Source organism: Nicotiana tomentosiformis, chromosome 4 (assembly GCF_000390325.3).
Source record: "Nicotiana tomentosiformis chromosome 4, ASM39032v3, whole genome shotgun sequence".
Taxonomy (NCBI): Eukaryota; Viridiplantae; Streptophyta; class Magnoliopsida; order Solanales; family Solanaceae; genus Nicotiana; species Nicotiana tomentosiformis.
This window is the reverse complement of record NC_090815.1, coordinates 5,111,868-5,183,956: the sequence shown is the minus strand read 5'-3', so window position 1 is coordinate 5,183,956 and position 72,089 is coordinate 5,111,868. Positions and strand designations below refer to the sequence as shown.

Below are 72,089 nucleotides of genomic sequence, written 5' to 3'. Positions count from 1 at the left end.
GACTAAGTTCGTAATAGGTTTTGAGACTTGTTGGTATGCTCAGACGGGGTACTGAGTGGCTCGGGTGAGTTTTGGGGTGGTTTCGGACCATTTCTAGGCCATTTTTAGTTGCTGGTTTTTTGCCACAGAGGTATGCATCGCGATCAGGAAGAGCAGTTTTGCTGTTTGGAGACTGTGAATCGCGATCGCAGAAGCCTTTTCGTGATCGCGTAGAGGAAACTCCTGCCGCACTGACCCGACTTTGAAAGCTCATATCTCGCACTGACCCGACTTTGTAGCCCTTTGTGTCTAGTTTTCAAAAATGTAAACCATTTGTCATTTGGAGGTGTGTACAAAAGATTATGGTGGATATACTACAGACTGTCCGGGAAGAGTTTGGAAATCTCTGTTGCATAGGGATGACTTCGGAAGCTTATATCTAGAAATATATAATGAATTGGATATGAGAAACAAATGAAAGTTATAGTCCTTGGAGTCTAGTTTTCAGAAAGTTAAACCATTCATCATTTGGAGTTTTGTACAAAACGTTATGATCATTATACTAGAAGCTGTATGGAAGAGTTGGGTAGTTTGTTCTTCGCGATCGCGAAGAGCAATTATGGGGCTGAAAAATTTTGTGCTTCGCGATCACGAAGAGTAAATACCTGGGTAGTAGCTATATTTTGAGGTTTCAGCCATTTTAACATATTTGGAGCTATGGAGCTCGGATTGAAGAGATATTTGAGGTGATTTTCACCATATGGATTGGGGTAAGTGTTCTATATCCTAATGTGTTTATATTTCATGAATCTATGATTATAATCATCGTTTAATTCAGATTTTAATGGAAGAAATCAAGATTTTTGTAAAAATCCTCCAAAAACGAAAGATTTGGAGGTCGAGTGGTTATTGGAATTCGATAAAATTTGTATGGTTGAACTCGCATCGGAATGGGTATTCGGATTTCATGAAAATTATATCGGGTTTCGAGGGACGAGCCCCGCGTTGACTTTTGTTGACTCTTTAGAATAAATTTTTAAGTCGACGTATTATTATCCGAAATTATTTTTGATGAATTTTAATGATGTTATACAATTAATTTGGATAGATTTGAGCAGTCCGCAGGTCAATTCAAGCAAGAAGACGATTTTTGAATATCAGCATAACTTCAAAAAGGTAAGTGTCTTGCTTAACCTCGAGTGGTGAAAATACCCCTTAGATATTGAGTATTATGTGCAAATTATGTGATTGAAAACCATGTACGCGAGGTGACGAGTACGTACTTAGTTTATATGTGCAAATTTCATTGATTAAAATCCTTAGACGCCCTTATGTATTAAGTTGGAAATTATTTGCACTTATTAAATCCTCTATTTGTCATGATGTTGGTATGAGAGCTTTAGGTTCATAGGTTCTACGAGTCACGAACGAGTTTAGTAGAGTCTTGAGGATCGGTACGGAGACGTCTGTACTTATCTTCGAGAGGCTACAAAGCTAGTAGGAAGAATTCACTTCTTTCATTCCTTATCGTGTGACATTTATTCAGCTTGAAGCATATATCTTATGTTCTTTTGCATCCACTCGTGTATGAAATTGCGCACTCGGTATCAACTATGCACCAACGATTTTTGATACTACCGAGGGGTTATAAGGGTGACGGGTTTTTTCAATTATTGTTACAACGTGTCGTTCCGATCGAGGATGCGGAAGTATTTAGAGATCATTCAGTTGTGCACATGGGGGTGCAACAAGTTCTGACATCTGGTTAATAAGTATGATCTTAAGAAGGTTTAATTAATTACCTAATCGTCACAATCGTGGTAGGGTCACGAGGTGGATGTAGATATGAAGATAGTTGGTTGTATTAGAGACTATCTAGTTCGTATGGGATTTCTATTTAGCGAAGGGTACATACTGGCAGCCATGGCACTAAAGAAAGCGAGTTTAACTGTCACGCGGGTGACATGCGCCAAATAAATGGCTTGAGGTGTCTTATGACCGGTGAAGGTTAGTATTGTGGATCATCGGTATGTGTCCTATGGCTTCGCGCCAAGTGAGGGGAGTCCACTATCAATGATCAGATTGCGGGGTCATGTGTTATATCAGTTTTGGCCTGAGAGGTATTTACGTAGTAATGAAAGGTTCTCTGAAACTTGTATATGAGTAAGGGGTGAGATTTGTATGGGATGATGCTGGGGCTTGCGGTATTCCTGCGTCCTTAATAATTCTACATTTCAGTACCAGAGGGGTCACAATAACAATTTCAAAATATTCGGGGTGCTACAATAAGTTCTTTTAATGCACTATCGGCACGGGGTTCTTATAGTGGTTATTCCAGTTAATACTCCACGTGCACGGTCATTTAGAGGTGGAGGACAGGCGGGTAGAGGGCGCCTAAGAGGTGGAGGCCCGACCCGTTGATATAATCGCTATGATTTTGGCTGAGGCCGATACACCAGATGGTATCGTTACAGGTACGATCCTGATTTTGTTATAAGAGGATATCTTCCCTTAATTTAATTCGGTTCTGAATATTGAGGTGAGTCCCCTTATTATGCTCCACTTATGGGTGATCTTCATAAATTTGTGACTCGCTTATATGTTTATCCTTATTGGGAGATTTAAAGATGTGAGCCTGTGCCTGTCATTTTATTTTTATGCACCATTTAGGGCTATAAGTACAAAAGAAAAATTTTATTATTCATTACAGTGAGTTTTGATGTGATTTCGGAATAATTGATTTCAATTTTTATAAATTATATGCCCTATGGTATGAGGGTTCGTTATGTGTTATGAAAAATATTTATGAAATTTATTGAAAAGGTGAAAAAAAGGAAATTGAAATTTAGTTGGCACAATGTGCAAAATACTTGTGATTCGGAGTTGAGGACGAGATCCTCGTATTTTTACATGATGTGAAGTATTTAAACCGGGCTACAACCCGCGGTGGAAGTTATATAAGGACGAGGTCCTTGTGGTGAAATATATATGAGTTTAAAATTCTCCCTTTGTGAAATGTAATTTGTACAATAATATTAATAGGGAGTCATGCCTGCTAGGCTTATCTGATAATTCTTGTATATTTTCTGTGCATATTCAGCCATTTTCGTGCCGTAAACATTGAGTTTTAACCTATAAGATGAGTGCCCAGGTGGCGTTAAATGTGACTCGTTAAATCGGGCAAATAGTTATGAGGTCTTCATGCCTCACATTATGTTGTCAGTGTTGTGAAAAATTTGAAACGATGTATTGGTTAATATGAGATTAATTGATGATGATGGAATTTATTATGAACAACTTTTAAGACCTGAGATGTGGTGATGATCATACATATGATGTACTTTATGTCCTGATATCATAATGATAATGCAATGCTTGTAATGTTGAGATCAATGTTATTGATATATATCTTGTGGATGTGTTGTTAGAAGTCGCTTTGGTGTTACTCTGGCAGGTGGATAGGCCCATTTACAGGGGAGACTCTGCCGAAATTTTGTGAAACATTTGGGAGTTAGAAAAATTTGGGAGATTGATATGTGTGAAAGAAGAGATAAATTATGTTATGTGTTTAAGGACGAATGATCCTAAGCGGGGAAGAATGTAACACCCCAGAAAAATTTTGAAGTACTTCAACACTATCAAGAAAGTTGATGTGTGCGTAGGCACGAGTTGCTATAGCCAGTTGAGAATAATGTCGTGCGTTGTTGTGAAAAAAAAAATCAGGCCTTTTGAAAATGTTTGGAGTGTAAGAAATTGGTCTTAAAGTTTACAAATATGGATAAAAGGAATAATCTCAATTGAGATGGTGTTGTGAGGCTTATCTCAAATGTGGTAATGTGGGATCAACCGTGAGTATATGTGTAAAAGTAAAATCATCGATTTGGTAACCTTAAAATAATTCTTAGTACGTTCGAGGACGAACGTTTGTTTAAGAGGTGGAGAATGTAATGACCCGACTTGTCGTTTTAAGAATTTAATCCCCGTATGGCAGCATAAGGCCCTGAGCAGCTTCTTATTATGTGTATTGACTTGCGTGCGTGGTTGAATTCAGTTACCGGATGATTCAGAGTGATTTGGGACACTTGGTCCCCAAAACGGAAGCTTAAGTCTTAGGATTTTTACCGTAGTCGGAACTATGTGAAGACGACTTCGGAATGAAATTTTGATGATGTCAATAGCTCTGTATGGTGATTATGGACTTAGAAGCGTGTCCGGAAAATTATTTGGAGGTATGTAGAGGAATTTGGCTTGAAATGGTGAAAGATGAATTTTTGGGAAGTTTGATCGGGGGGTTGACTTTTAGATATCGGGGCCGGAATCCGATTCTGGAAATTGGAATGACTTTGTTATGTCAATTATGACTTGTGTGCAAAATTTGAAGTCATTCTAGATTGATTTGATGTGTTTCGGCACAAGATATAGAATTTGAAATTTCAAAGTTTACTAGGCTTGAATTGGGGTATGATTCGTGGCTTTGATGTTGTTTGATGTGATTTGAGGCTCGAGCAGGTTCGTATTATGTATTGGGACTGGTTGGTACGATTGGACAGGGTCCCGAGAGCCTCGGGTTTGATTTGGGGTGGTTCCGGACCAAGTTTGGGTGTTTTGATGCTGCTGGTTGCTGGTTCTAGTGTTGTTCTTTGCATTCGCGAGGAGCCTCTCGCGTTTGCGAAGAAAGATTTTGCTGTTGGGACTTTGTTCTTCGCATTCGCGAAGAGGTTCTCGCGTTCGCAAAGAAGGAAATTTTATTGTTTGTCGTCTGACTTTAGAGGCCCATATCTCGCAATCTATAAGGAATTTGGAGATGATCTAAAACTGAAAGTTGTAGCTCTTTGTGTCTAGTTTTCAGAAAGATAAATTATTTGGAATTTGAATTTGTGTACCAAATGTTATGGTGGATATACTACAAGCTGTCTGGGAAGAGTTTGGAAATCTCTGTTGCATAGGGCTGACTTTGGAAGCTTATATTTAGCAATTTATAAGGAATGGGGAGATAAGAAACAAATGTAAGTTATAGCCCTGTAAGTCTAGTTTTCATAAAGGTAAACCATTTGTCATTTGGAGATTTGTACAAAGAGTTATGACCATTATACTAGAGGCTGTCTGAGAAGAGTTTGAAAATAGTTGTTGGAGAATTTGTTCATCGCGAACGCGAGGGAAGGGTCGCGAACGCGAAGAACAAATCTCTGGGCAGCAGAATAAAGTCCAAATTCGTCTCATTCTTCCATTTTTGGACCAAGGAAGCTTGGGTGAGGCGATATTTCGAGAGGTTTTCAAGGAAAATATTGGGGTAAGAATTCCTAACTTGATTTTGGTTAAATTACATGAATGTATTATTGTTTTTATCACTAAATTAGTGAATTGAGTTGAAAATGGTAGAAATCCTCTAGACTTTAATTTAAGATTTGAAGGGCGATCCGTTATCAGAATTTGATAATTTTGGTATGGTTGAACTCGTATCGGAAAGGGTGTTCGGATTTCGTAAAATTTTTGTCGGGTTCCGAGGGGCGGGCCCCGTGATGACTTTTTAGAATAAAATTTTAAGTTGGTGTTTTATTATCCGGAATTATTTACGATGAATTTTAATGAAGTGATACAATTAATTTGGATAGATTTGAGCTGTCCGGAGGTCAATTCAAGCAAGAAGGCGATTTTAGAATATCGGCACAACTTCAATAAGGTAAGTGTCTTGCTTAACCTCGAGTGGGGGAAATACCCCTTAGACATTGAGTATTATGTGCAAATTATGTAATTGAAAACCATGTACGCGAGGTGACGAGTACGTACTTGGTTTATATGTACAAATTTCATTGATTAAAATCCTTAGACGCCCTTATGTATTAAGTTGGAAATTATTAGCACTTATTAAATCCTCTATTTGTCATGCCTAGATCCCTGTTTGTTAAAATTGTTTTTATATGATGATTTGGTATGATTTCCACCTTGAATTTATGTGAAATATTATTTTGTTGAGTTGTTCACTCCCGGATATTTTTGTTAAGATTTTTGTGCACATTATGGTCGAGCCATGGGCTCCTTATTGTGGAAAATGATGTATTGTTGATTTCAGTAGCAAGTTGAAATATTTAAGCACTTGATGAGCCATTTATAATATGTGAGCACTTGATGTGCAGTTGTTGAAATTATATTTATTTTGGGATTATGGAACGGTATTCCGGGAGATCCCCCTGCCCTGCATATTTACTTTGGAACTACGGAACGGTATTCCGAGAGATCCCCCTGCCCTGCATATTTACTTTGGGACTACAGAACAGTATTCCAGGAGATCCCCGTGCCCTGTATATTTACTTTAGGACTACGAGGCGGTACCTCGGGAGATCCTCCCTGTTTTGCATATTTACTTTTGGGACTACGAGGCAGTACCTCGGGAGTGCCCTTTGTTGATATTTTTCTATGGATGCACTTGCCTTTGGTTATTTTATTTTTTTGCGTGATATGTAAATTCTTTTGTACTTTCGTGATCTATTATTTGATTTTATTATGTATTTTGCATTCCTTGTTGTATTGTATTGGCTTTGGCTCCTTGTACAAGACTCTACAGATTTGTGTTTATGGTTTTTACTGGTTTTCGAGAATTGAGTTGTTTTGAATCAAAGAAATTGCTATTATATTTTAATTTAATAAATTTTACATCCAAATTAGTAGTTATCGGATGCTTTATTTTAATTGGAATGTCATTTTCTTCACCCAAATGGTTTCTAAAATAAATTCATTCCTTTGTTGATTTCTTACTTGATTTAAAGATTTTAACCTTACTTTAGTGAAAATAAATTGATCCTGTGGATCTTATATACATTGATATTTTGACACGTGAGTGGTCCGTGTGATGGTGATAGAAATATGGGCACGAGGTGCCATGGAAAAAAATATAAAAGTAGACTGAGACCCGTAATTTTTATGATTGTGAAATGAGGTGTCACATGGTAACTTTTACTTAAAAATATATTTATTGGAAAGTATTATATCCTGAAAATTATTATTTGAAAAATATATAGGCGAAAGAATTTATATTTGAAGGACTTGATTAATTGGTTGTACTTGTGTTCCTTATTTGTCTGAGCAATAATTATGATGTTCTTATTGCATTGTTGTTATATCAGTGGCTGACTTTGTTGTTATCATTGCTAGTTATTTTCCAGTATTATTTTGTATACTATATTGCACAGGTTATTAGACTAGTGAGTGTCTTGACTGTACCTCATCTCTACTCCACTGAGATTAGTCTTGATGATTACTGGGTACCGATCATGGTGTACTCATACTACACTTCTGCACATTTTTGTGCAGAGCCAGGTATTGGAGGTATCAGACCCGGACAGAGTTAGAGTGTGATCGCAAGGATTCAAGGTAGAGTTGCTTGGTCGTCGCAGTCCCTTGGAGTCTGTTCATTTCATTGTACTGTTAATTTTTAATCAAACAATATTGTATATTTGGTCCTCGTGATCATATCATGTATTCAGCTAGAGTTCATGACTCAGTACTACCAGTTTTGGGAGGTTGTATATTCTTATTTGTCCCTCTGTTAATTTTGATTACTTATTTAATTAAAAAAATAGCTTCAAAAATGTAATTGAAATCGGCTTACCTAGTATTAGAGACTAGGTGCCATCACGACGCCTGTGGCGGGATTTTGGGTCTTGACAAGATCCTTGTTTGTTGAAATTGTTTTTAAATGACGATTTGGTGTGATTGCCACCTTGAATTTATGTGAAATATTATTTTGTTGAGTTGTTCACTCACGGATATTTTGTTAAGATTTTATGTATATTATGGTCGAGCCATGGGCTCCTTATTGTGGAAAATGATGTATTGTTGATTTCTGTGGCAAGTTAAAATATTTGAGCACTTGATGAGCCATTTGTGATATGTGAGAACTTGATGTGCATTTGTTGAAATCATATTTATTTTGGGACTACGGAACGGTATTCCGGGAGATCCCCCTGCCCTGCATATTTACTTTGGGATTACGGAACGGTATTCCGGGAGATCCCCCTGCCCTGCATATTTACTTTGGGACTACGGAACGGTATTCTAGGAGACCCCCCTACCCTGCATATTTACTTTGGGACTACGGAACGGTATTTCGGGAGATCCCCTTGCCCTGCATATTTACTTTGGGACTACGGAACGGTATTTCGGGATATCCCCTGTCTTGCATATTTACTTTTGGGACTACGAGGTGGTACCTCGGGAGATCCCCATGTCTTACATATTTTTCCTTTGGATGCACTTGCCGTTGGTTATTTTGTTTTTCCGTGATATGTAAATTCTTGTGTTCTTCCGTGATGTATTATTTGATTTTATTATGTGTTTTGGTATTCCTTGTTGTATTATGTTGGCTTTGGCTCTTTGTACAAGACTATGCAGATTTGTGTTTATGGTTTTTACTGATTTTCGAGAATTGAGTTGTTTCGAATAAAAGAAATTACTATTATGTTTTAATTTAATAAATTTTACATCCAAATTAGTAGTCGTCGGATGCTTCATTTTAATTGAAATGTCATTTTCTTCACCCAAACGAGTTAAAAAAAATAAGCTCATTTCTTTGATGATTTCTTACTTGATTTAAAAATTCTGAACTCACTTTAGTGGAAATAAATTGATCATGTGGATCTTATATACATTGAGGATATTGGCATGTGAATTATTTGTGCAGTTGTGATATGAAATGAGGGCACGAGGTGCCGGAAAAATATGATGATTTAATTATGGGCACGAAGTGCCGTGGAGATATGAAAATGGGTTGAGACCCGTATTTTTATGATTTTGAAATGAGGTGTCACATGGTGACTTTTTAATTGAAGAATTATATTTAAAATATTTATTTGGAAGGATTTTTATTTAGAAAGTATTATATGAAAGAATTATATTTGAAAGATATTTTATTTGAGGAAAATTATATTTGAAGGAGAGTTATTTGGTAGAATTATATGTGAAGGACATTTATTTGAAGAATTTGATTTAATTGGGTGCACTTGTATTTGTTATTTGTTGAGCAATATTAAATGGTGTTTTGTTGTCTTGATGCGCATACCACTGGTTATTTTATGATATCCTTATTGTTATTTGTTGCCTACTATCTTGCCCACTGAGGTTAGTCTTGATACTTATTGGGTACCGACCGTGGTGTGCTCATACTACACTTCTGCACATTTTTGTGCAGAGCCAGGTATTGGAGATATCGGACTTGAGCAGAGTTAAAGCGAGACCGTAAAGATTCAAGGTAGAGCTGCTTGGCCGTCGCAGTCCCTTGGAGTCTTTTCATTTCATTGTACTGTTAATTTTTAATCAAACAATATTGTATATTCGGTTCTCGTGATCATTTCATATATTTAGTTAGAGTTCGTGACTCAGTACTACCAGTATTGGGAGGTTGTGTATTCTTAATTGTCCCGCTTTTAGTTTTGATTACTTATTTAATTCAAAAATAATGGCCTCAAATATGTAATTGAAATTGGCTTACCTAGTATTAGAGAGTAGGTGCCATCACGACACATGTGGTGGGATTTTGGGTTGTGATATAGAACACAGAAATGAATATTTAAAATTAAAGATAACATATTGGGTCATCACATTCTCCACCTCTAAAACAAACGTTCGTCCTCGAACGAAATTAGAAAAGTACTTGAGTCGATGAAAAGATGTGGATATATACTCTACATGTCTGACTCGCACTCCCAGGTAGATGCTTCAACTTGTTGACCTCTCCATTGCACTCGAACTGATGGATGACTCTTAGACCTCAACTATCGGACCTGCCGGGTTAGAATAGCTACCGTCTCCTCTTCATAAGTCAAATCCTTGTCCAATTGGACTGAGCTGAAAGATAACACATTGGACAGATCACCATGATATTTCCGAAGCATAGACACATGAAACACCGGATGAACCGCTAATAAACTAGGTGGTAATACAAGCTTGTAGGCTACTTCGCCCACCCTTTCAAGAATTTGGAAGTGTCCTATATACCTAGGGCTCAACTTTCTCTTCTTTCCAAACCTCATTACACTTTTCATAGGTAAAACCCAGAGTAATACTCTTTCTCCAACCATGAAGGCAACATCACGAACTTTACGGTCGACATAACTCTTTTGCCTAGACTGAGCTGTGCGAAGTCGATCCTGAATAATCTTAACCTTATCCAAGGCATCATGTACCAAATCAGTACCCAACAATCGAGCGTCTCCCGGTTCAAACCAGCCAACTGGCGAACAACACCGTCTCCCGTATAGTGCTTCATATGGAGCCATCTGAATGCTTGACCGGTAGTTATTATTATAGGCGAACTCTGCAAATGGCAAGAATGGATCCCAAGAACCTCCAAAGTCCATAACATAAGCGCGAAGTATATCTTCCAATATCTGAACAGTATGTTCTGACTGTCCGTCTGTCTGTGGATAAAATACGGTACTCAACTCAACCCGCGTGCCTAACTCACGCTGTACATCCCTCCATACGTGTGAGGTGAACTGCGTACCTCGATCAGAAATGATAGACACGGGCACTCCGTGAAGGCGTACAATCTCGTGGATGTAAATATTTTCTAACCGCTCTAAAGAATAGGTAACCACTATTGGAATGAAATGTATCGACTTGGTCAACCTGTCCACAATGACCCATACCACGTCGAACTTTCTCTAAGTCTGTGGAAGCCCAACAACAAAATCCATAGTGATACGCACCCACTTTCACTCAGGAATTTCTAACTTCTGAAGCAAACCACCAGGTCTCTGATGCTCGTACTTGACTTGCTGACAATTTAGATAGCGAGCTACATATGAAACTATATCCTTCTTCATTCTTCTACGCCAATAATGTTGCCGCAAATCTTGATACATTTTGGCAGCACCTGAATGAATAGAATACTGGGAATTGTGTGCCTCCTCAAGAATTAATTCACGAAGTCCATCCACATTAGGCACATAAATAGGACCTTGTATCCGTAGAACTCCATCTTCCCCCACAACAATCTGTTTGGCATCACCATGCCGCAACGTGTCCTAAAGGACAAGCAAATGAGGATCATTATACTGCAGCTCTCTGATGCACTCATATAAAGAAGCCCGAGCGGTTGTGCAAGCTAGAACTCTATTGGGCTCTGAAACATCTAATCTCACGAACTGATTGGCCAAAGTCTGAACATCTGCATCTCTCTCACCAACCGGAATATACGCAAGACTTCCCATACTCACAACCTTTCTACTCAAAGTATCGGCCACCACATTGGCCTTTTCGGGGTGATACAAAATGGTGATATCATAGTCCTTCAACAACTCCAACCATCTTCTCTGCCTCAAATTGAGATATTTTTGCCTGAACGGATACAGTAGGCTACAATGATCAGTGAATACCTCACACGAGATACCGTAAAGGTAATGCCTCCAAATCTTCAGCGTATGAACAATGGCTGCCAATTCTAAGTCATGAACATGATAATTATTCTCGTGAACTTTCAACTACCGCGACACATATGCAATCACCCTGCCATCTTACATCAATATTGTACCAAGCCCAACGCGAGATTCATCACAATATACCGTATAAGATCCTGAACTTGTGGGTAATACCAACATTGACGTTGTTGTCAAAGCGGTCTTGAGCTTCGAAAGCTCAACTCACACTCGTATGGCCATCTGAATGGGGCACCCTTCTGGGTCAATTTGGTCAATGGAGATGCTATAGATGAAAACCCCTCCACAAACCGGCGATAATAACCTGCCAAACTTAGGAAACTCCGGATCTCTGTAGCTGAAGTAGGTCTAGGCCAATTCTGAACAGCCCTAATCTTCTTTGGATCCACTTTTATGCCTTTTGCCGATACAATATGCCCCAAAAGGCAACTAAGTCTAACCAAAATTCACATTTTGAAAATTTGGCATATAACTGATTATTTTTCAAAGTCTGAAGCACAATTCGAAGATGATGCTCATGCTCCTCTCGACTGCTGGAGTAAATCAAGATATCATCAATGAATACAACCACAAAAGAATCCAAATAGGGTTTGAATACCCGGTTCATCAAATCTATAAATGTTGTTGGGCATTCGTTAGCCCAAATGACATCACTAGGAATTTGTAATGCCCATACCGAGTCTGAAAAATTGTCTTAGGGACATCAGATGCCCTAATCTTCAACTGATGGTAACCAGACCTCAAATCGATCTTTGAAACACCTTGGCACCCTGAGGCTGATCGAATAAGTCATTAATTCTGGGCAACGGATACTTGTTTTAAATAGTGGCCTTGTTTAACTACCGATAATCTATACACATCCGCATAGAGCCATCTTTATTCTTTACAAATAACACTGGCGCACCCCAGGGCGAGATGCTAGTTCTAATGAATCCCTGATCCAGCAAGTCTTGTAACTGCTCATTCAATTCTTTCAACTCCGGCGGGGCCATACGATATGGTAGAATAGAAATGGGCTGAGTGGCCGGAGCTAAATCAATACAGAAGTCAATATCTCTGTCGGGTGGCATCCCCGACAGATATGTAGAAAATACATCTGGAAATTCACTTACAACTGGAACTGAATCCATAGAAGGAACTTCCGCATTGGGATCGCGAATATAAGCCAAATAAGCTAAACACCCCTTCTCGACCATACACCGAGCTTTCACATAAGACATAACCTTGTCGATAGAATGGCTAAGAGTCCCTTTCCACCCTAGTTAAGGTAACCCCAGCATGGCTAAGGTCACCATTTTTGCGTGACAATCCAATATAGCATGATAAGGTGATAGCCAATCCATACCCAAGATGACATCAAAATCTACCATGTCAAGTAGTAGAAGATCCACGCTAGTCTCAAGACTCCCAATAGTATCCACACACGAATGATAGACATGATCTACCATAACAGAATCTCTCACCGGTGTGGACATACACACAGAAGCACTCATAGAATCACGAGGCACAACCAGATATGATGCAAAATAGGAGGACACATAGAAATAAGTAGATTCTGGACCAAATTGAACTGAAGCATCTCTATGGCATACTGGAATAAAACTTGTGATCACTGTATTAGATGACTCGACCTCATGCCTAGCTGGAAAAGAATAAAATCAGGATTGGGCCCCACCACTCTGAACCGCATCCCTGGGACGACCTCTAACTGGCTGGCCTCCACCTCTAACGGCCTAACCTCCACCTCTAGCTGTCTGACCCCTGCCCCTAGCTGGCTGGGCGGGTGGCGGAACAGCTGGTGCTGGAATCATAGCACGGGAACCCTGCTTCTATGAACTGCTCGATGCTCGAAGGGAAAATCTAGTAATATATCTCGGATCACTACAAGTATAACAGGTCCTCGGCTGTTGTGACTGTTGACCCTGGAACTGTCCATGTCGACCTGGATGACCACTCTAATGACTTCGGATCGGAGGTGCATTAATAGGAGCTAGTGGTGCACTGTAAGCTAGTTGGTCGGAATGAGACACATAAGGGATGTGACCACGTGAAGCATTGTGGGAATCCTAGAGCGCTGAAGGAAACGGCCGGGGAGGATGGACTCAACCAAAATTACCCCTGCCTCCAGACGAGGCACCACTAAACCCACCGAACTGACGAGACCTCTTATTAGACCCCTACCTTCTCTCCTGCGTAAGAACCATCTCGATCCTCCTCCAACATTAGCAACCGCCTGAAAAGAAATCTCACTTACGGTCTCCTTGGCCATCTGAAGCCTGATAGGGTGAGTGAATCCCTCAATAAACCTCCTCACTCTCTCTCCCTCAGTAGGTAGTAAACGGATAGCATGACAGGCTAAATCCACAAAATGGGTCTCGTACTGCATAACAATCATACTGCCCTATTGTAGGCGCTCAAATTGCCTGCGGTAATCCCCTCTCAATGTGATAGGGAGGAACTTCTCTAGAAATAGCCTTGACAACTGCTCCCAAGTCATTGCAGGCGACCCAGCTGGTCTGGTCAACATATAATCTCTCCACCACCTCTTGGCGGATCCCGTCATCTGGAATACAACAAAATCGACCCCATTGGTCTCAACTATGTCCCATGTTCCGCAATACCTCATGGCAGCGGTCAAGATAAACCTGTGGGTCCTCAGAAGTTGTACCACTGAAGTGAACTGGAAAGAGCTTAGTAAACTTATCCAGTCTGAATAAAGACTCAGAAGATATAGCGGGCCTATCACCGGCCTGTGCCGCAATAACTGGCTGAATTACCCCAACCGGCGGGGTTGCTGGAGCCTGATACTGGGGAGCAATCTGCTTTGGAGCAGGAGTAGTGGGAGTTTGTGCTCCCCCCAGCCTGTGAGACGGCTGGTGCCACTGGAAATGTATCATTCTGGGCCACGCCCTCCATAAGACTTACCATACTGATTAGAGCATCCTGATGCACTGGAGTAGCTACGAATCCTTCTGGAACCTGAACTGGTCCAACCGGTACATTCCGAACTGGAACCTCCTCTTGAAGATCCACCTGAGGTTCTACAACAAGTGTTGCTGCTCGAGCTCTAGACTGAGCTCTACCTCTGCATCTACCTCGACCTCTGGCACGACCTCTACCCCTAGTCATAGTTACCACCAGGGGATCTGGTCCCTGTTCATCGGTAGATGTATTACGTGTTCTCACCATCTGCGAGAGAATAAGAATAGAATGGTTCAATCATCGATGATAGAATAAAATCGCACGACAGAGTAATAAAGAAGTAATATTGTTCCTAAACTTCATAGCCTCTGAAAGATAAGTACAGACGTCTCTATACCTTCCTTCAGACTCTACTAAGCTTGCTCGTGACTCGTGAGACCTAGTAACCTAGTGCTTTGACACCAACTTGTCACGACCCGAAATTCCCACCTTCAGGACCGTGATGGCGCCTAACATTTCACTTGCTAGGCAAGCCAGCGTTAAAATAATCTAATTATTTTTAAACAAATCAAATTAAACGGAAATCGATTACTAAAATAAAGTACGGAAGACCATAACAACCTAATCATCCAAATACTTTCCGGAATCTGGTGTCACAAGTGTACGAGCTACTAGAATAATACAAATAAAGGTCTGAATAAAATTCAAGTTGTTTGAAAGATAATTCACAACTAATATAAGATAGAAGGGGACTTCAGAACTGCGGACGCTGTGCAGTTATACCTCAAGCTCCTTGGGGTAGATGAATCCGAGCAATTCTATGGTACGCCGTCGGGACCAACTCCAAAATCTGCACAAGAAGTGCAGAGTGTAGTATGAGTACAACCGATCCCATGTACTCCGTAAGTGTCGAACCTAACCTCGACGAAGTAGTGACGAGGCTATGACAAGATACGTATGTAAACAATCTGTACAAATATGTACAAATATGAAGCAACAATAACACAATAAATAATAATTTATAAATTTGGGAGGGAACATGCGAATGGGAATGATATAGAAATTTCAGCAAGAAAAGTGTCACTTAGCAGCCAATTAATTCATCAATAATAAAATGGGCAACTAATATTATGAAAATGGCACGGAACCACCCTTCGTACTTTTACTCTCATTCTTTCCATAAATTAATAAATAAATAATAAGATTGGCACGGCATCACCCTTCATGCTTTAACTCTTTGAAAATGGCACGCCATCACCCTTCGTGCTTTAACTCTCTTCCTCACTTCATATTTCAATAAATAATAATGTGAAATTAGTACGACATCACCCTTCATGCTTTTACACTCTTCCTTACCATGAAATTAATAATATAAGTTTGGAAGAATATTAAAATACGTGGATATATACTTATCAATCAATTCAATGCTAGAATACCGACCTCACCTTCCAAAATATTCAACAATAATTTCATGAAAAATGATCAAATAAATAATAATAATTTAAGCAGGAATATCTTAATTAAATAGGCAATTATTCACAATAAATAAATTTCAATCGCATGCTTTGACTCAACCACAATGCATAAGTACTCGTCACCCCATATATACGTTTTACCCGTACATAAAATTACGTAGCAAATAGATAAATAAGTCTTACTCTCTCAAGTCAAGGTTAACCACGACACTTACCTCGATTTGCAACCAACTCAAGATTCCAATACACCTTTGCTTCGCGAATTCATGTCTGAACGCTTCAAATCTAGTCACAAACAATTCAATATATTTAACAGAATCGTAGGAATTAATTTCATATGAATTTACTAATTTTCCGGATTAAAATCCGAAGTTTATTTTAAAAATCGAGAGTAGGAGCCAAGTCTCGAATCCCAAAAAAAAAAACTCATGAAGTCCGAACACACATTCCAATACAAGTTCAACCATACAAAAATTATCAAATTCTGATGTCAAATGGACCTTCAAATCATAGATTTTATTTTTGGAAGATTTTATAAAAATCTAATTTCTCTTCAATAAATTTACGGATTCATGATATAAATGAGTATGGAATCATGAATTATAGTCAATATAGGATAATGAATACTTACCCCAATGTTTTCCTTGAAAAATCTCCTAAAAATTGCCTCACCGGGCTCTTAAAATCCAAAAATGGGTAAAAATGGTCAACCCCCGAATTTATATGTTCTGTCCAAGGCTTTTCGCACATGCGACTAATTTAGCCATTTATGCGGCTGAGTAGTCACTTCTACGACCTCGGCCTCAACCCATGTCTGGCCGCTTCTACGACCTCGGCCTCAACCAATGCCTGGTCGCGACCTCGACCTAAATTCATGCCTGGTCGCGACCTCGGACCATCTGCTCGCTTCTGCGACTTCAACCTCAACTCATGCCTGGTCGCGACCTTGGACCATCTGCTCGCTTCTGCGACCTCGACCTTAACCCATGCCTGGTCGCGACATCGGACCATCTGCTTGCTTCTGCGACCTCGACCTTGATCTTGACCTTGACCTCAACTCATGCCAGGTCGTGACCTCGGCCTCAACCCAAACCAGCGAGCTAAATTCTGCAGGTGCGATTGCACTAGAAGGCTAAAATTTTCAGCAGTTGTTTAAGTCCAAATTTTGATCCGTTAGCCATCTGAAACTCACCCGAGGCCCCCGTGACCTCAACCAAATACACCAACCAGTCCTAAAATATCATACGAACTTAGTCGAAATCTCAAATCACAACATACAACGCTAAAACCACGAATCATACATGTGAACAACTAATTTTTGACCACACCCAAATTTTATATTATTTTAGTGTAAATATTTTTTTTAGGTCTAATCTTGATGTTTTAAAGTTTTATCTTACTCTTAATAGATTTTATTCAATATAATTTTTAAAAAAAATTCTCACATTCTTAAAGTATAGATCTTATTTTTCTATTTACAAAACAAAAAAAATATTCACAAATATATGTGTACATACATATATATATATATATATATATATATATATATATATGGGGTATCTTTTAGTTAGAATTGTAATAAGTAAACTATTATATCTTCTTTGTATAATTTAAACTATAGTGTAAATATTGGATTTTCTTATTTATATAGTTTCTTTATGTCTAAAAGTAAGTCGGTTAATGTGTATGTGTGTGTGTGTGTGTGTATATATATATATATATATATATATATATATATATATATATATATATATATATAGAGAGAGAGAGAGAGAGAGAGAGAGAGAGAGCTGTGTATTTTACCTTCTTTTTGTTTAATAAAAATGGGTTACAAAATTATTTTTAAAAAAAAAAAAAAAACTAACTAACGAAAACATAAAATCCAATCTGCATCAATTCCCAACTTTCCCACTTCCCCACTTCACTCACGCCTCACCCCCACTCCCTCACATCTCCATATGCGCACACACACAATGTCAATCACGTTCCCCCACTTCAAATGGAGGAATAAAAACTATATATGATTCCCTATAAAGAAAAACGTAAAGGGAGACAAAAAAAAAAGAGAGGAAAAAATCTGATTATAAATTTTTTTCAGCAACTAAGAGAAAAGACTATTCTCTTATAGTAAAAAAAATTCACTCGAAAGAAAAGTTTGGCTCAGTTATTGAACCTGAAGATGGAGTTTAAGATTTCGTTCGCGGTTCCGAGTTCGAGGTTCTAAAAAGTTAGCATTGCTAGCTTTGGAAATCAGTAGACCGCGTTGTGATTTTATTGTAAAAAGCTTCACAAAAAAGGTAATATTCGAATTTTCATCATCAACATGAAATTTGTTGGTTCTGATTTATTTTGGCTTCATCGTTTGATTTCTATTTTCTGTATCTTTGAGTTGTTTTGAGTATTTTTTTTTTCGAACTAGAGTGAACTGAATATTTGTTTGGGTGTCGGTTCATCTTTTGAAGTTTTTTTTTAATTTTTAATATCATTCTTGCTGGTCTTATTTAACTCTTATGATGACATTGCAAAATATTTAATTTTTCAATTAAATGTGTTTATATGTGTATAGAGGAATTAATGTGGTGAACAGTAAAAATAATTCTCATGTTGATAGTTTATAATTAGGTCTGTATATAAAGAATATGTTGTGAATGTTTTATTAACTTTGTGAATATATGAAGAAGTTAACCCAAGAAAAAACTAAAGCCTTAGACATAAAGACAGAACTCACTTGTGCAAACAGACTCATAAAGTTTAACATTACTAATACCATATGAACTTTATGACTATCTCGTTTAAAAATTCAAATTTGTACTTTATTCCTTCCTAATTAAGGCCAAGTGAAGTAACCAGAACAAAAGGCTTACCAAAAGTTGAAGTGGGTTGGATAGAAATGTCGATGACTGCTTCTCCACCATTAATGTTGTCACATTTTTTTTTTTGAACTAGCATACCTTCTGGACGTAATTTCAATTTTGTGAATACTATTTAGTTTAACTTTATGATGCATTTTATTTTTCATACGTATAAAAGTTCATTACATTACATTATGTTTAAGGTCATGAATGCAATAGTCAATTATTTAGACTCACGAACTTCATTTCTATATAATTAGGACAAATGGAGTTTCTAAAAGGTTCTACTTTAAATGTATCTATCCATCATTCGTCTATCACTGAAATTTAATAGTTTTTTTGTTATGTTGTGTAATTTGTGTCGCGCAAAACAGGTTCGGGAATAATTTAATAATTTTGGCTTAGATAGAAGATTAAGTTTGCCAATTTACAAGATTTATTTTTTGTTTTTTTGTGAAGTACATAAAGGGGTAACGAATTAGCTATTTCAAAGAATAAATAATTGGAGTGGTAAAAATATTTATAAGGTAGCGAGGTGAATCATGAACTAATTTAAGACTTGTTGTAATAAGTAATAATAATAAAATGAAATACTCTAAAACACTAGAAAAATTTTAGATGTACTTTAAATATTAGTCCATGTGTTCATACCCGAACCTTGGATTGATATGCTTAAATAATAAAAGGATCATGTGCGCATTCCGCGCCTTGATGCCTTTAAATTTAAAATAATTATGTTATAACCATGTGTACATTCTGTACCTTGATTTAACATTTAATTTTAAAAAAGTACCTTGTGTGCGTACCGCATCTTGGTGAACACAATTAATAAAATATAATAATTAATTAAGTGATAATAGACACATCACAACCAATAATATACAAGCATAGCCAATAATTGATTTAAGCCTTACGTAAGTCAATAAAAGCGACCGTGCTAGAACCACGGGACTCAAGGGATGCCTTACACCTTCCCTTCGGTCAACAGAATTCCTTACTTAGTCTTCTGTTTTCGTAGACTATAAATAAAGAGTCAAAGCTTCCGTTTGATAAGGGATTCAAATAAAAGATGACTTGGAACACCAAAACTCAATTCCAAGTGGCGACTCTAAATAATAAATAACCACTTTTCAAAACGTCACTTTAATTGAAAAAACTCTTCTAACTCAGCCTCGTAATAAGGGTTGCGGAAAAAAAGAGGTGTGACAATACCCCAATTCAAGCCCCATGAAACTAAGAACTTTCAACTTCTACATTCAATGCCGAAACCTATCAAATCAAGTCCGATTGACCTCAAATTATGCACACAAGTCATAAATGACATAACAGACTTATCCAATTTTTAAAATCGGATTCCGACCCCGATATCAATAAAGTCAACTCCGCGGTCAAACTTTGGAAATTTTTAGCATTTATATTTCTAGTTTTCGTTAAATTGCGATAATTTGAGTTAGGGACCTCCGAATTTAATTACGGGCATATGTCCAAGTCCCAAATCACGATACAGACTTACTGGAGCTGACAAAATACTGATCCGAGTCTGTTTGCTCAAAATGTTGACCAAAGTCAACTCAGTTGACTTTTAGAACTCTATTTCACATCTTAATTCATTTTTCACATAAAAACTTTCCGAAAAATTTTACGGACTGCACACGCAAGTTGAGGAATGCTGAATAGTGCTTTTCGAGGTCTCAGAACACAGAAATTAATATTTAAAATTAAAGATGACATATTGGGTCATCACAATCCTTTTTATGAAACTTAAGATATTTATGTTAGGAAAATACTCTAGTTGTCAAGTGTCGAGAAGAACAACTATTACCTCCGTTCTAGTTTATGTGAACCTATTTTCTTTTTAGTCTATTCCAAAAAGAATGACCCCTTTCTAAATTTGGAAGCAATTTTGTTTAAACTTACAATTCTACCCTTAATGAGAAGCTTTTATAACCATACAAATATTCTGGGCCCCTTTTTGAATTGTTTAGGATCACAAATTCCAAAAGTCTTCATTTTTTCTTAAATTTCGTGTCCAATCAAACAAGTTCACATAAATTGGAACGAAGGGAGTAAGTGTTTTCACCTAAAATTATGTAAACTAAAGAGAATAATCATTTGAAGGATGCATATGATGTAACTCTTCGTTGATGTTCTTACAGAAATAGGATTATATCCAATATCATGCATAATGGCGTGTGTTAAGTCCGTATCCTACCAGAAGTCGTTATCCTAACACATATAAATAGCGTTCAATATTTTAAGAATATTTTCATCAACCAATATTATATTCGTATTTGTATAATAATACTAGTTTTAGTGTACGTGCATTACACATGTATAGTGCGTTAATTAATAAATATATTTATACGTAAGAAGAACAAATTATTAAAAAATAGCAATTTATATCAAAATTTAAATATTTGCTTAAGGAAATAATTTGTAAAAGATGATTAAAATTTTAATTAATCTTAAGTTTTATATATTAAGACTTCTGACATGGTTCAAATAATACATATTCGATAAATAAAATTAATTTTAAAATCCTAAATAAGTAAATCTTAAGAAAATTAACACATGAATAATTATATTTTTGAAACAATTTAATAAAATATAATTTAAACAAACCAAGAAATATTATATGAAAAAGAAAATAAAGGATCAAAATTGATCTTGCACGATAAAATTTCCTTGTACGATATAGGCACAAAATATTTGCACGAAAATTATAAAATATTTTTTGTCCTTGGTTGAAAAGAAATTTACCTTTTACTTTTTATATTCTCTTCTTTTTTCTTAATATATTTTATCCTTGTTTAGTTGATTTCGAACTCCTATGTATTAGGTAATAATTAAAATTTTACTTGATTTTAAAGTCCTAAATATTAAGAAAGTAACTTAAATTACATATTTGTCCAATGTGAAATTAATTTTTAAAGGGTAAAAATGACGAACGATATTTAGCTAAGGGCATTCGTGCTTTTAATATAGTATAGATAGATACATATAGATTAGTTCCTATGTATTCTTTGTAAACTTTTTCATTTTAAAGTATTCTTGTTCATCATTATATCCAAACTCATGTGTGCCATTTGAATTGATAATATAGTACTTTTGATTGAATTTATCATTGGAAACATGAGAAATTATACCTTAATGTTCTCACTAATTCAAAAACAAAATTGTTAAATAGGGTGCAACTTAGTTTGTTTATATTTAATATTGATGAGTGTTATTAGATCTTGACAAATAAGGAATTAAAATTAAAATGTCCATTTTTCTTGTTGGATATGAATTAGATTAAGGAGTTATATAGTTATATTATGCTATTTAAATGAGAAAATAATTTATATAGGTTAAAATGTTATTTTATTTTGAATTTTTAAATATTACGAGCTCCTGTTATAGAATTTTTTTCACTTAATTTTAACGTTATTATTTAAATGATTAAATTACATTTAATGTATGTGTTATCCATCATCAATGATTAAATAGTTTGTATTAAAAATTAAAAAATTATAAATCACCTTAAGACTTCATGCACATGTGAAATATTAGAATGAACAATATTCACATGGTTAAAAAAGAAATAGAAAAAAGTGGATTTTGACATGTTTGATGATTCTTACGTGGTTAGTACTACAAAACTCAAATGAAGACTAAATTCATAACGTGATAAACACTTGGAAACATTTAAGGAAAATACTTACGTAATTTAAATATGGGAAAAAAGTTGTATAAGTAAAATCAAACTCCATTTTAGATCCTCAATATTAGGCGGTTTTACCTAGTTCAAATAAGGAAGAATTTAATAAATAAAATTTAGTTGATCAAGTCTTAAATATTTAAAAAATTAAGTAAATTACAATTACAAATTTGTGCAATGTAAAATCTATTTTTAAAGGGTAAAAAAAGGCGAACAATATTTCGCTAAGAAGTTTCTTGTTTTTAATATAGTATATAGATAAATAAATAGAAAGATATAAATATAAATATAGATAGATATATCGACATTATTGTATATGGGATGTTGAAATTAGGGGAACGAGTGCAGTTTGTATTTCAAAAATGTAGCCCTGATACGAAAATGGGCCTCTATCTTTGTGTTTTTAATGGACCTCTTTCTCTGAAATGTAAGTGGCCAATTTACAACAATGTCTTCGAATGGATCGAACCCAAGACATTCCAGGTTTTACAATTGAATATAAAGAAGAATTAACCCAAATAGCCGCCTACCTAATTTCTTAAACTACAAATAGCCGTCACATATATAATATATGTAAAATTCATGTATAATATGTGTATAACTATATATAATCAAAATATAATATATGTATATCGGTTAGAAAAGAGTAAACAATGAATCTCGCATGTTATTTGAGTAAAAATCCCGAATATAAATGGGTTCATGCCAGGATTAAATGGTAAAGCGCCTCCTATAGGACTTTTTAAGTTCTTGGGACTCTAAACTCGAGATATCCAATTAAAGATAAAAAGATCTTATACATCCTACAACAACATTTGGTGATAAATAGTTGACATACTTTTAACTTAATTCCTCAATATAATATTACTTAACTGTGATTAAGTGATAACTATATGTATGCAAGACAACAAGACAAATGTCTTGTATTCATTGATATAGTGTAAACGCCAAATATAATTAAGGATTCAAACACCAAATATATATATATATATATATATAAAATAAAAAAAAAAGAGCACATACCAAAGAAATATGATAAAATGGAAAAGATTTCTTCACACTTAATAAAATGTATTGGTTTAAGCACTAAGAGTAGAAAAAAATTCTAATAGGGAGTAATTTTCCTTTTAGTGAACTATACATGATGAATTATAATTGAATAAGTGGACTTTGAATACAAGATGATTGAACCAGAAAACAGAAAATATACTCCACTAAATGAAGAAGAATAAACTAAGACACGAGTACTTCACTAACCTGTCAATGACTCAATACTGAAACCGATCGAGGAAACGTGTAGCCAAAGCGTTAAAGTTTACACTTAGGGGTTGTTTGGTAGCGTATAAGAAAAGTATTGAATAAAGTGTATTAGTATTATTGAGATTAGTTATATTAGGATTAGTTATGTTGAGATTATTTTTTATTAACTGTTTGGTTTAGTGTATTAAAAATAACATGCATTGCTTAATTTTTTTAAAAAAATTATTTATTTACAAAAATACCTTCCATATTATTTGGAAAGGAATTGGAGAAAGTTTTAAAATGACAGTTCTGTCTTTATACATGTCGATTTATATATTAAAAATTATGGTATTACTAAATACTAATGTCATGATTTGTTATGTATAAGAATAATACCGAATATGGTATATAACTAATACAAATATTAATTATACATATGTTGAAGATACTACCAAATAAGAGATTAATAATAAAGCTAATACATGTATTATTTTTCCTAATACGTTTTACTAAATGACATGGTAGTACAATAGATTATCCATGATTGTGGTGGATAATCCATTCCAAAAGTTTCAAATTGAAAAATTCCAAATAGAGATGGTTTCCTTCTTTAATGAGCATTAAGTAGCACAAATTCAGAATAATCAGGACATTAAAAAAAAAAATATCAAACACCCTATGAAAAATAAGAAGAAAAAATAGTGTAAAGGAACATCAGCACTACCACAACACTGACAGCAGAGCATTTGACCAAGTACAATTTCTGTGGTTAACTTGTCTTGTCATTTGATTTGATTAAATTGTTAAGTAGGGAAGGGGAAATAAAATATAATTTGGCCGTTGACATAGTTAAGCATTAAAGACGCATACGACTTTCAACCATTTCCTAAGTCTTTGTCAAATTATTTCTTCTTTATCCAATGACAAAAGCCAATGCTCCACCCTTTTTTGGGCAAAAATTATTTTAGTCCGCAATCAAAACTATTTATATTAATCGTAATAGTGTATAAAATTTTTAAAAGCAGCTATACAGTATTATTTTTTTTGTTTCTATATTCATAATTTTCGCTCATACCTTGTATTTTTGTTCAAAAAATCGTTATATATGTACAAATAATAAATTTTAAACCCATTAAATTAAATGAAATATGTTAAAATTGTGAATCTGAACTCATAAAGTTCAAATCCTGAAACCACATCTGCCACCACCCTGTATTCATGTTGAAATTTCAGTTAATTTGAATTTGCGTCGTATAAAATATTAAAAAAATATTTTCTGCACGGAGAGATACAAATTTGGAACACTAAGTTGTCGCATGCAATACAATCTTTTTCTGCTTGTTTTTTGAAAAATTATTTTTATCCTGAACATTTTATCTGAAGCACATTTTGCACAAAATAAATTTAAAAAATTAAAAGATTAGTTGAAAATATATGCATCATTATTATTTAATAAATAAAAATATGCAGTCACATGCTAAGTCTTTTATTTTTAAGTATGTAAATACATAGACAGGTACAATAGAAGATTAAACATATGTAAATTTAATATTCTTTTTGTGTAATATAGGATGTTACATCACTCGGATGCAGATTAAACATAGAACATGGATATTTATTAAAGACAAGTAATGTATATTTAAATAATTATTGTGCCAATTTCAATCTTCTAGTTTATACAGCCGGTACATTATCAATATTGGTTATAATGATGGTGTATTAATAAAAATAATCATTAAAAAATGGTATTATTATTATTATAAATATCCCAATTTAAAATGCATAATAAAGAAAGTTGTCGTAACTCGTAACTGCTTACACCTCAAGTCCCACCGGACTAGAACCCGAAGATAGGACGCCTGTCTTCGACAATATCGAGGCCATGATCCCAGAACCGGTCCTAGCCTCAAACGACTTTGAAGAAACATTGTCAGCATAGCCAACGGAAGACCGAAATATCCGTGACCGGCCGAATATTACGGCGGGAATCTTACCGATAAAGAACCAGCAATCACTAAATCAATTTTTTTTTTTTTTTACTTTTTATAGAATTGTATCTAAAGTAGGACTCATCTACTATATAAATGGGGTCTGATATTTCATAAAGTACATTGTAACACGCATTCCAAGGCAATATATCATTATTTGTCTTGTTATTAGTTCTTCTACTTTCGTTCGTCAGTACTTGTTGTTACGAGCCCAGATCGAGGGAAAATATTTCACTAAGGATTAAATCGTCTTCCTCGTGTGGTTTGAACTTACTTCATCCTTATTTATTTAATTTGTCTTTATTTACTGCTTTATATCAAATAAATCCGCGTATCCTCAAAATCACTTACAAATTTAATTGTTATCCGATTTTGAGGGTAAACAGTTTGGCGCCCACCATGGGGCTGAGGATAATAGTGGTTATTTGATACAAATTTCTATAACACACAACACTTATTCTTTGGAGTGTCTCTAATTTCAAGTCAAAGCTCAAAATTTCAAACTCCCAGTCACTACCTCTACATGATGGAGATGAGTCCGGTCATCATGGCGAAAATAATATAGTGCCCAGTGGCGAGGCACCACCTGTTGATTCTGTCGGAATTCTGGTCGCTGACCCAATTAACGCCAACTTGCATATTGCCATCAACGCAAATCTGCCTACCGACCCCGGGAATAGCGTCTGTGGTGAAGCTCGATCAGCAACCCAAAATACACAAGGCATTGGAGGGGACGAGATCAATTTACGGGTGATCTTCGAAATGTTGCAGGCTCAACCGGCGGCGATAGCCCTGTTATATAACCAAAGCCGCGCGCCGAGCAGAATTGAAACTGATCCATCCCGGAAAGACACCCGCAGAAACGAACCGGTCGCAGAGAGGCCGAATGAAAATGAATCGATGACCAACCCCTAGATCATAAATATGCTAGAGGAACAAACAAAATGGGTAGAATCAGGGGAGAAGAAAATCAAAGCTAATGAAAAAAAAAAAGGTGAAAATCTACAACTCCAGGGTCGACCAAATTCCAGGAGCACCGCCGATATTAAAAGGCCTGGATTCCAAGAAGTTCGTTCAAAAACCTTTCCCTCCGAGCGCTGCTCCGAAGCCGATCCTTAAGAAGTTCCGCATGCTCGAGATTCCTAAGTACAACGGAACGACCGATCCAGATGAGCCTGTGACTTCCTATACATGTGCCATCAAAGGGAACGACTTGGAAGATGATGAGATCGAGTCTATCTTGTTGAAAAGGTTCGGGAAGACCCTGTCAAAGGGAGCTATGATATAGTATCACAACCTACTTCCTAATTCTATTGATTCATTTGCTATGCTTGCAGATTCCTTTGTAAAAGTACACGCCAGGGCTATCAAGGTCGAGACCAGGAAGTCAGACCTTTTTAAAGTAAAACAGAAGGATAACGAGATACTCAGAGAGTTTGTGTCTCAGTTTCAAATGGGACGGATGGACCTATCGTCGGTCGCTGTTGATTGGGTCGTTTAGGCTTTCACCCAAGGACTCAACATTCGAAGCTCGTTAGTTTCACAGCAGTTGAAACAAAACTTTGTAGAATATCCGTCTGTCACTTAGGTCGATGTCCATAACCGGTATTAATCAAAAATCAGAGTCGAAGATGATCAACTAGGGGGCCCTTCCAGGTCCATGTATCCCGTCAGAACTATCAACAGAGTCAAGAGAGATATTGATCGTGAACCGAGATCAAACAGGGATCGGTATCAGCCGTACAATGGAGACCGAAGAAGCAGTGGATCCGGGCGGAACCCTATGAGAAACGAAAGGAGAAAAGATTGAGGTCAAAACAACCGAGGACTCATGAGCAAAAATAGCTTCAACAGAACCATCGGGCCTAAAGAAGCGCCAAGATTATCAGAGTAAAACTTCAACTTCGATGCCGCCGCTATCGTATCTGCCATTGGTCTCATCAAGGATACCAAATGGCCTTGACCTCTACAATCCGATCTAGCCCAAAGGGATCCTAAACTGATGTGCAAATATCACGACACTCATGGCCACAAAACATAAGACTGCCGACAATTAAGAGAGGGGGTGGCCCGGCTGTTCAACAAGGGACATCTCCGAGAGTTATTGAGTGATCGAGCTAAGAACCACTTCAGGAACAGGAATTCTAATAAATAGACCGATCAAGAGGAACCTCAACACATCATTAACATGATTATCGGTGGAGTCGATATTCCTACGTACCGTAAGGAACCTTGTCCTTCAATGACGAAGACGCTGAGGGGATCATGCAACCCCACAACGATACGCTGGTAATATCGATACTCATAAATAAATCTCGAGTTAAACGTGTGTTAATTGATCTAGGTAGCTTAGCCAACATCTTCAGATCGAGGGTCGTGGAACAACTCGGCCTACAAGATCAGATTGTACCTGCGGTCCGAGTCCTGAACGGATTCAACATGGCATGTGATACCAATAAAGGGGAGATACACATTTTCGACATCGAAGCGTCTGAATCCGATGGACAAAGATGAGGCCAAATAGCAATTACAGGTACCAGCCCCGATAGAACTGGATAAATAATGGGTAGACGAGGACGACCACTACGGAGTTCCCAGATCTTTCATAGCTCCCGATGATTCCGACGCTACCAAATCAACGGTCGAGGAGCTAGTGCAAGTCGTACTAATCAAGCAATTACCCGGTCAAAAGGTATACCTCGGCATGAGGTTAAGCCCCGAGCTCAAGAAAAAACTCATTCAATTTCTTATAGTTAACGAAGATTGTTTCGCTTGGTCCCACCTTGATATGACAGGGGTTCCGCCAGAAATAACCACTCACAAGCTAAGCCTGGACCAGAAGTTCCACCCGATCAAGTAGAAGAGGAGACCCAAGTCCAAGTTCAAACATGCTTTCATCAAGGATGAGGTATCTAAACTCCTTAAAATAGGGTCTATTCGGGAGGTTGAATAACCGGATTGGTTAGCAATTGTAGTGATAGTCCCTAAAAAAAGGAATAAATTAAGAATGTATGTAGACTATAAAGACTTAAATAAGGCATGTCCCAAGAACTCTTTCCCCCTGCCTAACATCGATCGCATGATCGATGCAACGGCCGGCCACGATATCCTTAGTTTTCTCGACGCCTATTCCGGGTACAACCAAATACGGATGAACCCGGGCGATCAGGAAAAAACCTCATTCATCACTAAGTATGGCACCTACTGCTATAATATGATGCCATTCGGACTAAAAAATATTGGTGCCACTTACCAATGCCTAGTAAATCGATTGTTCGAGGAACAAATAGAAAAATCAATGGAGGTTTACATTTATGATATGTTGGTTAAGTCCCTGCGAGCGGAGGACCATTTGAAGCATTTGTAGGAAACCTTCAGCATATTGAGGAAGTACAATATGAAGTTAAATCCGCAGAAGTGTGCATTTGGAGTCAGATCCGATAAATTCCTCGGATTCATGGTATCCAATCGAGGAATCGAGATCAACCCCGATAAGATCAAAGCCATCGAGGATATTACTATTGTGGACAATGTGAAGGTCGTACAAAAATTAACCGGACGCATAGCCGCCCTGGAGAAATTCATCTCGAGGTCTTCCGACAAGAATCACCGGTTCTTCTCACTATTGAAGAAGAAGAATAACTTCTCGTGGACCCCGGAGTGCTAACGGGCCTTGTAGGAGGTCAAGCGATATTTATCAAGCCCATCGCTGCTCCACCCGCCGAAGACAGACGAGCAACTATACCTGTACCTGGTAATATCGGAGATAGAGGTAAATGGAGTCCTGGTCCGGGAAGAGAAAGGTACGCAATTTCCAATTTACTATGTTAGCGGGACTTTAGGCGAGGCCGAAACTAGATACCCTCACCTAGAAAAAGTGGCGCTCACTTTGCTAAGCGCCTATAGGAAGCTGAAACCATATTTTCAATGTCACCCCATATGTGTTGTGACTACCATTGAGGAATGCAATGCATAAACCTGAGCTCTCGGGATGGTTGGCCAAATGGGCCGTGGAGATCAGCGGGTACGATATTGAATATCGGCCCGGACCGTCATTAAGTCTTAAATTTTGGCAGACTTTGTGGCCGACTTTACGCCGGCCCTGATACCCGAGGTTAAAAGAGAGTTATTGTTGAACTTGGGGATTTCTTCGGGGATCTAGACCCTCTTTACGGACGGCGCCTCGAACGTAAAGGGTCCTGACGTGGCATCGTATTGAAGCCACCAATAGACAATGTAGTTAGGAAATCTATTAGGACTGTAAAATTGACTAACAACGAGGCTGAATATGAGGCCATGATTGCAGGTCTCAAACTAGCCAAAAGCTTAGGTTGGAGGTGATCAAAAATAAGTGCGACTCATTCCTTGTGGTGAACCAAGTTAATGGGACGTTCGAGGTCAGAGAGAACGAATGCAAAGGTACCTGGATAAGTAGCAAGTAACATTACACCGGTTCAAGGAGTGGACTCTACAACACGTACCTCGGGATCAAAACAGTGAGGTTGATGCCCTTGCTAACTTAGGGCCGTCGTTTGAAGACGATGAGTTCAACTCGGGGGCAGTCGTACAACTCATGAAATCGGTGGTATAAGAAGGTCACGCCGAGATAAATTCAACGAGCCTAACTTGGGACTGGAGAAACAAATATATAGAATATCTTAAGACCGAAAAACTACCCTCGAATCCAAAAGAATCGAGGGCCCTACTTACGAAGGCAGCCCGATTTAGTTTGTCCGAAGACGGAACCTTGTCATTCCATGGGCACTCGGTAAGGCTCAATTTATATTATTTATGACTGACTATTTTTCTAAGTAGGTGGAAGCCAAGGCATATGAGAAGGTCATGGAGAAGTAAGTCATCGATTTCATTTGGGACCAGATCATATGTCGGTTCGGAATGCCGGCCAAAATTGTGTGCGACAATGGGAAATAGTTAGTCGGCAGAAAAGTAAGCAAGTTTCTCGAAGACCATAAAATCAAAATGATCCTATAAACACCCTACCACCCTAGTGGGAACTGACAAGCAGAATCCACCAACAAAACCATACTCCAAAACCTCAAAAGGAGGTTGACCGACGCCAAAGGAAAATGGAAGGAAATCCTGCCCGAAGTCCTATGGGCATACCGTAAGACCTCGAAGTCTAGTACCGAGGCCACCCCATTCTCGCTGATTTACGGCATCGAAGCTCTAAAACTAGTCGAAGTCAGAGAATCGAGTCTTAGGTTCCGATATGCAACAAAAGAATCAAATGACGAAGCCATGAATACGAGTCTGGATCTAATAGATGAAAGGCGCAAAGCCGCACTTGTTCGGTTGGACGCCCAAAAACGGCGGATCAAGAGGTATTACAATCGAAAAGCCAACCTTCGACATTTCAATATCGGGGACTTAGTGTTAAGAAAGGTCACGCTAAGCACTCGGAACTCGAACTAAGGGAAGTTGGGGCCGAACTAGGAAGGTCCTTATAAAATTATCGAGATCACCGGAAAGGGATCATACAAACTCGGAACAATGAATGGTGAGCAACTACCGAACAACTGGAACAAAACTCACTTGAAGTGATATTACTGCTAAGGTACGACCCCATTCATTCCTTTTACTTATTTATATTTTGGACTAATACTTGCAAGCGACCGTCGAAGAACGACACAATTTTTAGGCCTGAAAGCACGCATTGCACTCTTTTTTCCTTGAATTGGTTTTGTCCCAAAAGGATTTTCCGACAAGGTTTTTAATGAGGCAACAATAAATCGTGCTAACTTAGAATTGAAGGCCGGCTACGAACCGGTGTCAAAGATCACGACAATAGTATTCGAGGCTTCCCTATGATCGGCCTCGAACACTGGGGGCCATCACCCTCGGATAATGACTTTAGCAAGGAAAGAAACTTTGTGATCGAATGGTCTTGTCTCGATCGGTAAGATTTACTGTAAGGGCCAAACGGTCAAATGAACCATGCCCACATAAACTATTTGAGCTCTCGCACAAAGCTTATACACATGTGTAACCATATATATTACACACATAAAGAAAAAGAAGTTTATACATTGCGGATAAATACCTTGTCCTCCCTTAAAAAATTTCTTTTTCTTTCTTTTCTCTTAAGGATCGCTCTAACTCGGGGACTTCCATCTAAAGACAAACTCGGACGGTCCGGGCTATCAGATCCCGGGGGCACAAGACCTATTAGGCAGTGCCCGAACCTTAAAGGCTACGGCCACCCCCATTCAGGGACTGTTATCTCTGGAAAGCCCGGATAACTCGGGGTAACAAGCCCACTGGGCAACACCCGAACTAAAAAGGCTACGGCCATATTAAAACGGCTCAGAGACGTCCGAGACCCGTAATAAAAAACAAGACCTTCAAAATTTCTAAATCGGTTCAAAAGGCTACCCTCAGCAAAATTATCATCTAAAAGGTTCTAAGTATTTTGGGAAAAGCTTCTGGTCATACCGATCCCCCACGAATCATAAACGAAATAATATCGAAAGAAAGGCTTGTTCGAACCTCCGAACAAGAGCTAATTATCACATGCTAAGGCAATTCGATCTTTGCAAACATAAAGAATAAAGTAAAGGAAAACAAAGTTAGAAATTGTCGCAGGGAAAAAAGAAGCCTTATATATATATATATATATATATATATATATATATATATATATATATATATATATATATAGCATTTACAAAGGCCAAACGACCTTAACAAAAAGTACAAAAATACAAAAACAAATGAAAATATACAAGGCACTTAAACGACCTGGTCTTCACCGGAGCCCGCCTCGTCGCCATGGTTTTCGGAGTCCTCTCCACCCTCGGATTCGTTCGAACCCTCGGAGTCTTCTTCATCCTAGATATACACCAACTTCTTGGCCTCAGCTTCGAGTCTCTTAGCATTCTATATCTCAGCCGATAAGTCTAAACCCCGAGCATGAATTTCCTCGAGGGTCTCTCTTCGAAATTGCCACTTCGCGTGCTCGACGACATCTTTCAGTTGACCCTCGGTCGCCTCAACATCATCTTTGACCACCGTAACCACCGACTTGATCGTTTCGAGCTCCTTGGCAAAAATTTCTCTATCGGAGATGGCCGAGCTTAGCTGAGACTGGAGCTCCTCAACTTTTTGGGCCCACACCTCGGCCTTTTCCTTTGCCGCCCGAAGATGGACCTCTATCGAAGTCAGTTGCGCCCGAGCAGTCTCCTTTTTCGAGGCCAGGCGGACCATCCTGCCTCTCCATTATTTGGCCTCGGCCTTAACTGCATCCATCTCATCTCGGAGTTGGTCGATCTGATCGATCTTCTGTTGGACCTTCGAATTTCGATCATTAGTCACCGTGTCTAGCTCATCGTCACTAACTTCAAATATTTTTACCTGTTCGACCAGGTCAGCATGCTCCTTTCGAGCCACCTCCAGCTCAGCTCGGAGGCTCTTAGCCTCCCCTTCACGCTCATCACTGAGAAGTTTGTACGTGTCTCTCTTCTCAACAAGCTCTCTGACTTCGGCATCGAGCTGGTTTAGCTCGTCCCGGTACCAAAAAATATTTTCATGGTGAAGCACTGAGGCCTACAAATACGAAGGAAAGTATTAGGATTATCAATGAATGAATCCAAGTATAAAAGGAGAAATTGAATTCATCGAGAGTTATTTAAAGTTACTCGATTCAATACCTGTTATGCTTTGTTGAATAGGCAGGGCGCATCTACCTTGTTTATCTTGGCCTGGTCTTCTTCGGTCACCAGGCACCGGAGGTAACTGGACACCCCTACGGGGTAGAAAGACCCCGAGCATCCTCCAGAATGGTAATGATAATAGACCGCTTCCGATCAGGATCCACACTCGGGGCAAGGAACCTGTTGACCAATTTCGGGCTCGCGTTAGGCCCGCCTGCCCCCGAGGCGAGGCTCTTCATCGGTACCTCTATGTCACCCAACCTGGTGCCGTCTTCTGTGGCGATAGAATCCACGCCATAAAAAAGGCAGCATAGGGGGTCGTCGGCTCTGTGGTCCTCCTCGTTGGGATGCTCTTTCACTGTTTGAGCCTCATTGTACATGGACTCGGTGAACGAGGGCGACTCGGTGATGTCTATCACGCCGAGTGCCTCCTTCGGGGCGTTGCCTGCATCCCGAGAAGCCTTAGCCCCGGTCTCCTCATCGACCTCCCTGGATCGAGGCAGATCAGCCTCACCGATCTCTGGTTTAGTGACCCCCTGCTTTTCAAGATGCGACGGCCCACAAGCCACTAGATCAAAGGTTTATTCATCTTCGGATTCATCCCTCAACCGATAGAGCGAATCCAAAGTTGCTACTCGGGCGCTGGTGCTTTCTGTTGACTTGCACACCAGCCTTCGCCTTATTTTCTTTTTCTCCGAGCTCGGGGAACTTGAAGCCCTCTTTCTTCTCTTCTCTTCAGCCTATCTCGGAGCAGGGGACTCGGTAAGTAAGTCCTTGCTACCTGCTGGAGGCCTCAGTTCGACATCCTTAGATAAACCTGCAAAAAGAAGTAAAAGGAGTAAGGACTCAATGATAAAAGAGGAATCCAAATATTACCTACTCGAGAAGGGAGTCTCACCATAGAAACGGGCCTCCCAACGGCCCTTCAGGAGCATGCGCCATGAGTGCTCGGAGTAGGGCATCTATGATACGATACCCTCAACCCACTCCTTGAATCGAGGGACAACATTCAGGACCCGGGCGATGGCTGCACCACCACAAAACACTGATACGAAAGAAGGAAATAAGTATAAAATTGACTTTCGAAAAATAAAATTATACTTACGTGATGTATTCCACTTCTCGGGGAATAGAATGTGCTCAGCTAGGATCAGGTCCGAAGTCTTCACTCAGACAAAACGGTCTTGCCATCCATGATCTCGGCCTTCATCAATACGAGCACCCATCAATTCTGCTCACGAAGAACCGGAGGAGGATCATGATTCTCTAGATCGAAGGATGAATCTGACTGAGGCATACCTCGTACCTCTTACAGAAATCAACGATGATCGGGTCCATCGGGCCCAATGTAAAGGTATAAGTGTAAACACTTTGGTATCCCTCGACATGGGTGGTGATGGCTTCATCGGGGTCAGGGATCATTATGCCCTTACCGGCCCAATTGCAGTCTTTCCAGACCATAGGAAGGACTTCTTTAGTGATCGAGCATATGTATCTCGAGACCTCCTCACACCAGCCTTGTAAAGAGGAAGGTTTTTCAACCTTGAAATTGGTGTTGATCGAGCATCCTCCGGGGATGAACATTTTCAAAGGGGGTTCCGGTACTGGTTCATCGACAGCAGTACGTGAAACAATCTCCTTGGTCTCAATAGCCGGCCGCGAAGTATAAGGGATTTTTTTCTGGTGAACGGTTTTGGAAGTCTTTGCCATTTCTTTAAAAGATGGAGAAAGAAAAGAAGTTGAAGGATTGTACTTGTTGGCTTGAGATGAAGATAAACAAGAGCTCTTGCAATGAAACTTAGATAACTGGAGTGAATGTGCTAGAAAGTATTGAAATTTTAAGGGTACGTGGGTAGAAGGTTTGGATGTAAAGTTAAAATGAGCAAAGGAAGAGGTATTTATAGTATTTCAGCGACGGTTCGCATCCAGGAATGGCCGACCGGCGGCTGACATGCATTTAATGCCATTGAGACTTGACTGACGAGACGTTTCGGTTGTTTTGTCATTTTTGTTACGGTGTATTAAAGTGAGAATCGGAAGCTCATGTTGTTTTCTCGTCGTCTACTCTCCGAAAAATGAGGGGACTATCTGTATACGGTCGAAATCGAGCTCGTGGTTCATCCTAGCCTCCGAAATGGTAAGCCAGGCTCGAGACATGACAATAAAGGATTGAAGATCGACCCCAAGTCCCATCGGGCTAGAACCCACAGATAGGATGCCTGCCTTAGAGAATATCAAGGCCATGATCCCGGAACTGGTCCTAGCCTCAAACGACTTTGAAGAAACATTGTCAGCATAGCCAACGGAAGACCGAAATATCCGTGACCGGCCGAATATTATGGCGGGAATCTCGGCACGTACCGATAAAGAACCAACAATCAGTAAATCAAAAGATTTTTTACCTTTTATAGAATTGTACCTAAATTAGGACTCATCTACTATATAAAGTAGGTCTGATATTTCATAAAGTATATTGTAGCACGCATTCCAAGGCAATATGTCATTATTTGTCCTGTTATTAGTTCTTCTACTTTCGTTCGTGAGTGCTTGTTGTTACGAGCCCAGATCGAGGGCAAATATTTCACTAAGGCTTAAATCCTCTTTCTTGTGTGGTTTGAACTTACTTCATCCTTATTTATTTAATTTGTCTTTATTTACTATTTTGTATCAAATAAATTCGCGTATCCTCAAAACCACTTACAAATTTAATTATTATTCGATTTTGAGGGTAAACCGTATATTTTTAGCTGCTCCTAAAAAATAATAATAAATAAAATGTATATATTTTGTATATATGTGTATTATATAAAAAAAAAATATACATACTTTATGCATTTTCGGCTGTCCAATGCAATTAGTTTCCCCACCGACTAGTTTTGCATTTTGCTCGAAAGAGTATTCTAGTAGCTCTACTTTTGGATAAATTAAATGAAATGGGACCGCTTAATCAATGACTACTATCGCCGCCTGCATACTGTACAGTAAGTCAACGCGGAGAAAATAAGAAAAAACCATCCACACAAATTTTCAACTAACACCACAGTCGCCATCCTCAACAACTATCTGCTACTAACATTTAGACTCTGACATAATAATAATGAACAAATCAACCAAGAAAAAATATATCTTACAGTTTCTTCAACCATTTTTCACATCACATAACAAACAAACTTTTCAAGAAACACCAAAATCTCGCTCTGATTATGTTGTGAGATTGACTAAATCTAATCCATAAACTCCGAAATAGAAACAAGTTTTCGCACTTCTAATACGCGATAGGATATTGTAAGTTACAGGAAACATTAATCTTGCTACCACAATCCACTCAGATTATAAGGAACAGTAGCATGATCCATTGAGATTCTAAGTGACAAAGATACCTTACTAACACCACAATCGTGATTCAGCTTGCCTTGCTGTCGCGATCCACTCAATCGATTCATTGAGATTCTAAGCAACAGTAACCTTGCTAGCACGAATCCATTGAGATTCTAAGTGACAAAGAGACCTTGCTACCATCACAATCGCAATTCAGCTTGCCTTGCTGTCGCACCACGATCCATTGAGATTCGGCTCTTTGTTTTCGTTCTCTTTGTCGAATTCTAAATGTTAGAGTGACCTTACGACCACGATCCATTGAGATTCGGCTCTTTGTTTTCATTCTCTTTGTCGAATAGGTAAAGTAGGTATACAAACCACTTTACCTACAAAACAAGGAGACAGAGTAGAGAAAAGAAAGCAACAAGGACATGCTAGTTTGGTGCAAAAACCGCTGATTTTGAGAGTAGTTTGGTGCAAAAACTGCTGATTTTGAGAGTAGTTTGGTGCAAAAACTGCTGAGTTTGAGAGTAGTTTACGGTACTAAAAGTCTTTGAATTTTCAGGCCATTTTTTTCTTTATTCTCAGGGTATGGGATCTTCTTTTATCTTATTTATCACCACCCTTTTCTTATCATGTTTTCTTGTACACTCAGGTCCACTTTCTTTTCAACCATTAACACCAAATTTCACAGCTTCATTTCTCAATTTCATTGATACTTCTGGAGCTTTCTTGTCATCAGTTAATGGAACTTTCAAAGCAGCAATTACAAACACAAAATCCCAAGAAAGATCCTACTACTTTGTCATCATTCACTCAGAATCTCATGTTGTTGTTTGGTCAGCAAATCGCAATTTGCCCATTTCTGAATCAGCTGAGTTGCGCCTTTCTGTCGATGGCCTCGCTCTTTTTGATGATTCAGGTGAGCCCATTTGGTCAACAAAGCCATTGCATTCGCGTAGTAGTAGTAGTAGTAGTAGTAGTAGTTCTATTTCTTCTATGCAGCTTCTTGAATCCGGAAACTTGATACTGATGGATCAGTTGAATAATAGTCTGTGGGAAAGTTTTGATTTTCCGACAGATACAGTTGTTTTAGGCCAAAGATTACCTGTTGGGAAATCGTTGGTTAGTTCGGAGGAAAAAGATGAACTTGAAGAAGGGGATTATGAATTCGCGGTGGCAAAGAATGATGCAGTGTTGCAGTGGAATGAAATGACATATTGGAAATTAACTATGGAAACTAAGGCTTTTAGAGATACAAATACTCAAGTGGAGTATATGATTATAAAGAGTAATGGTTTGTTTCTTGTGGGGGCTAATGGAACAGAAATAGCTGTCCAAGTGATATTGGAAGAGTTAAAATTTCCTGATTTTAGGATTGCTAAATTGGAAGAGAATGGACAGTTCAGTGTCAAAAGATTTAGTAAGGGAAATTGGCTGTCTGAATTCAGTGCTCCTTCTGATAGTTGTCGCGTCGCTTTCACTTGCAAGAAGCTCGGAGTTTGTGATGGTGGGAGATGTTCTTGCCCACCGGGGTTTCGTGTTAGTTCTGAGGTAAATGGTAGTTGTGCTCCAATTGATAGAAATTTAGTAATGCCAGATTCTTGTAATGCATCTTTGAATGTAAATGTTACTGAATTGGGAAATTATGTTTCATACTTGAAGCTGGAAAATGGTATGGACTATTTTGCTAATGATTTTACTGAGGCTGTGACGCGTGATGTTAGTTTATCTGTTTGTCAAGATCTTTGTTCTAAGAATTGTTCTTGTTTAGGTATTTTTCATGATCAGTCCTCAGGGTCATGTTATATGATCGAAAATTTTCTTGGTTCGATTTTGAGGGGATCGAATTCTGGTAGTGGAAGAGGTAGATTGGGATACATTAAGGTCATTTCTGAACCTTCTTCATTTGATCCAAATGATGACTTAAGTGACAAGAGGTCCAAATTCCCCGTCGTTGCTATTGTTTTACTTCCTTCTTCTGCGGTTCTCTTTATCCTTGTGATAATGGCTGGGATAATATGGTTAATGAGAAGAAAAAGATTGTTGCAAAACTCAGGGAAAGAGTTTGGCCGAGACGATTCTTCTTTGTCTGGTGAGCTTGAAAATTTTTCCATACTAGGATTGCCTGTGAAATTTGATTATGAGGAGATAAGGCTAGCAACTGAAAATTTTAGAACTCAAGTTGGTTCTGGTGGATTTGGAACAGTATATAAAGGTACACTTTCTGATGGAGCAGTTGTTGCTGTCAAGAAGATGAAATGTCTCGGGGCTCATGGGAAAAGGGAGTTTTGCACTGAGATCGCGATTATAGGGAGGATTCACCATGTTAATTTGGTGAGTTTGAAAGGATTTTGTGCACATAGGGGAGAAAGGTTTCTGGTGTATGAATATATGCAACGAGGCTCATTGGATCGCACACTTTTTGGACACGGACCTGCCTTAGATTGGCGTACCAGATTTGAGATCGCGCTTGGAACAGCACATGGGCTTGCTTATTTACATGGTGGTTGTGAGCACAAGATCATACATTGCGATGTGAAACCAGAAAACATACTCCTACATGACAACCTGCAGGTAAAAATATCAGATTTCGGGCTTTCCAAGCTTCTTAATCCTGAGCAATCTAGTTGGTTTACTACCATGAGAGGAACTCGAGGCTACTTAGCCCCCGAATGGCTGACTAGCTCAGCCATAACAGAGAAATCAGATGTTTATAGTTATGGAATGCTACTGCTAGAAATAGTACGAGGGAAGAAGAACTCCTCGATTCAACCACCGAGTGACAGCACTGAGAGGAATAGGCTTTCTCCTTCTTCGCTTGGCTCAACAAATCAGCCAATCTATTTCCCATTATTTGCATTAGAAATGCATGATGAGAAAAAGTACCTGGAGCTTGTGGATCCGCGGATTCTGTGGCATGTGAAAGTTGAGGAGGTCGAGAAGCTAGTACGTATAGCTTTATGTTGTTTGCATCAAGAGCCAACTCTGAGACCAACAATGGCCAATGTTGTTGGCATGTTAGAAGGTATCTTGCCTTTAGGCGAACCACAGGTTCAATCGCTAAATTTTCTGCGATTTTATGGTCATAGGTTTACTGAAGCATCGATGATCGAGGGGGATCAAGATGTTAATGTGTTTGAGTTACATCAACAAAGCAGGAACTTTAGCAGTACGAACAGTAGCTCTTACAATTCATTCTCTTATATGTCTTCACAGCAAGTATCAGGTCCTAGATAACACTAGCAAATCTGGTTTTTTTTGTATATGTTATATCCTATATTGCACTACTATACTGCTATTTGAATACTTTAGCTGTAATATGATGGCTGCACCTCTTTTGTAAGGCAGTAAAAAGACTAGAAGTAGAAGCTTGTAGTCTTCAATTTCTTGTACATATTAAAAAAATTTAAGAGCACCCCTTTTGATGATGAAGTTTCTCTTCTTTTTTTTTTTCTTCTTTTTTTTTGTAATTTTTGTTTTTGACCATGTACTACTCGAAATTCTCATTTTTGCCTTCGGTTAAACTTTTGGTCTATTATACCATTGTCGCTAGCAAATTGCTCGTATTTGCCCTTGCTACTAACGGAGCTCTAGCATGAAATAGGTAGACTCTATGTGTCCAAATTTTTGAGAAAAAAGTTCAAATTTAAACACACCCAATTTTTTACCATGATTCAAAATTACCCTCGAGTTGGCGCTCCGTTCCTAATGCAGAGTAATATTAGATCAAAAGTTTAACGAATGACAAGGTTGCTCAATTTGAAATGGTACAGAAACAAACTTGACTCTTATCCTGATAAAGAATGAAAACTGGACAGCAATTAGCAGGATGGCATATAGCACGTTTTGGAAGGACATGTGGTGGCTAGGGCTCAAATCCTAATTTCTCAACCAAAAAACAAGCAGTCACTTGTCTCAAAATATGCTCATGTTTCCAAAAAATAAAAAATCCTTCTTTTTCTGTCAAATCCTTCTTTTGCCCTAATATAAATTTTCTTTTATATTCTGGTCTCTCCAAATATACAAACATGGACATACAAAGTGTTCTCTTAAATAACTCACTTCCTCAAGTTCCCTTAATCCAAGATCCATTCCTAATACAACTGGGGCAATAACAATAGCGGTTCACCTAATCGCTTAAACTAAAAATAGCCGGCGGATGTATAATTTACATATAACTGTGTATAATCTATGTTTACCGACTCGAAATAGTAACCAATGAAAGTGACCGGCTAATTGTGTAAGAATCACATAGTTTTTGAAGAATTAACTTTGAACATGCTATATTGTGAGGATTCACCCTGCCAAATCCCATCTAGAATATAAGCAAAAAGATTTCCTTTACTGTACATTTGATCAAAAATCTCCATGTTCACTCTACTCAACTCAAGAGTGACACAAAGCAAAAAGGGAAAAGAAAAAAAAAGATATACATAGCTCACCTAGCTAGATAATCCTTGACATACATAGCAAGGGGACAAAAGGATAAAATAAAATTGGAGATCAATAACTTCACCTACCGCGTTCTCTTGGCCATGGACGATTAAGAAGTTTCCAATACAGAATGCATGGCTTCTAACACTGAGCCAGACCATTCCACACTTTACCAATGGCCAATATCTCCACAAAAACCAGTCATCATATAATCAGCAAACAAGAACGTTAGCCGACCATGCAACTAATTATGATCTCTTCTTGTTTCTCACTTGCCTGTCCCCATAAGCTGCCAAAGAATTAAACGGAAAAGCAACAACCAATTACTTTATCTTCATGCTCTTTCCATGTTCCTTACCCGTCGTCTACTTTAAAGATTCTACTTATAAAATCCCGAAATCTTTTAGAGTAGAGCTTTGGATCAACAGCAGATATGGAAGTGGGATCCACTTGTAATGACTTGTATGCATGTTCGAGCCTTTTGCTGATATCATAATCTTGAAGAATGTCAATAATGCCCAAGCAAAGGATAGCACAGCCACCCTGTGCAGAAGTTGACTCGCTTCCATTCCCTGTTGTATGAACCGCCCTTGCAGGCACATTTGCAGCTGAACATATAAGAGACTTCCTGAGACAACACAAGAGAGAATGTTTGAAGTTCTTAACATTCGTAAAATATTTTGAAAATGGTTCTCTTTACATCTTTTTAAATTCAAGATTGAAAAATAATGAATTGATTGGAAATGATAAATTCCGCCTGAGAGATCATTCAAGGCTAGAAGATTAACACACAGTACAGACTACAGACATAGAAACCAGATGACCATTTCTTAACTGGACTTAATAAAGGTAGAAGTTTCTGTTGGAAGCCACATAACCAGCAACTTACGTATCCCTAATTGTACCAAAAGATTGGCAGACAGAGCTCCAAATTACTGAGGGGATAAGACAAAGCCCAACATCCAACGAATGATCAATAAACGGTTCCAAACTTAGCAGTCCTTGCTATCATAACCAAGACCTTACGTTATATATCTAGAAGTTATTTGTATAACTAGATCCAAAGTCAGCAAATCACGTTAACTGTTCAACTATCAAATAGCTAAATTCTTGACATGCACATTTTTACAAGTGTCCGATGTGGTTCAGCAGTTAAGGAATGAAGGTTGATTTTAACAGTTTCTTAGTTGTTCAAGGATCTTGAATAGTTGCATTTTGATGTGCATATGGTCTTTTCGGTTCCAAAATTAGTTCGTTGGATTTTGATACTACGACCAAAAGTATGCTTACATGCACAAGAAAGAGAAGTTGATGGCTGAATACTGCAGTGGCCCAAAATAAAACTGCTTGAAAATATCCACGTATCAAGCACATAATGAGATTGGAAGTAAAATTAAATGAAATAAAACTTCAAATTGCTGAGGTAGCTCTAAGAATATTTCATATTGTTCCTTTCTGCTGGCCAAGCATAAAGAGAAGAATTAGAAACTACAAGATGGACACCTCTAGCCAACGAAGTGCACTTTGGTATCAAAAGAAGGGATGCCTACCCAATGTTCAGCATTTCCATAATATTATATTTCTTTTATTGATTGGAAAAGAATAGAGGTAATTCCTTCAAAGTTAGGGAACCGAAGAAGAAGAAGCGCATACAGGACATACCATTCCTCCATGATCTGTCTCTTATCAGAACTCTCTGCATCACATAAGCAATAATCTTGAGCATCAGCTTTGCCTGAAAATATATCAGTGAGTATTCTCAGGAGTCATGCAATCACGTTGCACAAAAAGTATATCATAAAGCAGATAAAGAGATATAACAATTGCAATGTGGATGTACAAATATTTCCAGAATTGTTACCAGAAGGTGAGAGATTCATCTCGTCGCCGGTGCTATAATTGCAGAAATGAACACCAATCAAAAGACTGTAATCCATGATATTCTCAGCTTCCAGAAACTGACAATCTATATCAATTTGTCTGAGAACCAGAGGAATAAAGTCAGGTTGTTCTATGAATATAAAGATAAAATGAAAATTGGACAATATTTATCACCTTATGAGCTCTTTAAACCAAGATTGTCGCAATTGAAAGACAAAGTTGAGATCAAGGTCTTTAAACGTGGTAGTCTCATCGGCCTCTCCTCCTGGCTTATCAGTTGTACGGCCATAAGAGGATCCTTTTAAATCAAAGCGCTTATGGATAACACGTCTCGAGTAGAACATGTTCCCCATAACAACAAAACGTGTCTGGTTTATACATTGAATAAGAGAGTGTAAGAACTCCTAGAAAAATATCTGCAATAGGAAATATCCACAACCTTCTTTGGAAATCCAGATAGTTTATAGCATTAAAGAAATTTCAAAACATACCTTTTGGCATCCAACCATTTTAACACAATGTAGACCAAAAAACCTTGTGACCAAGGAGCTTCTGTACTGACCAACATGTCGATAATAACTTTGAAGCATCCTAATCAGCACCTGAGTAGCATGAAAAATCAGTAAGAAGAATCATATTTGCTCCAGCAGCAATATGTTGCTATAGAGTAAAGTAGTAGTGCAAGTGATATATAGAATTGTACGCCCTATTCAAATAACTAACAGCTGTTTCTCTTCTTTCCTACCCTAAAGATTAAGTATTGAGATGTCCGTGGTCACTAACCTTAACTTCGGACTTTTTCAAAGTTTTGATGATAAATCGGTCATCTTGAGTTAGATAGAAGTTGCTGCCACTTTTCCCAGGGGAAGACAGTTCCCTAAGTGCATCATTTCCACAGATAGCTAGCATGTACTCGGCTGGATCTATTCCAAACAATTCCCTAAGCTTCCTAACAACATAATTGGGGAAACAGAAATTAATATAATGTTGAACTTTGCTCAGCCACATACCAGCAGTGCTAATACCAAAAACCAATAATTAGCTAAACATTTAACGATAAGTCAATCTCTTCCAATAAAACATGGAAAAGGTTGGATCCTGGAGTTCCACTAAACAAACTTGAAAACAATCGCTAAGATTCCTAACATGCACGAAACAGAAACAGCAATTAATATAATGTTGCACTTTGCTCAACCACATACCAGTAGTGAAAATACCGAAAACCAATAATTAGCTAAACAATAACGATAATTCAATCTCTTTCACTATACATACTTGAAAACCATGGGACAGTAGTCCTTCCATTTGAAGTCGGGGACCTGATGGGGCGGTGTAAATTTGGAACCCTCAGGCGGAAACCTTGTCCAGAACTTCTCATTAGGATCGAAATCCAAATTCCTTAGTTCTTGAGTAACTGAGGCGTGCTTCTGAGTAGAATACCTGTATAAATGCATAACATATGAACACATAACCAACTACATAAGATTCTTAAACTCAGAAAACATGACCTAAATACATAACCAACTATATAGAGTTTTTTTTTTAATGACGGAGTGTCTTGGCTAGCTTAGGCGCACCTCGACTATTCCACTAGGTACCTGCTACCTCCCACCAGCACAGGCACCGGGAACGGTATAAGGTTCTTATACTCCAAAAATCATGGCCTAATTGCTGAAGAGACAATAAAAAGTCGAGCATTACCTAATACCTAGCTGAAGACTAAGCACCAAATCATAGTTCTTATGTCCTTTCGTGATAACTTGCCCAGGTTTCTTCATTTCCACAACTTCAGGACTCTTCTGAAAATCCCCACTTTCATCTCCTTCAGAACTCTCACTCTCTTCATCTTCATCGTCGTCGTCATCATCATCATCATCATCATCATCCCTAGGAACGAACGCCTCCCTATTATCAACAATATCACAAGTAATGTCCCCTGCTTCACCATCCGATTCCCATATGCAAATCCTCGGCAAATTCACATTTCTTTCGCGCATATTCATCGTCACAGACGATCTCCTCAAAATCCCCCCACCCCCATTACCACTACCACCACCATTTCCACTACCAAAATCTTGTTTAGACAAATTACTCTCCCCCCACGAACCACCACCACCACCACTACTAGTACTACTAATACAAGTCCTACCATCAGGCCAACTAAAAACCCCATTTCCTTTAATAACCCCATTATCCCAATCCCCTTCATATCTTTTCCCATTACCCCAAATCATCACCCCTTTACCACACATAACCCCTTTTTTCCACTCCCCAATATACTCATTCCCATTCCCTCCCCACACATACCTCCCTTCCCCTTCTTGTAAATTCCACTTCCAAGAACCAACATACAAATCCCCATTAGCATACAACTTCTCACCAAACCCATGCTTCATATCTTTCGCCCACCACCCTCTATAAGTATCTCCATCAGCTCCAATAAATGTACCATATCCATCCATTCTACCTTCCTTAAAATCACCTTCATATGTTGCTCCTGATGGCCATGAAAACTTCCCTTTTCCACTTGCTTTCCCTTTTTGCCATTCTCCTTTATACATACATCCATCTGACCATAAATACTGACCATTACCGTGCGGCACTTTTCCTAAAAATGTTCCTGTGTACAGATCTCCGTTTGGCAACTGTTTCAGCTCAGAAGCTATAGCTATATTATCGTCATTTGTTGGCATAATGCGGCGTGAAACAGTTTCACGCATTTTTTTTCTTTTTCTTTTTTTTTTGCTTTTAGGAGCTGTAAAGAGAAGTGATACTCAGTGCTATGTTCGCCGGAGAAAAAACGGAACCGACAACATTGCCGGTGCCGGAGACTTTTTATATGTTATAGTTTTTCTCTCTCTTGCTTTTGCTTTTTTGAAATATTTTTGGTGGAATTGTTGAGCACTACTACTTTTTTCAGTAGAGAAGAGTAATATAACAGCTTTTTTGAATTTTGTTGTCTGAAATGTGTTTTTTTTTTTGTTTTATTTGGGGGGTGTACGTATACTGCATAGAATAGAATCTGTATTTTTATTTTTTTGTAAGGAAAATAAAAAAGTGAAAAAAAAAACAACGACGACTTCAGGATGTGTATATGAGTGGGGGGGTGGGTGAGTAGGGTGATTGGGTTTGGGGCGGGGAAATTAGCGACGTGCACCCATTTTCTAATGATTTTCTTTTAAAATATAAATATACAAATACAAATAAAAATAAAAATCTTTTGTTCATTTATTTTGCTAGATTGTGTATCATTTTTTTTTCTTTTTTGTTCTTGGGTTTGAGAGCTACACTTATTCCTATTCGAGTTAAGGTGAAAATAACACGGTCTAGTCAGTTTTCGGATTAGTAATCGAAAAATAGTCATCATTTGCAAAGTTATTGAAAAATAGTTATTGTTTAGTTGAAGCACGAAAACTTCCAGCATAATATGTTGGATTATGGAGCTTCTGCGTATAAATTTCCAGCATATTATGTTGGAACTCTAGCACGGAAAATTCCAGTAATATGTTGGATTATGGAGCTCCTCCATTTAATCTTCTCGCATATTATATTGGAACTCGAGCACATTATAAAATTTCAGCATATTATACCGTAATTTCATATGTAAAAAATTCGAACTCAAGCATATTATGCTGGAATTCTTCCGAATTTTTAAGGGTATTTTTGTTCAGATTATATTTTTACATGAAAAAATGGCTAAATTTTAATTACTTTTATAATTGTGACTATTTTTTAATTACCAATTGTAAATTTAATTATTTCTGATTTTTTTTTTCCCGAGTTTAAATTAGATGTATTGTAATAAAATATATAAAAAGAGTTTACACTGACGGTGCTTTTCTTTCGTTTGAGAGCTAAACATATTCTTTTTAAAGTTTTAAGTAATATGAACTATTAGTGTAAATGTGTAAAAGAATTTTATAGTGCCATTATACATAACTTATTTTTTCTTTTTAATGATGATAACGTCTAAATCTTGGTTATCAACTACCTTTCCCTTGTACAAGATTGCTTATTCTACACACCAAATGCAAAGAAATCAGCTATTATTAGTGTTTTTTGTTATGCTGAAATTTGAAGTTTGATATCTATTATTTACATTTACATATTCACTTTATTAATTATTAGATTTGTTTAGAGTTTAAAGTATATGCACCATTAGTGTAAAAGTTTAAAGAATTTTATGCTAACAGTGAATGTAACTTAAACTCGTATTTGTACAACGACAACTTTTAAAATTTGTACTTTACTGGAAATCAATTACCTTTCCCTAGTACAAATATTGGTTATTATGCCCGCTAAATGCAAAGAAATCAGCTATTATTAGTGTGTGTTTTTTGTGTGTGCTGGAATTAGAAGCTTAATCTCTATAGTTTACATTTACATATATTACTTTATTGACTAGTAGACATGCCGTGACACCATTGTGTGCAATGGCATGCACTACGACAAATTTGATTTGTAAGTGAGTAGAATATAATGCCCGTTTGTCCATAAATTTTTTTTTTTTTCAAAAAAAAATTAAAAATGTGTTTGTCCATGAAATTTTAAAAATTTTGAAAAAAAAATCAAAAATGAGGTTTTCAAAAACCCACTTTTTCAAAATTTTCAGAATTTTTTTTTCACATTCACAAAACTGCAATATTTTTTCAAGTGAAATGCATGTCCAAACATAATTTTAAAATATTATTTTTCAACTTAACTCCAAATACTATTTATTTTCAAAAATTATAATTTTTATGTCCGAACGCCTACTAAGATTATATGGTCGTAAGACTTAACCTCGTGTTACTTTGTGTCACAAAATTTAAATCTACTTTCTATTATTCTCAATTGGTTCTGCCTATTGTATATATACATGTTATCTTACGAAATTTTTTATACACATTGATTAAATCAATTTTGCGAATCAATACTGGGTGAGACCCCTTATAAATTGGTATCTGCGCCACTAAATTCCAAGTAACAATTTTAACTATAAAATACCTCATTTTTTTACTCGTACTTTTATGGAACGGAAAAATAAAATTACTGAATTATTTTGGCACAACATTTCAATTTTACTAAAGACTCTTTTTACTTTTATCTTCTACTCGCTTACTATTTACCTGTTAATGTTCATTCAACAATAATTGTAAATGGACATAATTCAATTATGGTAGCATAAAATACAAATATTTGAGTTATATGAGCTATCAGTTTCAATTTATGTATCTTAATTTTCTGTTTAGCTTGTTTCGAATAAATATGTCTCATTTTTATGTTAAGTGAAAAAAAAAATACTCTAACATTCCATGTTTACCTTATGACATTCGCTTATAGAGATATTACGCATATTTAAGATCGCAAGATTTAAAGAATATTTTTTATATATTATACATACCTTTATTTTAAGCTCACGAGATTCATTTTTTTTTTTTTAACATTCTTAATTTTAGTGTTTATCTAAACTAAGGCAAATAATAAAATAAAAAAGTAGTATAATAATTAGTTTAATGCATATACAAGAGGAAACGATTCTTTAGCATAAAACTCTCTCTATAATTATCCCCCCCCCCCCCCCAGATGGCCCCATCCCCACCCCTTGCACAGGACAAACTATCACCACCGGCACTAAAATCCCCCGACCCACCGGACACAAATTCAATATCGATGGAAGTTGAATCAACTCATAAAGAAAAAGTTAACACCTTTAAGGAAATACTAACGAAAAATAACTTGACAAGGTCAAGCGTATACAACACTCAGTACCACCAACCGGAGGCAGTATTCAAATCAACCACTAACGTCACCACTGGGCCTATCATCCTCAGCCAAGAACAAAAAAACAGACTCTACCACCCACGACGTTTCTCATAATCGTCAAGATCTTTGGGAAAAAGGTACCCCCACCACCTATTGAAATTAAAATTGCAACACTTACGGAATCCCAGAGAACATCTGACACTAATAGATTTGGGTTGGGATTTCTTTGTGGTCAAATTTGAAATAGAAGAGAACATGATGATTGCACTGCACAGAGGTCCATGGCTCATCATGGGACACTTTCTCTCCGACAAAAATTGGGAACCAAACTTCGTACCTGAGGAATAAAAAATACACACCACCGCTATCTGGATCCGGCTTCCGCAACTACCCACAGAGTTCTACGATAGAGAGATACTGGAAAGGGTGGGGAGAAGAGTTGTAGGCTGTTGAAAATCGATATATGCACCTCTGCCTCCTTAAGAGGCATGTACGCACGGATCTGCATCCAAGTACCCATCGAGGTAACCCCAAAAAATATGGCTCTAATTGGTAAACATAAGCAGCCAATTGAGTATGAAGGGCAGTGCATCCTGTGCAAATGGTGTGGGCGATTGGTCCATCTGCTCAAGAAATGACCAAATCAATGACAATTAGGGGCAAACGACACAGCAGAGACGTCGACGCCAGGACATAGTGCCAACAAGGAGGACAAAGACTGGAAAGTGGTGGAGTTCCCACGAAAATCAAAACGTCAAGGGAGAACAGAGGGATTCAAAAACCAGGGACGACTAGAGGCAACACAGAACAAACCGGGGAGCGGAAAGCGGCCACCTGATTCAGGTAAGTTTTTTGTCCTTAGTAACATTGATGAGGGTGAGGGCAGTAGCAGGGCTGTGGAGCATGGCAACGTTATGGTTGCGGGAAATATAGGCAAAACAAGACAGTCCCAACAGACACCACACGGGCCTCGTCTAACTAGCCCCCAATGAGATATGCAGCTTAGACCATATGGGCCTAAGTTATAACTGTCTGGGCCTTTATCGCACAACCCAAACCAAATGCACAAATTACAGCACGTGCCAAATTTAGAACACACGCAAAGTACGTGCCCTACCACACACGCACCTCCTACCTCTCACACTGACCAAGGGAGAAAACACGCACCCACATCGGGTAAGCAAAATACCCAAAATGAATTCTCAAATCTGATACCTCCCTTCTCAGTGGTCATTCAAAACCCACACTACTTGGCCAAACTGGTCACAACCATCCTGAACCATGCCCTACCGAACTATGGTCACCAGTTGTGGTTGGCAACTCTCATGTAAGCTCAGTTTGCATTGAGCTAACAAACAATGACAACATACCAGTTGAGCCTTCTCATGCAGCAGATAAGCCACACCCCCCCTTCCTCCCACTATTCTCCCAGGGGAGGAGATCCCCAACCCCTTTTTCTCTTCCTGGACACCAGTGAGGATAATGATCCCATCACCAATAACAGGGTCAGAAAATGTCCACGAACACCTTGAGGCCACCAACACAAAACTAGAGAAAATGATATCAAGGTTGAGAGTGCCCAAGACCAAACTATGCTACTACAACAGGAGGAAACAACAGACTTCAGAGGGCATGGGGGAGAAATGCTTATCGTATTATGCCCCAAGAAGCATGGTGATGTGTGGAGTAAGCCTAAGATCATCCTTAGAGCCAAACTCAGGAGACTCAGCTGTGAACCTAAAACCAATAATAGCCCAGTTAACTCCCTAGACTCCTCCTGGAATGGAGAACCAAGAAAGCCTAACAATGAAGGGGAAATCCAAATGCCTGAAAAGGAAGTCACAAACCAACCCAAGGTTACTGATGAATTTCATCTTCTGGAATGCTAGGGGAAAATGGTGGTGAATTTATGAGACATTGTGCTGAGTTGGTTAAGCTGCACAAGCATGTCATACTGGTACTCTTGGAAACCAGGATGACTGAGCACAAGAACCTGATCCAGGAGTTGGAATTCACAGGGAAAATTCATAACCATGTTGTAGGTCTGTCATGAGGCATTGTCAACATGTGGAAAGATGACATGCTGAAGATTGATGAAGTCTCCCCCCCCCCCCAGGGCATCAATATCATGGTTAAGGTAACTCCCTCTTTCACCCCTTGTCTTTTCACTGTAATTATATGCCAGCAACATCTATGCTAACAGAAGGGTACTATGGGGCCAACTTAAAACCATCACCGATGGTTATAGAGGGAGCTGGCAAGTATGTGAACTTCAATGAAGTCCTAAGGGCCAGAGATAAGCAGGGGGAAACTGTATCTCTGTCCCAAGAGCTAACCTGTTCTAGCAGTGCTTGAACCACTATAAACTTATTGACTTAGGTTTTAAGGGGAGTAAATACACTTGGACTAACATGAGGTATATGAATAGGAGTCAGTTAATCCTGAAAAGACTAGATAGGTGTTTTGCCAATGATGAGTGGATTCAGGGTTTCCCTTCTAGTAATATGAGTCCCCTCCCTATAACACACTCTGACCACTGCCCTATGTTGATCATCTTGTGTCCCGATGATTCCATTACTCCATCCAGACCTTTTAGGTTTGAACCCATGTGGTGCAGTCACCCATCCTTCTCAACCATTATCCAACAAGTCTATGAAGGGTTTGGTAGCCTTGAAAGGGGCACTGCTCAGTTCCAATCCCAAGTGTTGACCTGGGACAGAAATGTATCTGGTAATATATTCCATAAAAAGAAACACATTATTTCCAGACTTGGGACCATTCAAAAATCTAATGCCTACCCCTTCAACACTTTTCTTTAGAATCTAGAAGGTCAACTTCTAGAGGAATACTCCTTTATTCTCAAATGTGAAGAGGTCTTTTGGAAAACTAAGTCTAGGATCAACTGGCTGATGGAGGGTGATGCTAATACTAGATTCTTTCATACTTCAAACCTCAATAGGAGAAGAAGGAACAAAATCATGGCCCTACATAGATGAAGTAGGGAATTGGATTGAGGAGCAACAGGAAATCCAAAATATCATTTTCCACTACTACTCCAATCTATTCACCATTGAACACATAGGCTCACCTACTCCCTAGAAAAGCACAATCTATAATGCCCATACTCTGTCCACTAGGGAGCAAAGTCACGACCTAATTTTTTCTCCGTAGGATATCGTGACGGCACCTAGTCTTAAAGACTAGGTTAACCTATCAACATGCGAAATAATTAAAATAATCATAAATACTATTAAAACTCAACAACTTAGTACATATAGAATATTTCCCAAAACTGGCGATAATACAAGTCATAAGCTCTAAGAATTTATTCCGGATATCTCTATACATCAGAGTCTAATGAAGATAAGGGAAACAACATAATAAAGATAGAGGGAGACTCCGAGGTCTGCGGACGCTGGCAGATATACCTTGAATTCTCCGCGTACTGCTAGCTCACCGATACCTGATCTGGTAGGAAGTACCTGGATCTGCACAAAAAGATACGCAGAAGCGTAGCATGAGTATACCACAGCGGTACCCAGTAAGTGCCAAGCCTAAACTCGGTAGAGTAGTGACGAGGTCAAGTCAAGACCCTACTGGAATATAAATAATAAGAAACATGGCAAAAGATTATAACAATGTATAATAATAATAATAATAATAATAATAATAACAACAACAACAACAACAACAACAACAACAATAATAACAACAACAACAACAACAACAACAACAACAACAACAACAACAACAACAACAATAATAATAATAATAATAATAATAATAATAATAATAAAAGGTATCTAATGGTGTTTTGGTAGTGAGGCGATGTATTTATGCCCGTACCAAAGTTGGCAGTGCTTCCTATGTGCTTGTGTGTATTTGTTAGAGGAAAGAGTATTGTATTCTCTAAATATCTTATGCTAGAGGGAAAAATTAAATGTTTAATTAAAAGTATGTCCACTAAGAAGGCTAGTTATTTGATTTTTTATTAAACTACTCATTCTACGCTGCTAATGTTGAAAAAATTGTACGTTTATGCCTCTTTTTCTTATTCCTTATCTTTTCCCCTTTTTATCACTCCATATCTCAATATTTTAAAGTTCTTATGTAAATCAAAGCAACCATAACATAGTATAATGGCGTTGTGGTCACCTTTGAATATTGCTAATTATATTTTAAGGAATCACTTTTTATTTTATTTTATTTAGCGATGTAGAGTGACCCATAATCTTTAGTTAGTGGAAGATGAATTTACATATTAAGGGAAACAAAACAAACAAAGACAAGTACACCAAATGAGAAATATCAACAGGGTCACTCCCGAGGTACCGCCTCGTAGTCCCAAATCACAAATAATTTCACAATCTTTTCTTATATCACAGCGGGAGCCTTCATATTTAGTTTTTAAAAATCATTGTTCCCGAAAAAACATCCCGCATTTTAGCCCACCTTATCACACCGCATGACTTCTAGTTGTTCCTCTACTACCCACGCATATCAAACTCACCTTATCTCACCGCATGCATTTCAACACCCACACCTTATACCACGACATGCGTATCAATATCACAATTCACACCTCAAGTGCCCAAATATTTCGACTTGCCAAATAAATCAACAATAATAATATTTTCCACAATAAGGAGCTCACAGCTCAATCATAATGTATACAAAAATCTCAACAAAATATTCAGGAGTGAACAACTCAAGAGAATAATATTTAATAATTTAACACTTTTATTTCAATATGATTTACGGCTTTTATATTTCAATAATCGATATTCCATAATTTAACAACTCAATTAAGGAATTCAACCGTCAAATAATGAGCACAAAATAAAAGGCAACAAAACTTCAACTAAACAAGTAAAGCAATTAGAAGAAAAATGTAAGGCAAGTAGGACATATGAAAACAGAATAACGATGATGAATATAACATGATAGAATAATTTAATTAATATGTGACAAAGATCTACACAATTTAAAGCCAAAAATTTTCACATTTAGACCGTGTACACACTCATCACCTCGCGTACACGGCTTTCAATACATCACAATTATCATAACAATACCAATCCTAAGAAAAATTTCCCCCACATAAGGTTAGACAAGTCACTTACCTCGACTTGCGTAAATTCAATCCACTAGTAGGCATTTTCCTCGATCATCCAACTCTTAGTGGCTCGAATATTTTGCAGCAACACTCCAATATTAGATTAATGAGAAGACCAAGAACAATTTGACCAGAAATAGATCTTTACAGCAGAGATTGGATCGAAACCTTGACCAAATAGAACCTCGAACCAAAGGAATTTTGAGATACAAATAGAGGCTAAAGGTTATCACGTGATGTTGTTTCGGTGGTTTTGCTACAGGTTGAGTGTTGGGTTTAGATATTAAGGTGACAAAATTTGAGTTAGGACGATGGACTGTGGATTTGAAGATGAGGCGTGAAATTGAAAGAAGAGAGATATCCGAAAGTTTTGTGTTCTCTTCCTCCGTCCTCAATCTCTCTACTCTCTGATTTTTTTTTTATTTCGTGAAAATGACGTGAGGCCATAAATTTTGTTAAAGGAAAAACTAAATAATATGTACATATTAAAATAGTAAAAGACTAAATTTCAGAGAAAAGCAAGATACTACGTGCTAATTGCTTATACTGTGTACATCTAAATTAGAATAAAACTAACACTAAATAACAATATTAGGACTAAAAAAAATCCAAGCACTAAAAAGGTATAAGGTTTCAGGGAGGGTCAAAATTAGATGTCTACATGTGGTACACTTTGTACCAAAAGAAACGACGCGGAAATATCAAATAAGAGCGCGGTACAATCCAAACCCATCCGAAACTTACCCGAGCCATCGGGGCTCCAAACCAAACTTCCACACAAGTTACATAACTACAATATAGCATGGAAAAAATATAATTTAGGAAATCGAGGTTAAAATACTCGTAACGACTGGCCGGGTCGTTACAAGAAAGCTATTCTGAATGCGCCCCATAAGGAGTAGTGAAATCAAGGTGTCCATATTTTTTTCAAACCTACAAAGGCCCCTGGACCTGATGGTCTCGCCTTCTTTTCTACCAAAGATACTGGAATATCCTAGAGAGAAAAATAACCCAATTCTGTAATCAGACTTTCAATACCCTAAAAATGAAGCATGAAGTTAATACAACCTACCTCTGTCTGATTACTAAGTGTTCCAATGCCACAATCCTTAAGAATTTCAGACATTGGCTATGCAACACTATGTATAAATTGATTACCAAAATAATTATCAACAGAATCAAGCATGTCCCCTACTCCATCATTGGCCCAAGTTAGGTCAGTTTCTTGCCAATAGGAGGGCTAGTGATAATGCCACCATAGTTAAGGAATACACCAGTCACTTCACTAAGATGAAAGGGGAAAATACGAACATGATCCTCAAAATTGACTTAGAAAAGACGTTTGACAGATTAAAATGGTCCTTTATCAGAGACACTCTTGTGTCCTTTGATTTTCCTCACAATATGACCAAATTAATTATTTCTTTCATCTCTTTAAGCTCTATTTCTATCTTGGTAAATAAGGGGTAGGACTGAATTCTTCCATCCTAGTAGGGGTATCAAACAAGGAGACCCTATGTCCCCTTACATTTTCATCATGTGCATGAAAAGATTATCCAGGAGCATTAAGGCTCAAGTGCAACATGGTAGTTGGTTTCCCAACAAAATTAACCACAATGGGCCAAAACTCTCTCTTATATTCTTTATAGATGACCTAACCCTGATTGCTAGGGCAAACACCAAGAATTGTGCCACCATCACGGAAACTATGTGTGATGACCCAGAATATCATCTTTAATTTAAACATTCATTTCTGTGTCCTAAGACATCAAAAAGCACTATTTATTATTCTTTGACTTGCGGGAGAAGTCCGTAAATATTTCCGAAAAGTTTTTATGTGAAAAATTGATTAAGATGTGAAACAGAGCTTCAAAACTCATTTGAGTTGACTTCGGTCAACGTTTTGAGTAAATGGACCCGGATTAGTATTTTGACAGTTTTGGTAGGTCCGTATCGTGATTTAAAACTTGGGCGTATGCCCGGAATTGAATTCGAAGGTCCCTACCTCGAATTATCGGCATTTAATAGAAACTAGAAATCTAAAGACTAAAGATTTCCAAAGTTTGACCGTGCATTTGACTTTATCGATATCAGACTCGGATTGAGATTTCGAGAGTTGGAATAGTTCTGTTATATCATTTATGACTTGTGCGCCAAATTTGAAATCATTTTGTATTCATTTAATACGTTTCGGCATAGGTTTTGTAATGTAAAAAGTTTGAAACTCATAAGTCCGAATCGAGGAGTGAATTGTAACTTAAGCATTATTTGACATGATTCGAGACCCCGAGTAAGTCCGTATTATATTACGAGACTTGTTGGAATATTTGGTTGAGGTCCCGAGGGTCTCAGGTGGATTTCAGATGGTTAACGGAATTTAATTTGGATATTCTAGAATGTTTCGACGACTTTCTTCAATAATAAGTGATATCAAATTAAGAAAATGAGCTCCAAATTCAGTTTTGATTGAAGCATTAGATCTGTATTGAAATTATGGAGCCATAGCAAAAAGAATCGTTGAATTCGGACATCGTATGGGCAAACAACGCTCCAATAAACCTTTCTTGTACTGAAATATAAAGTATCAACGACTTTCCAAGTATAGGGGCTGCCAAAATCGGAGGCTTCATCAAGTAAGTTTTGATGCTTTCAAAGGCATTGCTACAAGCTTGGTCCCACTTGAAAGGAACGCCTTTCTTCATGAGGCGACTGAATGGTTGGCACCTCCCAGCTAGGTTTGAGATGAATCTCCTAAGGTATGCTAGCTTTCCTTGCAGACTTTACAATTCATGAATATCATGTGGCTCAGGCATCTTCAAAATGGCATCCACTTTGGCTTGATCAATTTCGATCCCTCGATGTCGGACAATGAAACCAAGGAACTTTCCAGAAGTAACTCCAAAGGCACATTTCAATGGATTCATCCTAAGTTGGTACCTCCGGAGCAACTCAAACACCATTCTCAAGTCTTTCAAGTGGTCGCTCTTCTCTCTTAATTTTACCACCAAGTCATCAACATAGCATTCGACATTCTTGTGGAGAAGATCATCAAAAATATTCTGCATAACCCTTTGGTGAGAGTTATGCCCATTTCCGTGTCGGGAAATATTTTCCGTCGTCTTCAGCGTTCGGGGTAGTGTGGGGTGCTATCTCTGGCGCCGGGACTTCTGGAGGTTCTGGAAACAGCGCCACATGCAGCGCCCCACGCCACTTTTGGTGCTACAGACATAAAACTCCCATAAAACGGGGAGTTTTTCCATTTTTACTCATTTTTTAGTTTTGAATCTCGAATTTTGGCGATTTTCACGGGAAAACATTGGGGTAAGTGTTACTTATCCTGTATTTATTATATTTTATGATTACATACTTATTTACATCATAAATCCGTGAATTTATGGAAGAAAAATTAGATTTTTATAAAATCTTCTAAAAATATAAAATGAAGATTTGAAGCTCAATCCGATGTTGGAATTTGATAATTTTTATATGGTTTAACTCGTATCGGAACGGGTGTTCAGATTTCGTGAGTTTTTCCGGGATTCGAGACGTGGGTCCCACTGTCATTTTTTAAAATGAATTTCAGATTGTAATCCGGAAAGTTAGTAAATTCATATGGAATTAATTCATATGATTCGTGTTGAGTCTATTGAATTGTTTGTGACAAGATTTGAAGCTTTCGGACACGAATTCGCGAGGCAAAGGTTTATTGGAATCTTGAAATTGGTTGCGAAGCGAGGTAAGTGTCGTGGTTAACCTTGACTTGAAGGAATAGAACCCTTGAATTATTTGTTAAGTGAAATTCATGTGAACGGCGTATAGGCGAGGTGATGAGTGTCTATACGCCGTCAAATTAATTATTTGCATAATTATTTGAAAATTATAAATTATTTTAAATCATGTATTAATTATTATATTAATTATTTCTCTCATATTCCTTGCTCAATATTATGCCTTGAATCTATGCTATAATTACTACATGCTTATTTGATTTATGTGACTTAATTGCTACTTTACATTTAGCATACTAAATATTAAATTGCATATTTTCTCCTTAATTTCCACAATTAATTGCTACTTGTCATCACTTATTTCTAAATAAATCATAATTATTGTATGTTTGTTGTCTTATAATTTCATATTAATTATTGCATTTATTGGAGTAATTTCTTTTATAGGAATTCAACCTTCAATTAATGAGCACAAAATAAAAGGGAACAAAACTTCAACTAAACAAGTAAATCAATTAGCAGGAAAAGGTAAGGCAAGTAGTACATATGAAAATAGAATAACGATGATTAATATAACATGATAGAATAATTTAATTATTATGTGACAAAAATCTACACAATTTAAAGCCAGAATTTTTTACATTTAGCACGTGTACACACTCGTCACCTCGCGTACATGGCTTTTAATACATCACAATTATCATAACAATACCAATCCTAAGGGAAATTTTTCCCACACAAGGTTAGACAAGTCACTTACCTTGCCTTGCGTTAATTCAATCCACTAGTAGGCTTTTTCCTCGATTATCCAACTCCTCGTAGCTCGAATATTTTTCAGCAACACTCCAATATCAGATTAATAAGAAGACCAAGAACAACTTGACCAGAAATATATCTTTACAGCAGAGATTGGATCGAAACCTTGACCAAATAGAACCTCGAACCAGAGGAATTTTGAGATACAAATAGAGGCTCAAGGTTATCACGTGATGTTGTTTCAGTGGTTTTGCTACAGGTTTAGTGTTAGGTTTAGATATTAAGGTGACAAAATTTGAGTTAGGATGAAGGACTGTGGATTTGAAGATGAGGCGTGAAATTGAAAGAAGAGAGATGTCCGAAAGGTTTGTATTCTCTTCCTCTGTCCTCTATCTCTCTACTCTCTGATTTTTTTTATTTCGTGAAAATGACGTGAGGTCACAAATTTTGTTAAAGGAAAAAGTATATAATATGTACATATTAAAATAGTAAAAGACTAAATTTCAGAGAAAAGCAAGATACTACGTGCTAATTGCTTATACTGTGTACATCTAAATTAGAATAAAACTAACACTAAATAACAATATTAGAACTAAAAGAAATATCCAAGCACTAAAAAGGTATAAGGTTTCGGGGAGGGTCAAAATTAGATGTCTACACGTGGTACCCTTTATGCAAAAGAAATGACGCTAAAATATCAAATAAGAGCGTTGTACAATCCAAACCCATCTGAAACTTACCCGAGCCATCGGGGCATCAAACTAAACATCCACACAAGTTACATAACCACAATATAGCATAAAAAAATTATAATTTAGGGGATCAGGGTTAAAATACTCGTAACGACTGGCCGGGTCATTACATTCTCCCCCGCTTAAACAAATGTTCGTCCTCGAACGAGTATAGAGACATACCTGAAGTGGTGAAAAGATGTGGATAACGGCTATGCATATCATGCTCGGTCTCCCAAGTCGCCTCCTCGATCGGTTGACCCCTCCATCGGACCTTTACTAAAGCAATGTTCTTTGATATCAGCTTTCGAACCTGCCTGTCCAAAATAGCTACCAGCTCCTCAATATAAGATAAATCCTTGTCCAACTGGACTGATCTGAAATCTAACACATGAGACGAATCACTGTGATACTTCCGGAGAATAGAAACATGGAATACCCGATGAACTGCAACTAGGCTAGGTGGCAATGCAAGCTTGTAAGCCACCTCACCAATCCTTTAAAGTATCTTGAAAGATCTGATATACCTAGGGCTCAACTTGCCCTTCTTCCCGAACCTCTTAACACCCTTTATGGGCAAAACTCGGAGTAAGACCCACTCCCCAACCATGAATGCCACATCAAGAACCTTCCGATCTGCAAAACTCTTATGTATTGATTGGGCTGTAAGAAGTCGATCCTGAATCAATTTAACCTTTTCCAAAGCATCCTGAACTAAGTCAGTACCCAATATCCTAGTCTCGCCCGGCTCAAACTAACCTACTGGAGACCGACACCGTCTCCCATACAAAGCCTCATACGGATCCATCTAAATGCTCGATTGGTAGCTGTTGTTATAGGCAAACTCTGCTAGCGGCATAAACTGATCCCAAGAACCTCCGAAATCCATAACACAAGCGCGAAGCATATCCTCCAATATTTGAATAGTGCGCTCAGACTGTCCGTCCGCCTGACGGTGAAATGTTGTACTCATCTCAACCCGCGTGCCTAGTTCATGTTGTACAACTCTCCAAAATCGCGATGTAAATTGTGTACCCCGATCAGAGATGATAGATACTGGCATGCCATAAAGCCTGACAATCTCGCGGATATAAACTCAAGCCAATTGCTCAGAACAATAAATAGTCACCACTGGAATGAAATGAGCAGACTTGGTCAACCTATCAACAATTACCCAAACTGCATCAAACTTTTTCTGAGTCTGTGGAAGCCCAACAACAAAATCCATAGTAATCCGCTCCAATTTCCACTCTAGAATCTCTAGCTTATGAAGCAATCCACCTGGCCATTGGTGCTCATACTTCACCTGTTGAAATTTAGGCACCGAGCTACATACTCCACTATGTCCTTCTTCATTCTCCTCCACCAGTATTGTTGCTTCAAGTCCTGTTATATCTTCGCGGCACCCGGATGAATGGAATACCATGAACTGTGGGCTTTTTGGAGAATCAACACACGCAAATCATCTACATTTGGCACACATAATCGGTCTTGCATTCGCAACACACCGTCATCCCCAATAATGACCTCTTTGACATCGTCGTGCTGAATTGTGTCTTTGAGGACAAGCAAATGGGGGTCATCATACTAACGCTCTCTGATACGATAATATAAGGAAGACTCAGTAACCACACATGCTAGAACTCGACTAGGCTCCGAGACATCCAATCGAACAAACTGGTTGGCTAAGGCCTGAACCTCTAGTGCTAATGGTCTCTATGCTACCAGTAGATATGCTAAACTGCCCAAACTCCACGCCTTTCGACTCAAGGCATCAGCCACCACATTGGCCTTCCCTAGATGATACAAGATGGTGATATCATAATCCTTAAGTAACTCTAACCACCTCCGCTGCCGCAAATTAAGATCTTTCTGTTTGAACATATGTTGTAGGCTCCGATGGTCGGTAAAGACCTCATAATGGACACCGTACAAAAAATGCCGCCAAATCTTCAAGGCATGAACAATAGATGCTAACTCGAGGTCATGGACCAGATAATTCTTCTCATGTACCTTTAACTATCTAGACGAATAGGCAATCACCCTACCGTCTTGCCTCAACACTGCGCCGAGACCGATACACGACGCATCACAGTACACTGTATAAGACCCTGAACCTGTAGGCAACACCAAAACTGGGGATGTAGTCAAAGTTGTCTTGAGATTTCGAAAGCTCTCCTTACATTCCTCGGTCCACCTGAACGGATCACCCTTCTAAGTTAATTTGGTCATAGGTGCAACAATAGACGAGAAACCCTCTACAAATCGACGATAGTACCCTACCAAACCAAGGAAACTCCGGATCTCAGTAGTTGACGACGGTATGGGCCAATTCTACACTACTTCAATTTTCTTCGGATATACTTGGATCCCCTTGCTCGATACTACATTGACCCAAAAATCCCACGAAATCAAGCCAGAATTCGCACTTTGGAAATTTTGCGTACAACTTATTTTCCCTCAAAGTTTGAAGTACATTCCTTAGGTGATGCTCATGATCCTTCCGGCTTCGGGAGTACACCAGAATGTCGTCAATAAACACAATGACAAATGAATCAAGATAAGGCTGAAATACATTGTTCATCAAGTGCATAAATGTTGCTGGGGCGTTGGTAAACCCAAATGACATTACAAGGAACTCGTAATGACCATACCGAGTCCTGAAAGCAGTCTTTGGAATATCTATCTCATGAATCTTCAATTGATGATATCCTGACCATAAATCAATTTTCGAGAACACTCTGGCACCCTGTAGTTGATCAAATAGGTCATCAATGCGAGGCAATGTGTACATGTTTTTCATTGTAACCTTGTTCAACTGTCGATAATCAATACACATGCGCATGAAACCATCTTTCTTCTTTACACGGGAAAATATTGGGGTAAGTGTTACTTATCCTGTATTTATTATATTTTACGATTACATACTTATTTACATCATGAATCCGTGAATTTATGGAAGAAAAATCAGATTTTTATAAAATCTTCTAAAAATGTAAAATGAAGATTTGAAGCTCAATCCGATGTTGGAATTTGATAATTTTTGTATGGTTTAACTCGTATCGGAACGGGTGTTCAGATTCCGTGAGTTTTTTCGGGATTCGAGACGTGGGTCCCGCTGTCAATTTTTAAAATAAATTTCAGATTGTAATCCGAAAAGTTAGTAAATTCATATGGAATTAATTCATATGATTCGTGTTGAGTCTATTGAATTGTTTGTGACTAGATTTGAAGCTTTCGGACACGAATTCGCGAGGCAAAGGTTTATTGGAATCTTGAAATTGGTTGCGAAGCGAGGTAAGTGTCGTGGTTAACCTTGACTTGAAGGAATAGAACCCTTGAATTATTTGTTAAGTGAAATTTATGTGAACGGCGTATAGGCGAGGTGATGAGTGTCTATACGTCGTCAAATTAATTATTTGCATAATTATTTGAAAATTATAAATTATTTTAAATCATGTATTAATTATTATATTAATTGTTTCTCTCATATTCCTTGCTCAATATTATGCCTTGAATCTATGCTATAATTACTACATGCTTATTTGATTTATGTGACTTAATTGCTACTTTACATTTAGCATACTAAATATTAAATTGCATATTTTCTCCTTAATTTCCACAATTAATTGCTACTTGTCATCACTTATTTCTAAATAAATCATAATTATTGTATGTTTGTTGTCTTATAATTTCATATTAATTGTTGTATTTATTGGAGTAATTTCTTTTATAGGAATTGGTAAATTATATTATTTGAGGAGCGGGTTGCACACCGCAAAAATATTGATTGAAATGAATATATTGGAGGAGCGAATTGCGCGCCGCAACAGAATTGATTGAAATGAATATATTGGAGGAGCGGGTTGCACGCCGTAACAGAACTGAATGAAAATATATATTGAGGATCGGGTTGCACGCAGCAACGAGATTAAATGAAAATGAATATATTGTGAGATCGGGTTGCACACCGCAACGGAAACTGATTGAAATAATAATTGGTTATGACTGTCGAGTTGGCTTCAACTGTTGAAATGAGTTACATGTTTTATTTATATTATTATTGTTGTTGTTGTTATTATTATTATTATTATTATTATTATTATTATTATTGCGTACATGTTAATGTAAGTGACCTGCCTTAGCCTCGTCGAGGTTGTGCAGATACCGGAGTTGGTCCCAGCGGCGTATAGTAGATTTGCTCGGATTCAGCTACCTAGAGGAGACTTGAGGTATAACTGCATAACGTCCGCAGTTCTGAAGTCTTCTTCTATCTTATCTTAGTTGTGTATTATCCTTCAAACAACTTGAATTTTATTCAGACCTTTATTTGTATTATTCTAGTAGCTCGTGCACTTGTGACACCATTTATAGGATGGTATTTAAACATCACTATTATTGTGGATTATTCACTATATTTCAGACTTTATTCCCGCATTTGTTTCTTTGATATTAATTAACTTAAAATTGTTTTAAAATGGCCAATATTATTCTAACGTTGACTTGCCTAGCAAGTGAAATGTTAGGCGCCATCACGGTCTCGAAGGTGAAAATTTCGGATCGTGACACTCTGCACCATTTCAGCGGCCTATCTGTTCAAAGGGTCAACACCCTAAAGTCTAAAATTGTCTTCTCCAATAATTGCCAACATGATAAAATAGATAGCTTAGCTAGGACTTTGAACAATAAGCCCAACACTTCCTTTGGTAAATACTTAGGCTTTCTAGTCTTTCACAAGAGGCCAACCAATAGGGATTTTCAGTTCATTATTGATAGCATGCAAGCTAAGCTAACTCATTGGAAAACTAACTTCATGGACATGGCTGGAAGAACTACCTTTGCCAAATCCTCATTGGGATGCATCCCTAGTCATGTCATGCAGTACACTGGGTTACCTGCCTAGTTGTGCAACCAAATTGATAGGATTCAGAGGAATTTCATATGAGACACTACTGTTGTTAAGAAGAAAATACATCTGATTAAGTGGGTATCATTACTAAGCCTAGAGAAGTAGGGGGTCTTGGTGTGCATAAACTGACCTTAGGAATACTGCGAGCCATGCTGGTTTGGCATGGAGGATGTATAACAACACTAATGCCTTTTGGGCCAGAGTGTTGTTCCACAAACACTGCACTAGCAATCACCATAAAATGCACATTGTCTCCAGGACCTAGACTAGCATCATGAATGGGTGGAAAATATGTAGAGATGTCAATAGGTGGATAGTGCATAAGGGTGATAAAATCAACCTGTATAATGACAGATGGATCCAAAACTCAGAACCTCTTAGAGCTTTGATTAGTGGACCCCTTAACAGGGGAGAGAAGAACAAAACTCTGGCCACCTATCTCCTAAATGACCAGCTCATTCCTATCAGCCTTTCCTTCAACCTACATGGCAGTGTGGTTTCAAGCATAAACTCCACTATTTCTAATGATAAACCTCTTAGAATAGACAAAATGGTGTGGAATAGGACTTGTAATGGACTTTTCTCTACCAAGTCTGCCCACTCCATAATCCTTGAGCAGTTTGAGAATCTGTACCAAAGTCCAGAGATGGATTTCAATTGGATTTGGTCAAAGAAGGTACCTAACAAGATAAAATACTTCATGTGGTTGATGACCCATGACAGACTTCCTACTGCCAAATACCTGCACTACATGGGGATCACTCTGAACCCCAGGTGTTTCTTCTGTGACAAAGAGGAAGAATCAATTGAGCATGTCATATCTAGTTGTGACAATGCCAAGTTATTCTGGGACAATCTATCCCACATGAGCTTAAATAATCATAACATCACCACCCTCCTGAATAAGCAGAACAACTTGGGATGCACCACCAACACAATCCACACACAAAAATTTCAACTCCCTCCTAAAATGGGGGGAGTTGATCCCTTTCTGCTTATGGAAGATTTGGCTCACTAGACACAACAATTGCTTCCATGGGAAAAGAGAGCCAATTTCCTGTAAGAATGTCATAGCTAAAGTTATTGAGTTCATTCATGTGGCTGGTGAATGCACTGACATCCCTACTAATGTCTTACATATCAAGTGGCATTCTCCCAGGAGAGGCCACTATAAACTCAATACAGACGGGGCAACCCTTCAAAATGGGTCTATAGGTGGATTATGAGGAGTAATCCGAAACAACAATGTTGATTGGGTGATGGGATTCATGGAAAAAATAAATTACACCAACACTCTACACTCTGAACTAACAACTCTAATGCAGGGACTAAGAATGGCAGTCTCAAACAACTTCATGCCTTTGGAGGTTAACATAGACTCAACTAAGGTAATACACAGAGGCAATATGATTTATGAGACTATTGTATGTAAATGCAGTTCACTCCTAACAACACTGGGGCATTCTCCAGTAAATCACAACTACAGAGAAGCCAATAAGGTGACAGATAAGCTGGCCAAGAAAGCAAGCAAGATGAATGAAACAACAACAAACTTTTTGGTAGTTCTTCAGGTGTTTGCCAATGAAGTAATATGGGCAGACATCCTAGGAATTATTTTTGAAAAAAATAAGGGGTTGTAATATTTATAATGTAGCGATAGACTACACTGTTTTTGTGGAGGTTGAGACCTCTCCGAATGCTTCTGTTGTAACAAACAACCAAGTAGCTAGTTAATATATATATATTAGATGAGGCACGCCTGTGCTCAGCACGGGCCCAATATCCCTAACTTTTTGCTCTGTTCGCTACAAAATAATTCTTTTGATAGATAAATTCGACATCCTATTGTAAAGAAGCATAATTTTATTGGATATAGAGGGGGTACAAATAGAAGTAAGAGGGTTTAAGGAATCTATTATTTGTACATCTTTCATTTTGATTCAGACAGCCACCAAACACAAACAAACTGTATTCAAAGCGTGTGGACCGAAGTTTCTCATTTTTGATACATCTACTTGTCATTCCAAACTACATAAAAATTACAGGTTGAAATTGTATTACATACAACTCTGAGATGTTTTTTACTTTCTCGCCCATCTAAGCTAATAATAACTTCTTTTACAGTACCAGGGGCAGGTACCACCATTTGTATTTGAATAATCTTTGAAACATGCACAAACAATATACAAGCAATGGTACATGCACCAACTGCTCAGTGCTGATCTATTTACTTCACTGAATGATGAATTCAGCTTCCTCTAGGCACATATAGCATCTTAGGCATACATTTTCACCAACATGTTGGAGGTTTGCTTGAGTTAGTAAGTTCAGTCCACTCCAATGGGTTAATGTTGAAGGGACTTTTCTCTTCATTCTCCAAGTTAAGGTTTCAGATGCGCCAATAGTCTCTGATAAGAAAAGAAACCATTACAATACTTATAAACCAAACTTGGAGATACAACTTACGCTCTTGTTTAGTACCCAAAGTTTAGTACTCTTTAAAATATTGTTCATAAGATAGAGAGAAAACTAGATTAGTCGGTATAATTATTTTTAGCTAGTTCAAGCTACATTATAGTTATATATCTCCTAAAACTTAAATGAAGTTAATAATAAAACAACACCCATAGAACAAAAGATACTCGACAGTGAGACCAGAAAGCTAAGAGGAAACAATGTGAAGCATCTATATACTCAGTGTTTAGCTCAAGTAGACAGTAAAAGAAGGAATTTATGCCAATTATGGTGCTAAATATAGTGCAACTTGGTAACTATTCTTTGATCAGACTAACCTAAAACAATTAATACCTCTATTTCTAAGATTAAGAACAAGGAGATCAACAGAAAAATTCCTACTAATAATAACGCAAATCAAGAAAAAAAAACGATAGGATAGATAAATAGTTTTGTCTTCCTCAAAATTTCCAAGTTTAATATCTAAAAAATAGATGGATTCACCAATCCATTCTTATTAAGATAGATCCAGACACACAAAATAGTGAAAAGTTCATTAATCTCAGAATTTTCTGTTAAAATTGCCAATTTTTTGAAGTTCACACAGTCATGCTTAATTCATCATTGACCAAGCTTAAATAGCCCCTTAAGCTATGTATGACTAATCAACTAACCATAAAAATAAGAGAATAAAACATGTGAACATATTAAAACCAGTTTGATTTTTTGTTTAGCTTCCTTCCCAAGGAATGTTTTATCAATACACTTTGTATTGTCTTTGAAATTTGCTGTTATGTCAGAATGCTACCAGAATAGAAAAAGGGAAATGGACCCTAAAAAACTGTCAATGATATTCGAACATATTTTAACTTATTTATAAAATAGAATCGTTGGCTATAGTTGGTATATTCTCATAATAAGAAAGAAAATATCTGAAGTTCCCACAAGTCAAAAAGTTTAACACCATCTTGAGCTGCAATCTTATAGTATCACCACACAAGCAAAACATATCACTTATAATTTTGATCACACAACTTGCTTTATGTTGCTAAAAGAATGATAATCAAAAGTTTCATTCATTGCAGAATACTCATTGCTAAGAAATAATCATTTTCTTAAAAGGAAATAGCATTACACCTGCATGACCATCAAACCTTACAACATTAGCTTTGGAGGTTGAGCATAAAAAGGGGATAAAAAACAGAGAGACGAAAAGTAAGGAAAACAATAATAGTAATTGTATAACTCCAGAGGAGTGCCATGAGTAACTTATGAAGCTCTTGAAGCAAAAGAAAAAAAAATCTAACCTTACATCTCATATCTTGAATATAGCCACTAAAGTCCGTGTTTCAAGGATCCACAAGGGTGAAAATCTGAAAATGTGCAGCAGTCGTATTCTGAAGCATCTGCAACCTGCATTAGAAGTTTGTACTTGACGACTCCAAAAATGTGAAAATTATTCGCAACTCCACAACATCGCGAAAAAAAAAGTGTGAAGGGCTTGTCTTTTATATCATAATATCTTTTGATAGAGTGTTGGATAAGAATAAGTATAAGGTTTTGCAAATACAAATTTTTTTTTTTATTCAATATTGTATCTACCATTTCGATTTAAACTTATCAATATCTTACGGTTTGCTAAGAAGGACTAGACCTTAAGTTTGATTAATTTCGTATGAGAAGTCATCTCTATTTCAACTCCCTGTCTCAAACAACTAACTTAATAGTTTGTATTCCCCCGCATGCATATGATCAAGTGGCTAGAATTGTGCAATCATTATAAATATTAGTTAAGTCAAAGAAATAGTCTTTTATTTTACTTTTAAAATTTTCCTATTGCTTTTGTGAGCAGAAAACTATATATGAAGATGCAGCAACAAACTGAATATGAAGCAACTAACATTAACTAATTAGAATATCTAAAAATCTATTTCTGTAAGGCAGTTTGTATTTTCACAAGCTAGGGTAATGAACTCAGCACATGAACCATGTACAATCATAAATTTTGCATCAAGTGTCTCACTACTCTACTTCTCTTAGATCATTTGAAGTATAATAAATTTTCTTATAGGAGGAAAGAAATGCAAGACTCTAACAGTTCACAGGAAACTTGCTCTAGTTGATCTTGCCATTTTGCTTTAATTGGTCTTGCCAGCTCGCTTTAATTTGTCTTGCCGGTCAAGTTCCTGACTGTTTGCTCCAAGTACCACAATACATGTATGCTGATCTTGAATTAAGTATACATCACATTATTAAGCGATTGAAAGTTTTATTTGCAAAATAGGCCAAGGCTGCATGATTGTTTGAAAACTTTTAGCATTAGGTTTAGTCTTTTTAAGGTAAATGTTGCCCTTGGTTGTCAGGCCTCTCTTCTCCCCAACCATAGACCCGATCCTCTGCCCCTCTACTTCTTTTCATTCTTTATAAATTTTATGTATCCCTAAGACTGCCCACAACCACATACTCAGCCTTAACAATATAGAAGTCACACAAATTGGAATTACCTTTTTTAGCATACACAGAAATAAGTAGTAAGTAGAGTGCCTTACAAAAAGCCCTATCTATCATAAAATTTTCTAACACAATTGAAATGGATCAGGTAAAAGACAAAGTAATCGAACCCTTAGGAGTAACTCGTGGGGCTTCAATATCTATTTATTTATTTAGCAAAATAAGAACCGTTTTGAGTAACATTCACCTATAGTAAAAGTTAGTAATTTATAACAAATATACCATTATCTAATGTTTGGAGACATGAACCGTGAAGCAAAGAGGAAAACAATTATAAATTCTCCAGCCTTTCAGCTAAGAAAATGTAGGAAATAAGGGATGACCTTTTGTCACCCCTCTTTATGCTACTACAGAAAAGGTATATCTTACATAAAGTAATCGAAACTTCAACATTTAACTGAAATTGTCTGTTTGCACTTTGAAACTGATATTTACCAATATGACGGACATGAGAATACAATTGAGCGATGCATTCACCATCTACACTATACTACTTTTTGATATCATTATATTAATAATCAATATCTAATAGTTTATCCAAACAAGAAGCCAAATCTAATATTATTGCTTTAGGATGATTCAACTCCAGTGAACCAAATTGTTTAACCAACTGTGCAAAATGATATATATTGGAATGATGGGCATATATGGTATCAAACCATTTAAGAATATATACTAAAGAAATATTGGTGAAACAAGATTTATGAGACAATCTTTTTTGAATTCTTTTGTTAATGAAATTTGAATGAAAAATATCGCTCGATACAGTTGATATGGAGTTATTGAATTTCTCAAAAGATAAAGCAAACAAAATTGAAGCCATACTCCTTTGATTTATCAATAAAAGAACCTATAGGAAGTTAGCTTCACTGTCATAACCACAAATTGGAAAAAGACACATGGTAAAATAACCAATTTATAATCAGGTACTCTCAACGAAATTGCGAAATGATTGGAATTCATATATAGAAAGCCAAAATTATAAAAGTGAAGATTGAATCTAAGATACCCGTGAATGTATCCTCTTTTTTGAGATATCTAGCTCTTGAATTCACTAACTTGCATGAAAAACATTTTCCTCCTACCCAATTTGGAAATCTCATATTGTCAGAAAAATGATCTCCCTGTTTCTTTCCCCAAGTTTAACTGGAGCAGTAGTCACCCACTAACTGAGCTAGAAATACACATCCTTGAACTCCAATGATCTTCTATAATAATAAAAGTAAATAGTAGAGAGGTAATCATTACCTCTGTAAAAGAAGACAACGAAGAAGAAAGCTAGATGGGGCCATGGGAGACTCTGAGCTTAGAATATTCTAGAGGAAGAATGTAAGCGAATTTGAGAGAGACGAAAATGCAAAATAGAGAATAAATCAGGTGGCTGTCGACCACTTTAGCTTTTCTATATAATAGAAAACAAAAATATATATATATATATATTGTTGATAAAAAAAAAAAGAGAATATTCTTTAGCAATTTCTGTGCCATAGAAAAATGAGGGACTTTAGTTAATCCGATAAAGTATGGATAACGGGATTTCGATCGGGGTGTTATCACTTTTAGCCCGCGTCAAAAATTATTTATATTCAGTAGTTAAAATAGTATATCAAATTTGTATAAATTTTGTATATAACATACAAAATATATATATATATACAAAAATATAAAAATTTTGACTATTATTTTTAGAGCGGCTATAGAGTTCATTTTCTCATTTTGATATCTCTTTATTCTTTCTTCGTAGATTGGTTCATTTTTAGAAATTCTTTTTTCCCTAGAAAGATGGTAGTACTAAAAATGAAAATCACTTTCTCAAATCACCCGTTTAGTTTCTCAATACAACAATATTCGAGTTTTTTCTTTTTACAAATCGAGTTTAATCAGATAATTATTAATAGGTCATGAGATTGTTGTATTTAGATTAGAAACAGTTGGATTGTTATGCATTAATAATTGTACCAAATTATGGCACACTGAAAACGTATATATTTACATTAATTATATCAAGGGGAAAATAGCAAATTCGAACTTTTATTATTTGAAGTTGCTCACTGCTATTCGATACCTTTTCTCGTCAATTTATACTCTTGCTCTTCGTATTTGTTTTACTAAATTAATGAGCATTAACTTGAAATGAATTAAGCAGAATCCTAAGTATCGGTGCTATTTGGTAGAGTGGCTTATGCTATGACATTTGCATATTTAGATGCTACTATCATATCTAGAGGATTGACTATTAAAGATATTTATTCAGCAGTAGATCCTTTAGATTCAGCGTGAAATATGTTTCAACCTCAAATCGTTGGTCACGAACATTACGAAACACTTTAAAAGTTAAGCAAATTTTATAACGTTACAGAGAATTTCATGATATTATAACTATTCTTGGATGTGACTACTTATCCGAAGAGGATCGTTTACTCGTAGCAAGAGTGCGAAAAATTAAGGGGTAATTTGGTTTGAAGACAAGTTTTGTACTGGGACTAATTATACAAAAATTAGTTATTCTCGTATTATTTCTTATTGATTATTTGGTATGTTGTATTAATCTTGAGATTGTCAATTTTAGTGCTTTATATCCTGGGATAACTTATCATGGGATTGCTATTCCATCATTTGACAGGTACGAGCTATCCAATAATATTTTTAATCATGAGATAACTTATCCCAGAAATAGTAACCAAATAGGAAATAAGACGGTACTAAATTTTCATCCGGTAATTATTTTTGCTTATTAGCATACCAAACGACCCATAAGTGTTTATGCATTAAAGTGAGGAAAAAAAAAATAAAAAAATAGCAATATTTACAACTGGTAATTGAAAAATAGCAACAATTTTAAAAATAATCAAAATTTAGCTATTTTTCATATAAAAATAAAATCTAAACAAAAACATCCTTAAAAATCTAGAAATATTATAGCATAATATGACGAAGTTTGAATTTTTTACATACGAGCTTTTAGCGTAATGTGTTAGAGTTCCAACATAATATGCGGGAAATGTATATACAGAAGCTCCATAATCTAACATATTATGCTGGAAGTGCTGGAGTTCCAACATAATATGCTGTAATTTTATACGCAGGAGCTCCATAATCCCGCATATTATGATAAAACTTTCTGTGTTTCAACAAAATAATAATACTTTACAAATACTGACTATTTTTTAATTAACGGTCCAAAAATTGGCTAGCCGCTAAAGTGGAACAATGGAATAATACTATAGACCAAAAGTGAGTGTT

General features: G+C 37.3%; 2 protein-coding genes and 1 long non-coding RNA gene across 3 annotated transcripts; 1 reads left to right on the top strand and 2 right to left on the bottom strand.

Annotated features, from left to right (window-relative positions):
- The first annotated feature begins 37,169 nt into the window (after positions 1-37,169).
- Positions 37,170-39,818, top strand: LOC104119505 (G-type lectin S-receptor-like serine/threonine-protein kinase At5g35370). Its single transcript, XM_018778770.2, has one exon. It carries the CDS (start codon positions 37,170-37,172, stop codon positions 39,816-39,818), a length of 2,649 nt encoding a protein of 882 aa, XP_018634286.2.
- A 1,086-nt stretch (positions 39,819-40,904) lies between these two features.
- On the bottom strand, positions 40,905-45,804 carry LOC104119504 (phosphatidylinositol 4-phosphate 5-kinase 1-like). The gene is made up of 8 exons (XM_009631023.4): positions 44,598-45,804; positions 44,172-44,336; positions 43,680-43,845; positions 43,388-43,498; positions 43,071-43,264; positions 42,877-42,995; positions 42,678-42,750; positions 40,905-41,643 (listed from the first exon to the last, which is right to left on the bottom strand). Exons 1-8 carry the CDS (start codon positions 45,614-45,616, stop codon positions 41,370-41,372), a joined length of 2,121 nt encoding a protein of 706 aa, XP_009629318.1. The 5' UTR covers positions 45,617-45,804; the 3' UTR covers positions 40,905-41,369.
- Positions 45,805-65,835: 20,031 nt separating this feature from the next.
- LOC104119502 (uncharacterized) lies at positions 65,836-70,235 on the bottom strand. The gene is made up of 3 exons (XR_691468.4): positions 69,856-70,235; positions 67,643-67,748; positions 65,836-66,289 (listed from the first exon to the last, which is right to left on the bottom strand). It is a non-coding gene; the product is annotated as an uncharacterized lncRNA (long non-coding RNA).
- Between the last annotated feature and the right edge of the window lie 1,854 nt (positions 70,236-72,089).

What these genes read in the sequence shown, in the direction of transcription:
- LOC104119504 (XM_009631023.4), bottom strand. Translation starts at nt 45,616, where the DNA reads ATGCGTGAAACTGTTTCACGCCGCATTATGCCAACAAATGACGATAAT. An exon ending in TGAAAAAGTCCGAAGTTAAG is followed by an intron (nt 43,499 to 43,679) that starts GTTAGTGACCAC and finishes CATGCTACTCAG; the next exon opens with GTGCTGATTAGGATGCTTCA. An exon ending in AAATGGTTGGATGCCAAAAG is followed by an intron (nt 43,265 to 43,387) that starts GTATGTTTTGAA and finishes TGTATAAACCAG; the next exon opens with ACACGTTTTGTTGTTATGGG.
- LOC104119505 (XM_018778770.2), top strand. Translation starts at nt 37,170, where the DNA reads ATGGGATCTTCTTTTATCTTATTTATCACCACCCTTTTCTTATCATGT.